The sequence below is a fragment of the Geotrypetes seraphini genome, chromosome 16 (assembly GCF_902459505.1).
Source record: "Geotrypetes seraphini chromosome 16, aGeoSer1.1, whole genome shotgun sequence".
NCBI classification, from domain to species: domain Eukaryota; kingdom Metazoa; phylum Chordata; class Amphibia; order Gymnophiona; family Dermophiidae; genus Geotrypetes; species Geotrypetes seraphini.
This window is the reverse complement of record NC_047099.1, coordinates 32,600,788-32,672,876: the sequence shown is the minus strand read 5'-3', so window position 1 is coordinate 32,672,876 and position 72,089 is coordinate 32,600,788. Positions and strand designations below refer to the sequence as shown.

Genomic DNA, 72,089 nt, shown 5'->3' with positions numbered 1-72,089 from the left:
GAGACCTAGATGCACCTGAGGATGTTGACTTCTTTTAGAGACCACTCAAAGAGTGTTGTACATTTTTTTAAACTGTTGTGTTGAGCTTCTCCAAGAGCACTCTCTTTACCCTTACTACCTTCCAGCAAACACATCAAACATTTGGTGTTCTACTCTTGATTTTGTACATTTCTGAATTTTTTTTTTTTTTTTTGCGCCTATTCCAAAATGTTGGCCATGTTTCCAATAAATAGTTTCTTCCAACTTTACAAAAGTGGAAACCTCAGGGTTGTAGCCTGTTTGTTATTCTCCTCTCCCCTCCTCTCCCTCCTTTTTACTTGGCAGGTCAGGATTTGGTGAAACAAGCAGGAAAGACAACTTCTGTTTCTTATGCCTGACCCTAGGCCATTTGGTTTTTTATAGATCTTTTTTACTCATTCTTCAGTCTCAGCATGTAGTCGATACTTGAGGCTTGGTGTAATTTCACTGATGAGGAAGGAGAATTGTGCTATGGAGGCTGAAGGGTGACTGTATGGGGTCACCCTGGTCATTCAGTGGTGGTGTGTGTTGCCATGCAAAACATACCCAGTTTGAACCTAGAGTTGGATCTGCTGGTTTCTCGTCAGCTGGGGATTCACCATCCCCTGAGGGGAATTACTTATGGTCATTACTTAAGAGTAACACCTGTTGACTGGATTTGGTGCCCAGGGTGCCAAAGGAACCCTGTGGCATGGTCCCTGGTCCTGGGCCATTGCTGCAATGATCTCGATAAGGTACGAGTTTTTGGAGGTGGAGAGATGGGGTGTTTTTATTTTGCACAGCATCTTTCTATCCCTCCCTCCCATCCAACCCAGTGAAGCAGAACTCTTGAGCAGCATCTTTCTATTCCTCCCTTCCTCCCATCCCGACCGACATACCTCTCTCCAAAAAGCAGCATCGGCAGCACTTTAAATAGGCTGCTTCGCAGTCTTCTCCCGCCGGATCTACCTTCTGACGCATTGCCGCGAGACCAACATACCTCCCTCCAAACAGCAGTGTTGGCAGCACTCTAAACAGACTGCTTCACGGCCTTCTCCCGTCGGGGCCTTCCCAGTGCTGCGTTGCAACCAGCGGGAGAAGACCACAAAGCAGCCTGTTTAAAATGCTGCTGAAGCTGCTGTTTGGAGGAAGGTATGTTGGTGTCACAGTGGAAGGTCGGCGGGGTTCGGATGGGAGGGAAGAATGGAAAGATGCTGCACAGGATGAGAGGGTTGGGGGGGGGGGAACGCTGCTGCTGGCAAATCCAGGGATGGAGTCAGGAACATTCTGGAGGGGCTTCGGGAGCGTTCTAACTAGGGCTTATTTTTGGAGTAGGGCTTATATTAAGACCTACCCCGAAAATCAAGCTAGGGCTTATTTTCGGGGACACACGGTATCATCCCCATCATGGTTAGCATGGTGGTGACTTCACAACCAAGAAAAACAAAAAGGCGACCTGAGGTGATTAATTTCTTTATTACCGTATATCGATTAAGACACGACATGTATGTGTTTCAGCCACATTGGCTTGCTTGAGGAGTCTAAGTAAATTAGGCCTGTTTCATGTATGTGTTGAGTCTTAATCGATATAATAAAGAATTTGAGCACCTCAGGTCACCTTTGAAGTTTTTCTTGGCTTTTTACCTTGAAGAGGTAGTATCTCCTGTTCCTTTTGTGGTGACTTCACAAGCAGCATTTAGGTTCAAACAATTTTTTATTGATGCAAACAACAGAGTAATCAAAACAATGGAACACAAAGGGTTCACAGCAGAAACAATGATGCATCTTTTTCAACACTATATCGAGCATTAACAAGAAAAGAGTAACAGCAACAGACCCCCCCCCCTCAATCTATTCATGGCAAGCAAGATCAGAGTCGACAGAAAGGCACTCCGAGGCCCTGGACTCTGATGAGCACCGAAGAAGCCACTCCACCTCCCTCCCCCCACTCATCCCCCAAGGAATATATCTGTGACTAAGTGCCAGAACCGTACGAAACACCCTCCCCTTCCCAATATCCCCCATCCCCTGCCTTTTGGTACTCTCCACCTCGCCCCACCATATCTCACCATTGCTCTCTCACCCCAGCAAGTTGAGCACCCAAATTAGGACACCCTTCGTAAAACTTCACTTCGTCCCTTTGGATGCAAGGACTGCAGATATAGCTCCCAGATATTCAAGAACACCATCTTCCACTTCCGAGACCCTCCCGCATCCCTTGCCTCCCAGGTAGCCAACTGATGCGACTGGTTCCTCCAATGCCAAAACGCCAGAGGGTCCTGGACTTCCAAGTATTGAAGAATACTGGCCAGCAAGCTCATCTTCCTGCAGAGAACCCGGTTTCCCCTAGGCAAATGGCCATAAGTCTCTGGCAAATCCAATACTAATTGGGCCGGGGTACTGCGCAATGCTCTTCCAATCAACCCTGACATATAAGAAGACTATACGCCTCCAGAAGCACTGGATTATGGGGCAAGACCAATAGACATGCCCCAAAGTGTGTCCTCCCCATCCCACATTTATGACATATTGGAGTGGGGAGACTTCCACTGTAGTATAACTGTGTACGAGTATAAAAAGCGCGTAAGGTCACCCTGCAATATGTCTCCCGCAACCAAGCACAAGGGGTCACCACAACCAGCATTTAAAAAGAGCAGACTGGATGGACTGTAAGGGTCTTTTTCTGCCATCATTTACTGTCTTACTGTGTTTAATGTAGAGGGCAAACTTTTCACTGCTATGGGCCATAGTGTGTCTATCCCCGGAGCAGCTGCAATTTGCTTTGGGACTGTGGCCAGATAATTCTCCATCTCTTCTACCAGAATGCCCTGAAGTATTCATTTATTACATTATACAGTACATAAAGGCCTACCAATATATGCCAAAAGAGGACAAAACACTGGACAGCAGAAAAAAGGAAAATGACCCCTTCCTCTGTTTCCAGCCCCTCTGCTCTTTGTGTAACTGGTATCACCACATACTCTGCAGTTTGCTGGGCACCCAGATACAACATATTGCTAAAACCTACCGCTTCTTTCTCTATAATATTACCAAATCCGATCCTTCCTCTCTGTGCACACCACCAAACACACATATCCAAGCCCTCATCGCCTCGCGCTTAGATTACTGCAACTCGCTACTCTCAAGCCTTCCACTTAGCCATCTCGCTCCCCTCCAATCCATCCATTCAACTGCACAACTCATATTATCCCAGGACAAGCAGGCAGCATATTCTTTACGCATGGGTGACGTCACCGACGGAGCCCACGGTACGGACCTTTTTACTAGAAAGTTCTAGTTGGCCGCACCGCGCGTGCGCGAGTGCCTTCCCGCCCGACGGAGGAGTGTGTGGTCCCCAGTTTCTTCGTTTCCGCGGAGCGAAGAAGACGTGCGTTTTTCAACTCCGATTGAAATCCTCTTTTTGCCTTCCCGCTCGCGTTCTTTTTCATTTTTATTCACCTTCGGGTGCTTTTTTCTTTCATTTAAAAAAAAAATATATATATTTTCTTTTGACTTCGTTTTTCGTTCTTGCCCCGGCGGGGCCTGTTGTCACGATCCAGGCCTCGGGGTTTGATTTTGCGGAGGCCGTGTTTCCATTCATGCCCCCGCAGCCCGGTTTTAAGAAGTGCCAGCGGTGTGCACGCCCGATCTCCCTCACTGACCCACACAATTGGTGTTTACAGTGCTTGGGACCTGAGCATCGGGCGGACTCCTGCACCCGCTGTGCCACTCTTAAAAAACGCACTTTGAAGAATCGTCAAATTCAGCAAAGTCTACTGTTCGGCACCGGCCCGACTATGGACTCGACTTCTTCAACTGCGGCACCGTCGAAATCGGCACCGACCACTTCGACACCGCCTGAAACTACATCGGCGCCACCGGCGCCAGGTAAGCCGGCTAAGAAGCCTTCCACCCTTGAGCGCCCTCCCACCTCGGTGGCGACACCAGCTCTTTCGGCTCCACGCCGAACCAAAAAGCGCTCCGCTCCGATATCGGTGAGTGCCTCGTCATCGGCCTCCTCATCGCCGGAACGTAGAGCGGCACCCATGGAACCAAAGCAGAAAAAAGTGGTTCCGGTGCCATCCCTGGATGACCGCATTGCGACCATCCTCCAGGATAAGTTGCAGGAACAACTCCAACAGCAACTTAAACAGCTCTTGCCCTCTATCCTGGCACCGCTACTTCCGGTACCAGACCGGCCCGAGCCCCGCACCGTCCAACCGGTATCCACGCCATCGGTACCTATGGACTCCTCCATGCCCATTCTCTCGGCGCCACATTTCCAGGCCCATGCCGAGGCTGTCGCCTTGACGACGACCGATCCTCCTCGGGACCGAACGGAACACCGGTCTTCCCGCGAACCTGACCGGCACCGTTCTTCCCGGGACCGAGACAGACACAGGTCTTCATCCCCCGGTACCGTCTCGGTACGCTCAGGCAAGTCTCGGTCTAAAACTCACCATACCGAGCCTTCCACTCCAGTCTCTCGACACACGCACACCGATGTCAGAGACCCGGACCTCTGGGAGGAATCTCCCCTCGGTACCGAGGAGGATGCATCGTCGTCGGACGAAGAGCCTTCGGCCCCCGATACCACATCTAAACCTGAGCAATCTTCCTTTTCTAAATTTCTCAGGGAGTTATCCGGGGCCTTATCCTTGCCTCTGGAATCTGACTCTAAGAAGTCACAAGCTTTCCTGGAGGCATTAGACTTCGATCAACCCCCTAAAGAGTTCCTAAAGTTGCCCGTGCATGACATCCTTCGGGAAACTTTTTATAAAAATTGGGAGAATCCACTGACTGTCCCTGGGGCGCCCCGTAAACTGGATAGCCTTTACAGGGTTATTCCTATCCCGGGATTTGATAAACCCCAGCTGCCCCATGAGTCTCTTCTGGTAGAGTCCACTTTAAAAAAGACTCAGGGCTCTAGTGTTTATGCCTCCACCCCTCCTGGCAGAGAGGGCAAAACTATGGACAAGTTTGGCAAGCGGCTCTACCAAAATGCCATGCTTGCCACAGGGCAAACAACTACTCTTTCCATTTTTCTTTCTACCTGAAACATCTGGTAATGCAACTCTCCGCCATGCAAAAGTACATGCCGGAGCACAAGGTTCCACTATTCCAGCAGCACATCTCCAGCCTGCTTCAACTGAGAAAATTTATGGTGCGCTCTATCTATGACTCTTTTGAGCTCACCTCCCGTGCATCTGCCATCGCTGTGGCTATGCGCCGCCTGGCCTGGCTCAGGGTCTCTGATCTGGACGTTAACCATCAGGACAGACTAGCCAACGCCCCATGTCTGGGAGACGAATTATTCGGTGAGTCCCTGGATACCACCACACAGAAACTCTCCGCCCATGAGACCAGATGGGATACTCTCATTAAACCAAAGAAGAAGGCTCCTCCTGCTCGTCCTTACCGACCGCAGTCTTCTTATCAGCGCAGGTTCTCCGCTAGGCCGCTCAACCCACCTTCACAGCAACCTAGGCGGGCCCGCCAACACCAACACACCCAGGCTCGTGCACAGTCTAATCAACCTGCCAAGCCTCTTCCTCCTGCCAAACCTTCTCAGCCCTTTTGACTCCTCTCTCCAGGGCTTAGCCAGTCTTCCACCCTCATTGCCTCTTCCTCAGCCATTCGGAGGCAGGCTCCACATCTTCCTCAGCCGTTGGGAGGTCATCACATCAGACCAGTGGGTCCTCAACATCATCCGCCACGGCTACTCTCTCAACTTCCAGACTCTTCCACCAGACAATCCTCCCGTAGAGTCTGCTTCTCTTTCAACTCAAACCCCCCTCCTCCTGAGGGAGGTCCAATCCCTCCTTCTTCTCAATGCCATCGAAGAAGTACCTCCGGAACAAAGAGGCCGGGGATTCTACTCCCGTTACTTTCTAGTTCCAAAGAAGACAGGAGACCTACGTCCCATTCTCGATCTCAGGGACCTCAACAAGTGTCTAGTCAAGGAGAAGTTCAAAATGCTCTCCCTTGCCACACTTTACCCTCATCTCTCTCAGAACGACTGGCTATGTTCCCTGGACCTCAAAGAGGCCTACACTCACATCCCAATCAATCCAACTTCACGGCGCTACCTCCGATTCCAGGTGCACCATCGCCATTATCAGTACAAAGTGCTACCTTTTGGCCTCGCTTCATCACCCAGGGTGTTCACCAAATGCCTCATTGTGGCGGCGGCCTTCCTCCGGTCTCACAACCTTCAGGTGTTTCCCTACTTGGACGATTGGTTGGTGAAAGCACCTACGTCTCCGCTTGTGCTACAAGCCACTCATCATACCATCTCTCTCCTCCATCTTCTGGGGTTCGAGATCAACTACCCCAAGTCGCACCTGTTTCCCACACAGCGCCTTCAATTCATTGGAGCAGTTCTCGACACCACACTAATGAGGGCGTTTCTCCCCTCCGACCGTCAGCGGAATCTGCTCCGCCTGTGTCGTCAGGTGCTCCTTCATTACTCCATTCCTGCCAGACAGATGATGGTCCTCCTGGGCCACATGGCCTCGACGGTGCATGTGCTTCCCCTGGCACGACTCCACCTCAGGACACCTCAATGGACTCTGGCCAACCAGTGGTCAAAGACCTCGAACCTTCTTTCTCATCCCATCTCTGTGACATCGTCTCTTCAGCGATCTCTACAATGGTGGTTGAACTCCTCAAATCTTTCCAGGGGCCTTCTTTTCCATCTGCCCCCGCATTCCATGATCATCACCACGGATGCCTCCCCTTATGCATGGGGAGCTCACCTGGGAGACCTACGCACCCAAGGTCTTTGGACCCCACAGGAGCGTCTACATCACATCAATTTCCTAGAACTACGAGCCATGTTCTATGCTCTCAAGGCCTTCCAGCACCTTCTTTGTCCTCAGGTTCTGCTCCTGTGCACGGACAACCAAGTCGCCATGTACTACATAAAAAAACAGGGCGGCACCGGATCTCGCCTCCTTTGTCAGGAGGCTCTTCGCATTTGGACCTGGGCCACGGCCCGCAGTCTCTTCCTCAAGGCTGTCTATATCCAGGGCGAACAGAACTCCCTGGCCGACAATCTCAGTCGCATCCTGCAACCTCACGAGTGGACTTTGGATCCTCCCACGCTCCTCTCCATTTTTGCTCGCTGGGGCACTCCGCAAGTGGACCTATTTGCAGCCCCTCACAACCATCAGCTGCCCCAGTTCTGCTCCAGACTCTTCTCTCCTCACCGTCTGGCCCCGGATGCATTCCTTCTCGATTGGACGGATCGGTTCCTCTATGCCTTTCCTCCTCTGCCTCTGATGTTGCGGACTTTATCCAAACTCCGCAGGGACGGAGCCACCATGATCCTCATAGCTCCCCGGTGGCCTCGTCAACACTGGTTCTCCCTCCTGCTTCAACTCAGCTCCAGGGAGCCCATTCCTCTACCTGTGTTTCCTACTCTACTTACACAGCAGCATCAGTCTCTACTACATCCCAATCTGTCTTCGCTCCACCTGACAGCTTGGTTTCTCTCGGGCTGACCTCTCCAGGAAATCTATCTCAGCCTGTCCGTCTCATTTTGGACGCCTCAAGGAAACCGGCCACTCTCCAATGTTACCATCAGAAGTGGACCAGGTTCTCCTCTTGGTGCCTCCGTCATCATCACAATCCCACCTCTTTAGCGGTGGAAACTGTTCTGGACTACTTGCTCTCCCTGTCCAACGCAGGCCTCAAGTCTACCTCAATCAGAGTCCATCTCAGTGCCATCACGGCATTTCATGAGCCTGTCCTCGGAAAACCTCTCACGGCTCACCCTCTGGTTTCCCGATTCATGAGGGGCCTCTTCAACATCAAACCACCTCTGAAGCCTCCTCCGGTCGTCTGGGACCTGAATGTGGTGTTGTCTGCCCTCATGAAACCTCCTTTTGAGCCACTTGCCACAACTTCACTCAAATTTCTGACATGGAAGGTGCTTTTCCTCATTGCCATCACCTCTGCCAGGAGGGTTAGTGAGCTTCATGCACTAGTTGCCGATCCACCGTTCACTATTTTTCATCATGACAAGGTGGTTCTGCGCACCCACCCCAAGTTCCTCCCCAAGGTGGTCTCAGCTTTTCACCTCAACCAGTCCATTGTGTTGCCTGTTTTCTTCCCGAAACCTCATTCACATCCCGGGGAACAGGCATTGCACAGTCTTGATTGCAAGCGTGCCCTGGCTTACTATCTTGATCGTACAAGGGCTCACCGCTTGTCCCCTCAGCTCTTCCTGACCTTCGACCCGAATCGTTTGGGTCGACCGGTCTCGAAACGGACGCTATCCAACTGGCTTGCAGCTTGCATCGCGTTCTGTTATGCTCGGGCCGGTCTGTCGCTGGACGGTGCTGTCACGGCCCACAGGGTGAGAGCTATGGCCGCTTCTGTTGCTTTCCTCCGTTCCACACCCATAGAGGAAATCTGCAAGGCGGCCACCTGGTCCTCAGTTCACACATTCACTACTCACTACTGTCTGGATGCTTTCTCCAGACGGGATGGGCACTTCGGCCAATCTGTACTTCAGAATTTGTTTTCCTAATGGCCAACCATCCCTCCTCCCTCTTTGTTAGCTTGGAGGTCACCCATGCGTAAAGAATATGCTGCCTGCTTGTCCTGGGATAAAGCACAGTTACTTACCGTAACAGGTGTTATCCAGGGACAGCAGGCAGATATTCTTACGTCCCACCCACCTCCCCGGGTTGGCTTCTTAGCTGGCTTATACTAACTGGGGACCACGCACTCCTCCGTCGGGCGGGAAGGCACTCGCGCACGCGCGGTGCGGCCAACTAGAACTTTCTAGTAAAAAGGTCCGTACCGTGGGCTCCGTCGGTGACGTCACCCATGCGTAAAGAATATCTGCCTGCTGTCCCTGGATAACACCTGTTACGGTAAGTAACTGTGCTTTCTGGGAGAGCCGCTATACTCATGTTACCCCTCTCCTAAAGCCACTTCATTGGCTTCCCATCTGTTTCAGACTACAATTCAAACTCCTCTTACTGACCTACAAATGCACTCTCAGCTGCCCCTCACTATCTCTCTTCACTTATTTCCCCCTATGATCCCCCCCCATGAGCTCCGCTCAGCTGGTAAGTCCCTCCTTTTCTTCAACTGCCATCTCCAGACTCTATCCTTTCTGCGCCATATGCTTGGAACAAGCTGCCCGAATCCCTACGGCGGGCAGTGTTAAAGGCCCACCTCTTTGAGAGTAAGGTTACCAGATGTCCAGATTTCCCCGGACGGCTTTTCAAAACTCGGCACTTTGTCCGGGTTTTGAAAAGCTTTCCTTCGTGTAGGAGGGCATGCGCAAATGTCCTGCCCGATGAGAGAAGGCAGTGGGAGGCGCGGGTGGGGTGGGATTAGAGGTGGGACTTGGAGCTAGCCTAGCGGCATGACGGGGCAGGGATGGGTAGGCCTGGGGGCGGGTCTAAAGGTTTGGATTTTCCAGACGGAAAATCTGATAGCTATATTTGAGAGTGCTTTCAACTCATCCTCTCACCTTGGGTTCTGCATCCCCCAACCCTATATGTCATGTCTGTCCAAGTTAGATTGTAAGCTCTTCCAAGCAGGGACTGTCTATAAATGTCAAAATATACAACGCTGCGTGCGCCTTTCAGCGCTATATAAGTGATAAGTAGTAGTCTCCCCTGCCATTTTCATCGTCTATGCCGAACCTTCTGAAGATTCCTCAATGAAACGGGGCATCAGAAACCAAGGAGTCAAAAACATTTCCTCCCGTGCTCTTTCTATAAATTGTGAAACATAGAGTATGACGGCAGAAAAGGGCCGACGGCCCAACAAGTCTGCCCACTCAAGAACCCTCCCTCCCTCCTTCGGGAATACTTCTTTTAAGCATTCCTCTGGAGCGACTCCACCTGTCTGTCCCATCGTCCCTTAAACTAAACTAAACTTTAGGTTTGTATACCGCGCCATCTCCTCGAGCGTGGAGCTCGCACGGTTTACAGAGTTAGGATAGAAAGGAATTACAATGAAGGGTTATAGGAGAGGAACTAAGAAGATAGAGGGACAAGGGTACCAGAGAGCGGGAAGTGATTAGATTTTTGAAAAGAGCCAAGTTTTCAAGTCCCTTGAAGTCGAGCGTGGTTCTGGCTTCGACCACCTGACGTGGAAGACCATTCCACCGATCAATTACCCTTTCGGTGAAGAAATACTTCCTGGTGTCCCCATGAAATCTCCCCCCCCCCCCATCGACTTTTAACGGATGCCCTCTTGTCGCCGTGGAACCCGTAAGAAAAAAGATTACTTCCTCCACATCAATGTGGCCCGTGATGTATTTGAATGTTTCTAACATGTCCCCCCTTTCCCTGCGCTCTTCGAGAGAATATAAGCGCAGCCTGCTCAAACGTTCTTCATATGGGGATTTTTTAGTCCTTAGACCATCCTAGTGGCCATTCGCTGAATCGACTCCATTCTCTTCACATCCTTTTATAGTGGTGTGGATAAACCTTTGATCTTGCTTCTGAGTTACATGATGATAGCAGTTTTATTGTAGAATCACGGCACAGCAATGCTGATATTGTTTATTTATAATCCGCCTTTATCAAAGCGAAGTACAGTGTAACACTCATAATCAAATTAACATTCTACTCCAAAATAACAAAACATAAAAATTTCACATTACATTGTTATTTTAAATCAAGTATGTCCACTTTCATGCTATTATGGTAATGGTAGTCCCCGCAAATCAAGAACAACTTATGGGGCAGCCACTTGGGTGACCGTTTCTGGGCAGGTTTTCAGTGACTTTTGCTTTTCTCAGCCACCTTTTTTCCAAGAGACTTTGGGCTCCTTTTACTAAGCTGCCCTAGCCGCGTGCACTAGATGCTAACGTCTCCATTGAGCTGGCGTTAAGTTTCTCCGCACAGCGCGGGGGTTAGCGTGCGCTAAAAACGCTACCACAGCTTAGTAAAAAGGGCCCTTTGTGGAGCTTTTAAATAGTTTATAGTTTATTCAATTTTTGATTAAACGCCTTTTCGATACTACAAAGCGTTGTACAAAGTAAAAAATATTAACATTTAACAAAAATGACAATTAAACATACTTTCCTATAGTAAACTACAAGACAACAGACCGTACAAACTGGGTAAATGTTGACCCGTAGGCCATAGAAACATAAGGAAAAGGGGGAAGAAATACACTTGTAATAGAAAAGTGAGGAACATATAAGGGAAAAACACTTAGGAACTGGGGAGCAGTATAAAATTAATAGTTAAGGGAAAGAAGTTCAGTTAAAAGCATCGTTAAAAAGAAAGCACTTTAAATTGCTTTTAAAATTTTTTAGGTTTTTTTCCATTTTTATATACAAAGGGAGAGCGTTCCAGATTGTAGGGGCTGTAACAGAAAACGTGGAGGTGCGACTTTGAAAATTCAAAGTACACAGATGAAAGTAAACACAGAACTATTTAACGATTAACTAATGTCAGAGATATGGGGAATTGGCAAGATGTTGTATAAGAAAAAGCTTATAAGAATAAGATTTCTACCATAGTATTATTAAGATAATATTTGGAAAGAGGCTATGTTAATATTTGCTTAAGATAGAACCCCATCGGCTAGAGATTTTGCAGTGCTGTGAACCACAAGCATTTAAGTAGGGGCAGGGCTGATTTTTCCCTTCAGTCACTGATAGGAATTTGCTGGAAAATTGCTTATAAATTTTGGGGAAAGGTAGACTTAAATAGGTAAGCTCAGGGACTTTATTTTAAATACACTGCTCACTTAGAGGAGTTTAAGAGATAGGTTTTTCTTAGCTGACATTACAATTGTTATTCCTTGTAGTACTATATTATCCAACAATACTCAATTTATTGAGTCGGTATTAAATACTAGGGAATCTTGGATGCAAGAATTCAAGCTGAAATTTAATCAGGGAAAGACTAAATTCTTTTTTGTATCTGCTCAAAAGATTAACTTTGAACCAACAATTAAGATCAATTCAGTATAATTTAAAATAAGCCCTACTATTAAAATTCTGGGAGTTGTTTTTGATCTGTGTTTAACCATGAAAACTCAGATAGATGCAGTGATTCAGAAGAGTTACTATATACTTTGTAGAAACTTCGTACCATCAGATCTTACTTTGATGCTACTGCTTTTACTCTCTTAGTTCAGACACTACTTCTGAGTATTTTAGATTACTGTAATGTTTGATACTTGACAAGTACTAAGAAAAATTTGACTAGACTGGCCTTGGTCCAAAATACAGCTGTAAGAATGATTTACAGCCTGAAGAAGTACGATCATGTCACTCCTTATTATCGTGAGTTGCATTGGCTCCCAATGGAAGCCCGGGTGATTTTTAAGTTGGGATGCTTATAATACAAAGTAGCTTTTGGTGCCACTCCTTTATATATGGCTGAAAGATTTGTTATCATGACTCATGAGAGGAGTAGAAAATCCCACGCCCTATTTATGTTCCCTTCCATAAAGGGTTGTAAAAGTAAAAAGACATCATGGGCATTGTCTTTCTTATCAGGCTGCTTTTTATGACAAAAGATTTTCATCCTTTATTGATCAGATCCATATTAGAGAATGACACGGTGACAAAATTCATCACCGTCCCCGCGGATAACCGCGGGAAATAATCCCATGTCATTTTCTAGTGTCTATTTCAACCTCGGTCCTTCTACACCAGCGTTCTTCAAAGCAAAGTTTATCCCAGGACAAGCAGGCAGCATATTCTTGACTGATGGGTGACGGCACCGACGGAGCCCCGGTACGGACACTTTTAGAGTGATTGCACTCTAAGAACTTGGAAAGTTCTAGAGGCCGCACCGCGCATGCGCGAGTGCCTTCCCGCCCGACACAGGCGCGCGGTCCCCAGTTTCTTAGTTTCCGCGGAGCTAAGAAGTCGCATGTTTCAACGGCTGTTGAATATTTTGTTCTTACGCCTTCCCGCTCGCGAAACTTTTTTAGGGTCTTTTTTGCCCTTCTTTCTTTTATTTCAAAAAAAAAAAACAAACTAACGAGTTATATTTTTTTTTCGTTTTCTCGGTTTTGCCCAGGCGGGGCCTACTGCCACCATCGAGGCCTCGGCCTTCGATTTGGCAGAAGCCGTTTTTCCTTTCATGCCCCCTCAGCCAGGGTTCAAGAAGTGCCAGCGGTGTGCACGGCCTATCTCCCTTACGGACCCGCACAACTGGTGCCTACAGTGCCTGGGTCCGGAGCATCAGGCTTCCACCTGCACCCGCTGTGCCACGTTGAAGAAACGTACATTGAAAAATCGCGAAATTCAACAGCGATTACTTTTCGGCACCGATATGTCCGATCCCGCGACATCGACACCGGCATCGGCTCCTGTACAGTCGGCACCCACCTTGTCGACACAGCGTGACACCGCGCCGGCGTCGCAACACCCAGGTAAGCCGGCTAAGAAGCCTTCCCCACTGGAGCGTCCTCCGGTCTCGATTGCAGCGAGTCTAGTCCTGCCGACCGTGAGGCGCCAGCAGAAGCGCTCCGCCCCTATTGAGGTGAGTCCCTCGACATCGGGTTCCTCATCTCCGGGGTGTAGAGCGGCACCGCTGGTACCGCAAAAGAAAAAGGCGGTACCGGTGCCTTCCTTAAATGATCGCATAGCGGCCATCCTCCAAGTGCAGCTCAAGGAGCAGTTACAACAACTCCTTCCAGCTATCTTGGCTCCGAATCTTCCGGTGCCGGTCCGCACTGAGCCACCGGTACCGGCAGTGGAACAGCCTGTATTGTCTGCATCCGCTGTTTCGGTACCAGTACACTCGGCCTCATCGGTGTCGATGCCAGTCCTCGCACCGGAGCTGACAGCCCACCACCAGTCGGTACAGACTTCGGCACCGTTGCGACCGGTAACTTCTCCCGGTACCGCATCGATGAGGTCGGGTAAGTCGGTTCGCAAATCCCGACACTTGGAACCATCCACCCCCGAGTCTCGGGACCGTAGTTCCCATATTAGGGACCCTGATCTGTGGGGTGATTCCGAAGAGCCTTTTCTATCAGAAGGTGAGTGTTCTTCGGATGAGGATGATCCTGTTATTCCTGACCCATCCTCCAAACATGATTCTTTGTCTTTTTCTTCCTTTTTAAAAGACATGTGTGAATCTCTTTCCATTCCTTTAGAGGCTGAGTCTAAAAAGTCTAAAGCCTTTCTTGACACCCTTGACTTTGACCAGCCTCCAAAGGAATTTTTGAAACTCCCTCTTCATGACATCCTGAGGGAAACTTTTTACAAAAATTTAGAGACTCCTCTTACTGTCCCGGGAGCTCCCCGCAAATTGGACTCTCTGTACAAGGTCATCCCTATTCCAGGGTTCGACAAGCCCCAGCTTCCACATGAGTCTCTTCTTGTGGAATCCACACTTAAAAAGTCTTCAGGAACTAGTGTTTATGCTTCTGTCCCTCCTGGAGAGAAGGTAAAGCCATGGACAAATTTGATAAGCGTTTATACCAGAATGCGATGCTCGCTAATAGATCAGGCAATTATGCTTTTCATTTTTCTTTCTATTTAAAGCATCTCCTTACCACCATGGCTTCTTTTGAACAGTACCTTCCTGAGCAAAAACGTCTGGCTTTTCACCAATGTTCCTCTTCACTTTTCCAGCTACGAAAATTTATGGTGAGATCTATTTATGATACTTTTGAACTTACCTCCAGAGCAACAGCTATGTCTGTGGCCATGCGCCGCCTTGCCTGGCTGAGGGTATCCGAGCTTGATGTCAACCATCAAGACCGGTTGGCTAATGCACCGTGCTTGGGGGATGAGCTTTTCGGAGAATCTATGGACTCAACAACCCAAAAGCTCTCCGCCCATGAAACACGCTGGGATACTCTCCTCAAGACGAAGAAGAAACCTCCACCGGCACGGCCTTTCAGACAACAATCGGCCTACCAACGCCGTTATGTGGCTCGTCCTTTACAGTCAGCTCCACAACAACCTAGGCGGCAGCGGCAGCAACAACGGCAGGCACCTAGACCACAGCAGCAGCAACCTGTTAAGCCGCCTCCTCAACAGAAATCCACGCAGCCCTTTTGACTTAATTCTCCAGGGCATAGCCAGCGTCCAACCATCCTCCCTTCTACCTCAACCTATAGGAGGTCGTCTTTCTTTTTTCCTCAGCCGGTGGGAAGTTATCACTTCGGACCAATGGGTCCTCATCATCATCCACCACGGCTACTCTCTCAACTTTCAGAACCTCCCGGTCCCAAGTCTACCAAAAGAGCTTGCTTTGCACACTCCTCAGTCCTCCCTGCTTCTTCAGGAAGTTCAATCCCTTCTCCTTCTAAACGCCATAGAGGAAGTTCCTCCAGAACAAAAGGGGCAGGGATTCTACTCCCGTTACGTTCTAGTCCCCAAAAAGACAGGAGATCTCAGACCAATTCTAGATCTTCGCGATCTCAACAAATACTTGGTCAAAGAGAAATTCAAGATGCTATCTTTAGCCACGCTTTATCCTCTTCTCAATCAAAACGAATGGCTATGCTCCCTCGATCTCAAAGAGGCATACACTCACATTCCGGTCAATCCGACCTCCAGACAGTACCTCCGCTTCATGATCAATCGCTGTCATTACCAATACAAGGTGCTCCCCTTCGGTCTTGCCTCTTCTCCAAGAGTATTCACCAAATGTCTGATTGTGGTGGCTGCCTTTCTACGCTCTCACCACCTTCAGGTCTTTCCTTACCTGGATGACTGGTTGATCAAGGCCGTTTCATATCACTCAGTGCTCCTGGCCACCAACCAGACCATACTGTTTCTACAACTACTAGGGTTCGAGATCAATCTACCCAAATCTCAGCTTCTCCCTACACAAAGACTTCAGTTCATTGGAGCAGTGCTGGACACAGTCCTCATGAGAGCTTTTCTGCCGGCCAACCATCTTCAGACTATCCAATTTCTCTGTCAGCAAGTACTTCTTCAAAATTCCATCTCTGCCAAACAGATGATGATACTCTTAGGTCACATGGCTTCCACAGTTCATGTAACACCCTTGGCATGTCTTCACCTGCGCACTCCGCAATGGACCCTGGCTACCCAGTGGTCCCAAGCGACGGATCCTTGCTCACGACACATATCTGTGACATCATCTCTTCGTCAGTCTCTTCAATGGTGGTTGATATCTTGAAATCTCTCCAGAGGTCTTCTATTCCATCTTCCTCCTCATCAACTCATCATTACCACCGACGCCTCCCCTTATGTCTGGGGGGCTCATTTGAATGAATTCCAAATGCAGGGCCTTTGGAATGCTCAGGAAATGAAGCACCACATCAATTTCCTGGAGCTCAGGGCAATGTTCTATGCCCTCAAAGCCTTCCAACACCTTCTCTTTCCTCAAGTCCTCCTGTTGTGCACAGACAATCAAGTTGCGATGTACTACATCAACAAACAGGGTGGGACAGGCTCTCGCCTTTTGTGTCAGGAAGCCCAGAAAATCTGGACTTGGGCCACAGCTCGCAACTTATTCCTGAAGGCAATCTACATCCAAGGGGAGCAGAATTCATTAGCGGACAAGCTCAGCAGAATTCTCCAGCCTCACGAATGGACTCTCGATCCTTCAACCCTACAGTCCATCTTCGATCAATGGGGCACTCCTCAGGTGGACCTCTTTGCAGCTCCTCACAATCATCAACTGCCCCAATTCTGCTCCAGACTCTATACTCCTCACCGTCTGGCAGCGGATGCATTTCTTCTAGATTGGTCCAATCGATTCCTGTATGCTTTTCCTCCTCTGCCGCTCATGCTGCGGACCTTGTTCAAACTCAAGAAGGAACGAGCCACCATGATTCTGATTGCTCCATGGTGGCCCAGACAACATTGGTTCTCCCTTCTCCTTCAACCCAGTTCCAGAGAGCCTTTTCTACTTCCACTGTTTCCTTCTCTGCTTACGCAGCAACAGGAGACCCTTCTGCATCCCAACCTCCAGTCTCTACACCTGACAGCTTGGTATCTCTCGGGCTGACTTCACACAATTCTCTTCTTTCTCAGCCCGTTCGTTCTATTCTAGATGCTTCCAGGAAGCCCGCCACTCTGCAGTGTTACCATCAGAAGTGGACAAGGTTTTCTTCTTGGTGTCTTCTTCATCATCATGATCCCACGTCCCTTCCAGTGGAGACCTTGTTGGATTATCTGCTTTCTCTGTCTGACTCTAGCCTCAAATCTACCTCCATCAGAGTCCATCTCAGTGCTATTGCTGCTTTTCATGAGCCAGTCCATGGGAAACTCCTTTCAGCTCATCCCCTGGTCTCCAGATTCATGCGAGGTCTTTTCAATGTGAAACCACCTCTTAAGGCACCTCCTGTGATCTGGGATCTTAATGTGGTTCTCTCCGCTTTGATGAAGCCTCCATTTGAACCTTTGGCGACTGTCACTTTCAAGTTTCTCACTTGGAAGGTACTTTTCCTTATTGCTCTCACCTCTGCCAGGAGGGTTAGTGAGCTCCATGCACTAGTTTCTGATCCACCTTTCATAGTCTTTCATCATGATAAGGTGGTTCTACGTACACATCCAAAGTTTCTCCCTAAGGTTGTTTCTGAATTCCATCTCAACCAATCTATTGTTCTGCCTGTCTTCTTCCCAAAACCTCACTCTCATTCTGGAGAACAGGCTCTTCATACTTTGGACTGTAAGCGGGCTATAGCTTACTATTTGAACCGTACTAAGCCCCACAGAGCATCGCCGCAACTCTTTTTGTCCTTTGATCCTAATAAATTGGGTCATCCTGTTTCTAAGCGTACGCTGTCGAATTGGTTGGCAGCGTGCATTTCTTTCTGCTCTGCTCAGTCCGGACTGACACTGGAAGGTTCTGTCACGGCCCATAGGGTTAGAGCTATGGCAGCATCTGTAGCTTTCCTCCGTTCTACGCCTATTGAGGAAATCTGCAAGGCTGCCACTTGGTCCTCAGTTCATACTTTTACATCACATTATTGTCTGGATGCATTCTCCAGACAGGATGGTCACTTCGGCCAATCTGTTTTGCAGAATTTGTTTTCCTAATGGCCAACCTTCCCACCATCCCTCTTTTTGTTTGCTTGGCGGTCACCCATCAGTCAAGAATATGCTGCCTGCTTGTCCTGGGATAAAGCACAGTTACTTACCGTAACAGGTGTTATCCAGGGACAGCAGGCAGATATTCTTGCGTCCCACCCTCCTCCCCGGGTTGGCTTCTTAGCTGGCTTTTATTAACTGGGGACCGCGCGCCTGTGTCGGGCGGGAAGGCACTCGCGCGTGCGCGGTGCGGCCTCTAGAACTTTCCAAGTTCTTAGAGTGCAATCACTCTAAAAGTGTCCGTACCGGGGCTCCGTCGGTGCCGTCACCCATCAGTCAAGAATATCTGTCTGCTGTCCCTGGATAACACCTGTTACGGTAAGTAACTGTGCTTTGTGGATCAGTGGTTGTGGCCATTCATATTCTGATTCTTATGTGAGCCAAGGATAATGAAGCCATTGTGACATCACTGATGTGATTGGCTCTTAGGCACTGGTGGAATGAGGCATTATGACATCACAATATCTGCTCTGGATACCAGAGACTGTCATTCTGTAGTGTCTGTTTCAACCTCAGTCCTTCTACACCAGCATTCTTCAAAGCAAAGCTTGCGGGTCAGTGGCTGTGGCCATTCATACTCTGATTCTTATGTGAGCCAAGGATAATGAAGCCATTGTGACATCACTGATGTGATTGGCTCTTAGGCACTGGTGGAATGAGGCATAATGACATCACAATATCTGCTCTGGATACCAGAGACTGTTATTCTGTAGTGTCTGTCTCAACCTCAGTCCTTCTACCCCAGCATTCTTCAAAGAAAAGCTTGTGGGTCAGTGGTTGTGCCCAATTATACTCTGATTCTTCCCTCTCTCCTTAAAGAATGACATGAAGATGGTTTCCCGCGGTTATCTGCGGGGACGGGAACGGTGATGAATTTTGTCACCGTGTCATTCTCTATATCCTATAAACACTATGGAAAACTTTTGAAGACTTTTCTTTTCTCCAAATTCCTGAATAGATAAATTCCTTTGCATCTCATTAATATTGTATTTTCCCACAACATAATCTTTTGTTAACCGCATTGAACTAATGGCTATGCGGTCTAGAAATTCGCTATTATGTTATGTTAGCATATACAGCCTCTGTTACATTTCATAAGCTAGCATTTAAGGGGGCTATTTTAAAATTGCTACAGTATAATTAGGGTTGCCAGATGTCCAGTTTTCCCCGGGGGTCCGGATGGCTTTTCAAAACCCGGCACTTTGTCCGGGGTTTGAAAAACTTTCTTTCATGCAGGAGAGCATTCGCGCGGCTATGACGCTTGATGTCATTGCGTCTCATCCGCGCATACATAGATGTGCTGCCTGACGAGAACAGGCAGCAGGGGCAGAGCTGGAGCGGGATTGGAGGCGGGGAGGGGGGCGTGACAGGGCGGAACCGCGGCGGGGTTGGGTGGGACTGGGCGGGCCTGGGGAGCAGATCTAGGGGTCCGGATTTTCCAGACAGAAAATCTGGTAACCCTAAGTATAATATCAGTATAAAACACAGCTTGTAGGTACAGGAAGCCTCAATTTAGGCTCTTAAGTAGAAAGCTGAAATCCATATCCTCTAGGGTAGCATTTTAAGAAATACTCCGCGTTCCACACATAGGACCCAAGAAGCAGACAGAGCTCCAAAGTCTTAATGCAGGTGGAGGGCTGTGTACGATTCTGGATGTGGATTAGATGTGGCGTCAGCAACGCGGGAGTTTTAAACCTCAGCATTCCTGTTGGCAGTCACCATTTTGTGATTACTGCGCTATGTGAAAGTGACTCTGGTGGTCTCGCCTGAAGACGCTTTGTGCGAAACAGGGCTCGTGTCGAGAGATATGCAGCAGGTTGAATTTTGAAGAGGATGGCCTTTTGGATTTACAGAGTTAAGTGACTTTTTGTTTTCACTTTTCCTGTTTAAATTGGACACCTGCCCGCAGGTAATGGGAGACTGTCTGCAGCATCCCAGCCTTACCTGGTGGTCTAGCGGGCTTTCGGGGCAGGAGCGAACTTCCTATGCTCCTGCCTCATGCAGATCACCAATAGGAAATGACTGCCGTGAGTTCCCATAGTCTCTTGAGACTACGATCTACACAGATCGCTCCTGCCCTGAAAGCCCACTAGACCACCAGGTAAGGAGTAATCTATAGCGCTACTAGACATTTTAAGTCCTGTAGGGAGGCGGGAAGGCCCTAAACTATGCTTTTTTTTCCCCCTCCCCCCAAAAAAAATCTTGGATAATCGAAACAGTGCACCCCAAAACCATGAATAGGGAGGGGGACGTGTAAATGACTGCTTTTTGGAGCAGCTGGTCCAGGAATTATCAACAAGGAGCTATTTTAAATCTTGTCCTTAGTGGAATGCAGGGCATAGTGCAGGAAGTAATGGTGTTGGGTCCATTGGGAAAGAGTGATTATAATATGATCAAATTTGAGCTGATGATATCTGGAGCACTCGTTAAGTCACAAAGGAAATCCACTGTAGGGCATTTAATTTTGAAAGGGCAACTACGATAAAATGAGGCAAATGGTTAAAAAGAAGCTAAAAGGTTGAGCCACAAAAATTAGGACTTTAAATCAGGTATGGAAGTTGTTTAAAAATACAAAAAACAAGGGTTTCAACAGATTAACCACCGCTACTCATACACACTTCTACTGTTGAAAGGAAGTAAACCACAGAGCGAGCATTTAACAATCAGTACTGCAAGCACAACAGGGTGGAGAAAAAAACTTCAGGATAGCATGGCAGTTAGAAACACAATCAGCTGCAACTTAAACGGCAAACTTGAGTGTAACAGCCCATAAACTAGCCTTCAAAAAGTAGTCTAGGGAGGTTCGGGCAGCCTGCAAAAAAAAAAAAAAAAAAAATCACGAATAATCGAATTCACGAGTAGTGAAACCACGAATCCGGAGGGAAAAGCTGTATTGTGTTCATTTCTGGTTGCCATATCTCAAAACAGATATAGCAGAATTAGAAAAGGCTCAAAGAAGAGTGACCAAGATGATAAAGGAGATGGAACTCCTCTTGTATGAGGAAGGGTTAAAGAGATTAGGGCTCTTCAGTTTGGAAAAAGAGCCGGCTGAGATGAGATAAATCCTGAATGGCATAGAACAGGTACGAGAGAATAGTGTTTTTACTTTAAAATTAAAAAGACTAGGGGACACTCATTGAAGTTACATGGAAATACTTTCAAAACCTATAGGAGGAACTATTTTTTTTCACTCAAACAATAGTTAAGTTCTGGAACTTGTTGCCAGATGATGTAGTAAAAGCGGTTAATGTAGCTGGGTTAAAAAAAAAAAAAAAAGGTCTGGACAAATTCCTGGAGGAAAAGTCCACAGTCTGCTGTTGAGACAGAAATGGTGACAATCCCTGCTTGCCCTGGGATTGGTAGCACGGAATGTTGCTACTATTTGGGTTTCTCCCAGGCACTTGTGACCTGGATTGTCCACTGCGGAAACAGGATACTGGGTTAGATGAGCCATTGGTCCTATTGGGATATTTTTATGTTCTTAATAATAATAATAATTTTATTCTTGTATACCGCCATACCCAACGAAGTTCTAGGCGGTTCACATTAATTAATTACGATCCGCGGTGACACACGGATTTACAAAATTTTAACAAAATTACATACAATGAAGAGTGGCGCGTGGGGAACTCTTTAACTGAGAATTAGCAGTAGTAACAGTAAAACAGAAGGTAGGGTAGGAAGGAAAGCGATAACGAGAGAGAGACCTAGTAGGGAGAGGGGGGGGAGGAGGGGGAAAGGGGAGAAGCAGGGGGCAAGGGGGATTAAGAGCCCTGTTCGCGGAAGAGGTGCGTTTTGAGAAGTTTTCTAAAACTAAGGTAAGAGGGGGCCTCAAGTATCATTTGGGCAAGCCAAGGGTTCAGCTTAGCCGCCTGGTACGCAAAGGTTTTGTCGAGAAATCTATTGAAGTGACATAATTTTAGTGATGGGAAGACGAACAACTGGATTCTGCGGGATTTCTTGTTGGTGAGATTCAGAGTGAAATGATGATTGAGGTAACTAGGTAGTAGGCCAAAAACTGTTTTGTAACAGAAGCAGGCGAATTTGAATAGGACTCTGGATTCGAAAGGGAGCCAATGCGGTTGGTGATAGAAAGGCGTGATGTGGTCCCATTTATTCAGGCCGAATATGAGGCGGACGGCAGTGTTCTGGATCAATTTTAGTCTCCTCATGGTTTTCTTCGTGGAGCACAGATAAATGACATTGCAATAGTCTAGTACACTGAGAATGGAGGACTGTACCAAAAGGCGGAAAGAGGAGTCATCAAAGTATTTTTTTATGGTGCGCAGTTTCCAGAGCACCGAGAAGCATTTCTTGACAGTAAGATCGGTGTGATTTTCTAGCGATAGATGTTTGTCTAGAGTGACTCCCAGTATTTTTAATGTTTGTTCGAGGGGGAAGACCAGACCTTTCACCTGGATTGTGGAGTCTTTGATTTTTTCATTGGGGGCGGCTAGGAAGAATTTTGTTTTGTCCGGGTTTAGTTTTAATCTGTAGGCTAGCATCCAGAGTTCTATCTGGTTAAGTATGCTTGTGATGTAGGCTAGAAGTTCTGGGGAGAAGGTGGTGAGTGGGATGACTATTGTGATGTAATCTGCGTAGATGAAGAATTTGAGTTTTAGGTTATGAAGGAGGTTACCCAGGGAGGCGAGGTAGATATTAAATAGTGTGGGTGAGAGGGGGGAGCCCTGGGGCACCCCGCAGGAGTTAACCCAGCTGGATGAGGAAGAGTCGTTTTTGAGTACTCTGTAGGATCTGTTTTGTAGGAATCCGCGAAACCAATTTAGGACTTGGTCGGAGATGCCAATGTGGGTCAGGCATTCTAGGAGAATGTTGTGGTCTACTAGGTCGAACGCACTGCTCAGGTCGAGTTGAAGGATCAGGGCGCTGGAGCCCAGGCTGAAGAGGGTGTGCAAGTGGTCAATTAAGGCTGCAATTATGGTTTCAGTGCTGTGGTCTGTTCGAAAGCCCGACTGATAGTCACTTAGTATGTTGAATTTATCCAGATAAGCGGTGAGTTCAGCTTTTACCACCCCTTCAGCTACTTTTGTGAAAAGAGGAATGCTAGCGATTGGTCTGTAATTAGAAGGGGCGTTTGGGGGTTCTTTCGTGTTTTTTATAATTGGGGTTAACAGAATATGGCCTTGGTCTGGAGGAAAGTATCCTGAGGAAAGTAGGAAGTTTACCCAGGTTAGCATGTTTGCTTTGAAGTGGATGGGCGCAGTTTTCATGACGTTTGGAGGGCAGGTGTCTAGTTTGCAGAAGGAGTTAGAATATTTGTTGTAGAGTTTATTGAAGGTTTCCCAGTCCAGTGTTTTGAATTGGCTCCAATTTAGATCTGCTCTGGACCCTTGTTCTGGTTTGTATATGTCTGTGATAGGAAGAATGGGAAAAAGCTCCAGGGGATTAGTCGAGGTAGGTAAAGTAGATCTTAGTTTTTGAATCTTGGAGATGAAGAAATCAGCTAAGGTGTTTGCGGTTAATGTGGAATCTTCGTGGTTGTTGGTGAGTGTCTCGATGTAGTATAGGTCATTGACCAGCTTAAATAGATTGCTACTGTTATTTGTATAGTCACCAATTTTGTGTGAATAGAATTTTTTTCATTTTTCCTTGGTAAGGTTTTTATAGGTTTTTAGTTTAAGTCTCCAGGCGTCTCTGTGTTCCTGGGATCCCGATTTTAGCCATACTCTTTCCGATTTTCTAAGGTCCCTCTTCAACTGAAGTAGCTCTGCATCGAACCATCCCTCCTGCTTTGTAGTTCTGATTTGGCGGGTTTTTATGGGGGCTATTTTGTTTAAAATGTTTGTGCTGTTGTTGATCCAATCTGTCATAAGTTGTTCTGTTTCTTCGCTTAGTTTTGTGTTCTTTTTGTAGCGGGCCCAAAATTCCTCTGGGTCAATCTTTCCCCTGGTGGTGAGAGTTTTAATATTTCTTGTTTTGCCGTTTTTAGTGGGATTTTGTTTGCAGTCGATGGAAAAGTCACAGAGTCTGTGGTCAGACCATAGGGAATCTGTCCAGTTGGAATGTATCCAATTAAATTTTGGGCTGGACCGTACTTTGGAGGAGAAGGTCACCAAGTCTAGCTGATGACCTCTTTGATGAGTTTTGGTTGGGGGGTTGGGTTTGAAGAAGCCTAGTTGGGTGATGAGTGACCACAAATCCGATACTTCTGGTTGATCAAGTTGCTCGAGGTGGATGTTGATGTTCCCGCACAGTAGGTTGTATTGGCTTGTTAAGGAGTTAGTAAGTAAGGCTTCCGCAAAGTCCTCTTTGGCTAGGTTCCATTTTTTTGGTGGGATATAGAATAGAGTTATTGTTAGGGGGGCGGCCAGGGATTTGGACTTCAGAGAGAAGGCTAGTATTTCAGAGTTAGGAGAGGACTTGGTGTTCAGTAGAGAGCAGTTGAGGTGGTCTCTAAAGATTATAGCTAGACCTCCTCCTCTTCCCCAGGTTCTGGCCAGGGAGAGAATCTTAAATCCTGGGGGTAGACAGTCTTTGATTATGATATCCTTGTCGGAGTGCAACCAGGTTTCCGTGAGTAAGACAACTTTGTAATGTAAGCTGAATACCTGCCCCCCCCCCTTCTGTGCCAGCTATTCATTTAATGACTAAAAGTAAACAGATGATTGAGTTCACCAGAGGTTGTTCTACTTGACAAATCCCAGTGGGATTTGAACTCAGGTCATAGGCACAAGGCCTATTGCCTATGCTACAAGGTCTCACTATTATGGATATTAACTGAAAGTGAGTAAAAAGGGGGAGGTAGTATATAATATATAATTTTTATAATAATATAGCACTGCATTTTCAACTTTTACCCAAAATAAACGCAATTCCTGATTCCCTGTGTGTCCTTTCTCGGGCGTTCACATCCTCGTCCCCACAGTTAACTGTGGGCAACCATCCCCGTGTCATTCTTTAGAGAGAGGGACGAATCGGAGTATGAATGGGCCTCAAGCCTTGCATTGAAGAATGCTGGTGTAGAAGGACTGAGGTTGAGATAGACACTAAAGAATGACAGTCTCTGATTTCCAGCACTAATACTGTGATGTCATAATGCCTCATTCCACCAATGCCTAAGAGCCAACCTCAGCAGTGATGTCACAATGGCTTTGTTATCCTATACTTGGCTCACATAAGAATCAGAGTATGAATGGGCTCAGCCATTGACCCTTAAGCCTTGCATTGAGGAATGCTGGTGTAGAAGGACTGAGGTTGAGATAGACACTAAAGAAAGACACGGGGTGGTTTCCCGCAGTTATCTGTGGGGATGGGGCAAATTCTGTCACTGTGTCATACTCTACAATGGTTGGTCCTCTGCTCCCTTCCCTCTCTTCCTGTTGACTTTTTTCCCTATCCCTTCTTCTTAACTGTAGATCCCTTAAGGCAAAATGCTATATTTATGTAGATGACAGACTCTTACCATCTGTTCTTCAGTCTTGCTTGGATAAGATAGATAGTTGGCTTTCTACTAATTACCTACTTCTCAACCAGCAAAAGACAGTGGCTCTCTGGATCACAGGCCACCTGACTCACCCCTTGTTATCCCCTCTCTCCATGGATATATTGGAGGGGCTGTGGGGAAGCTGGCACATTTAAACATTTCTAGTAGATGTGCCCTTATCAAGCAGGATATTGATTAAAGCTTATTAGTTGTGCGGGAAAGGCAGCCTAGAAAAAGACCTGGGGGTATTGGTGGATACAACAATGAAGCCAGCGGCACAATGTGCAGCGGCCTCAAAGAATGTTGGGCATTATCAAAAAAGGTATCACTACCAGAACGAAGGAAGTTATCCTGCCATTGTATCGAACAATGGTGCACCCACATCTGGAAAACTGCGTCCAATACTGGTCACCGTACCTTAAGAAAGACATGGCGATACTTGAGAGGTCCAGAGGAGAGCAACTAGGATGATAAAAGGAATGGAGAACCATTAATATGCCGAAAGATTAGACAAACTGGGGCTCTTTACCCTGGAAAAGCGGAGACTGAGAGGAGACGATACAAACTTATAAAATCATGAAAGGCATAGAGAAGGTGGGGAGGGGCAGATTCTTCAGACTAGCAGGGACAACAAAAACAAGAGGTCATTCAGAAAAACAGAGGGGACAGATTCAAAATGAATGCAAGGAAGTTCTTCTTCACTCAGAGGGTGGTGGACACCTGGAACGCGTTTCCAAATGAGGTAATAGAACAGAGTACAATACTGGGGTTCAAAAAGGGACTGGATGACTTCCTGGAAGCGAAGGGGATTGCAGGGTACAGATAGAGGGTTACTCTACAGGACATTAAGCGAAAAGCGTATGAGAGTTTTAGGGTATGAGCACTATCAGGTCATGGACCTTAGGGACTGCCGGGCACGATGGACCTCTGGTCTGACCCGACAGGGGCAATACTTATGTTCTTATGGGTGAAATAGTAACAACTCCTATATATCAAAATTTGGCTCCTTTACATCCCAAGTCATGGGGCCTCAAAAGAGAGTTCAATTTATAAAATGTGTGATTTGTGCGGCAAGACAGGAGGAGACTCCAGGTTGGAATTTAGTGCTGCAGACAGTACATTAGGTCAGGAGTAGGCAATTCCGGTCCTCGAGAGCCACAGGCAGGTCAGGTTTCAGGATATCCACAACAAATATGTACGAGTGCTTGCAGATCCATCTCATACATATTCTGAAAACCTGACCTGCCTGTGGCTCTCAAGGACCGGAATTGCCTACCCCTGCATTAGGCGTATTGCATGGCATGGTTGCTCTGAAGTATGAAAGGACTTTCAGAGAGTGGGGCTTATAAACAATGGAGATATTAATTTATGGAACTGAACACACAGTAACACATTCTGTATTGCTGGTGTTTGTTAGATTTTGCATTTGCTTTGCGCATTGTTGTTTTTTAACTGGAATAGAAATTAAACTGGAGAGGTGGGCTGGGAAGGAGCTAGGGTTTATTTGCTTTATTAAATCATATGATATTTTGCACTATTTTGAATATTATAATTATACTAGTCTTTTAGCCCGTTACATTAACGAGTTACATTAACGAGTCTGTCTGTCTGTCTTTCTTTTTGTCTCTCTCTCTCTCTCTCTCTGTCTTTCTCCCTGGCCCCCTTTCTTTGTCTTTCTGTGTGTTTCCCTGCCCCCTGTGCAGCAGCAGCAGCATTTCCCCCCACCCCCCCTTCTCTTCCCATGGTCTGGCCTTCAGCCCCCCCTTCCCTTCCCGTGGTCTGGCCTTCTCCGTTATTGCCTTGTTCCTCCCCTTCCTCCTGCCTCCTCCTGACCCCACCCATCTTTTGTAGTCTACACATCTATCTCTCCTCCCCTCCACTGGATCAGCATTTCTTCCTTCTACAACTGCACCCCCCCAATCAAGCATCTGCCCCCTCTCTTAACTCTCCCCTTATGCTCCAGGTTTCTCTCTTTCCTTTCCCTCAGCTCCCACAACCCTAGGCCTAGCATTTCTCCCCCACTCCTGGGTCCAGTGTGTCTCTCCACCCTCCCCCTCCCTGTGCCTGGGTCCAGTATTTGTTGTGCCCCCTTCCCCAGGTCTCCAAACACTGTGTTGGATCTCAGTAGAGACAGAGCTGAAAGCTACTTGCTTTATACCTGCTCTGCAGCATCTGTCCAGAGAGGGGCGTGCGAACAGCTGGCATTACTGTCCCTTTAAGAAAGTTTTCACAGCTCCCGCAACCGCTGCCACCGCTTCACTCCGTCTCCTTCTCCCTCAGTCCGTCAGGTCCCTCCGGGGGGAGGGGCAGGGAAACTGAGGTCCGCATTCCGGCGAGCCGCTAGGAGAAACGGAACTGAATCCAGGGGTAAGGAGGAGGTGGGGGGGATGATTGCACGCGAGCTCCCAACTCCTCCCCAGGTCACCACCAGTCAATGAAGGGCTGCTGCGTCTCGGGGGCCGAGCGCGTGCGTTGGGGCCGCGGCATGAGCCGTTTTAATTGTCAGTTTGCGCGGGCGGCCGTCCTCGCGCTCAGTCCAACGTGCGCATGGGCTGCCTCTGCCCTCAGGGGTGCTCGACGGCGATGCCTTCTCCCTCGGCACCGGTCCCTCTCCTCCGACCCCCCGACCCCCGCAACTGCAGCATTCTCCGGGAGCTTCCTTGGCGATCCTCCAGTAAGGGCTTGTGGAGGCGATCGGCGGCTGTCTGCAGTCCCGGCTTGTGGAGTGGATCCTGGTGACGTATTAAGTGCGCATGCGCACTCTCGCCTAGCGCGACAGATCAGATCTCGGAACACGCGGCGAGAGTGCGCATGCGCGGCTAGCATTTTATTATTATAGATTCTTAAAGTGAATAAAAAAATCAAGAAGGCTTATTTGTCTGACTTATGTAAGAGACCTATCAAACATCTCTGTGATCTTATCTTGAAAAGGGGAAGCCATTATTAGCCTTGGGTTGGCGTAACAAAAATGACAGGTGGTGCATTGTAGACTAACCAGTTCTTTGAGGCATGAAGAAGTGATGTGCAAGAGGTGGGTAAATAAACAAGAAGATACAAGGGGAAGGGTATGAGATACAGAGGAAAGAGAATATATTGAAATAGGCAGGGCAGGTTGTGGAAAGGGAGTGGTGTTAGTAGCATTGTTCTAGTAAGTGAGAAACAACAAAAACAGGTTGATCTCGGAGCAGTTAGTTGTTAAGCTTTTTGATGAGTTCCGGTTGAGCAGTTTTATCCTGGAGTGTCCTTTTCAAGTTCATTTGTAAATGTTTGACAACCTAAAGGTCTGACAGCGTCCTGACAAGTTTAGTATGTTTTCCTTCTGGGTTTTGAACATTGGCATTTCTAGTCTCTGGATTGCATCACTTTCCTGGCTGATGGTTGTGCAGAAAATTAAGTTCTATGTCTGTTCCTTTATATTTAAGGTAGCAAAGAGTATTGATCCATCATATGAGGGTTAAATGAAAAATAATACCTCTACCTCCATAACCTCTGCATTTTCATGTTGCAAATAATTGCCTTCTTGTGCTTCCGAACCCTTCTCAATAATTCTTTCAAAGTTATCAGGGTTGAAATGTAATTCTTTTTTTTTTATTATTATTATTATTTATTGATTGATTTTCGTTTAAGTACAAAAATGTGCTTAAACAGGAAATTAACAGAAATTGATACATCCAATTCACTAATGGATTTAGAAATTAAATTAAGCCAAAATGGCTGTGAAATAATATACCTTAATACATAGTCCTCAAATTTGGAGAGAGAAGGCAAGAAAGAAATTCTTCCAGGAAAGAAAACAACTTATTAATATTATTAAGGAAATTAGAGCATTAACTTCGGCTTTAATTACAGACTTGAATTACTTTGTCCTTCACTGGGGTGCAAAAGAAATCCCTTTCCCTTCTAAAAAGAAACGCAACTGGTCGGGATCATAAAATAGAAATGTAATTCTTTGAGTGATCCTCCAATTGTTTTTTTATGAGTTCATCGACCTTTCTCGTGTGGGACTTGTTGATTGCTGTCACAGGTTGTTCACTTCATTTTTCAACATACAAATCAGCCCTTTCTGGTCCACAATCTACATTTTTTGACCAAGTGATGCACAGTACTCACTTCAACACAGTCATCCCCGTAAACAACCTGCAAGCAACGGTGGATTTCCAGAAATTCTGTCATGGCACGTTATTTAATCACTGCAATGAATGCTTGCCACATGCTTCAATTTCACAATCAGTAGCAAAACAGCCTCTTCCATCGGACTCTGCTCGCCAACTGAGGTGAAGGAACATATTTAAAAGAACAAGGGAGCATTAGTGCGGGATTGAAAATTTTTAATAAACTTGGATCTGTTGATGAATTGTGAAGGTTGAAGCACAACTTTTATTCAACTCTTGTGCAGGTTGTTTTCAGTGATGACTGTGTTGATGTGAGTACAGTACTCCCCTGATATTCACGGGGGTTCCATTCCAGGAATCCTCGCAAATACGGTTTTTCATGGGGGAGCCTGAAGAGGGCAGCAGGAGAGCAGCCGGAGCGCCGCGAGTACAGAAAATCACTCGTGGTATGCTCCGACTGCCTCTTCCTGCACTAAGTCAGGCCTTATCCAATCAGGAGCTGCGTGTCAAAGCAGCTCCTGATTGGATAAGGCCCGACTTAGTGCAGGAAGAGGCGGTCGGAGCGTACCACGAGTGATTTCCTGCACTCGCAGCACTCCGGCTGCTCTTTCCTGCTTCTCCCACTGCCCTCTCCTTGTTGGCGGTTCGTGGTCGGAAAATACCGCGAATGACCGGGACCGCGAACGACCGGGGGAACACTGTACTGTGCATCACTTGGTCAAAAATTGTAGATTGTGAACCGAGTGAAGAAACTACTGAGCAGAGTGAAACTGGGCCCACTAACCCTCAACACCTGCCTGATTCAACCGATGAGAGAGCTTGAAGGGCCAGGAACCTCCTACCTTATGGACCTCATCAACAACTCATTACAGTCCAGACAAGTTCCACTTAAATGGAAACTCCCAGCCATCAAACCCATTTTTAAGAATATAGAAAAAGACCTAGAAAACCTCTCTAACTGCAGACTGGTAGCTAACTAGCCATGGATATCTAAACTAGTAGACAAACTAGCATGCCAACAAATATCAGACTTCTGGAAAACTCATTGAAGCTGGACCAAGTCCAATCAGGATTCAGAAGACACCTGAGCAGGGAAACCATTCTAGTAGCAGTGCAGGACTCTGTCCTGGAGAAGATGTACTGCTGGGGTTCCTAGACATCTCAGCAGCCTTTGACCTAGTCCAACACACTGCTAAAATCACACTGCAGAGAAGTAGGCCTAAAAGGAAAAGCCATGGCATAGATAGTCCTTCAATAGAAATGATTCTAATGAGAGTAGCATGGTAGGGGGATGCCAGCAACTGGAAAGAAATGGACATAGGGGTACCACAGGGATCCACCATGTCACCCATGCTGTCCAATATCTTCCTCCAACCACTGGGAAAATTCATCAGAAAACGGGTGGGAATGCTACATCTACACAGATGACATCCAACTTATCATCCCACTGAAGAGAGAGGACGAGAAGACTAAACAAATGATCAAGACAGGTCTAGAGAAAATCTTTAGATGGTTTCAAGCAAGCAGACTAGTAGCTAACAAAGAAAAGACAGAACTACTACTCATAAATGGGGAGAAAACAGCTCCAGTTTCCAAGTAACACTAAATGGCAATACCATTGAATCAGTCAAAAATGGGGTGAGAAACCTAGAAGTGTGGCAGGACCCAAGCCTAGACAGGACAAAAAAGATCCAATGCATCGTCAAAAACACTTATGGCAAATTTTACTGGGTTAGAGGACTCAAACCCTACCTCTCCCTACTCCTCTACTAGTCCCAAAAGTTCCGCCATCATCCTTTCATACTTATGTGGTACACACATTTACCCACCAAAAAGTGAAATTGATCCTATCATGATTTTTCAAATTCTGTGTAATCAATTGAACATCTATTCCCGTCATAATCAGAAAAAAGCGACTTTTATACTTATCTAAAGTAGGCTTAATATGTAGTAATGTACCACAAATTACAGCTTCATAAGATAAGGGAATAGCTGCTTCAAGAATGAGGTTAATTTGTCCCCAAATTGACTTCCAGAAACCAAGTATCAAAGGACAAAAATATAACAGATGATCCAAAGTCCCTATATTAATATGACAATGCCAGTATCTATTAGACTTAGAGCTGTCTAGTTTTTGTAAATGAACTGGGGTCCAAAAATCCTATGTAATAAAAATAGCCAAGTTTGTCTCAGATGCTGACGCTGTACATTTCAACCTCCAAGTCCAAATTCGTGGCCAACGAGATACAGAAATATACTGTTTTATCTCGATGCTCCAAATATCTCATAAGACTATTTTTTGGCTTCTTATTCAAAAATTCAGAAATTAATTTGTACCACTAAATCTGTCTGGTAGCAAAGGATCTACAAGCTATAATAAGTTTTTAAGTTTTTCCATTCAGGGAACCCACTCTGAATAGCCTGCTTCAACTGCAACCGTCTATAATGTTGAGACTTTAAAATACCAAATGATTGTTGCAGCCGTGAAAAATCAAGCAATTTCCCATTAGATATAACATCATCCAATGTCCGAATACCTGCCTGCATCCAATTCTTCCAGGCGATCCCAGCACCGCCTACTAGAATCTTGGAGTTACTGCAAAGTAGATTTCATTATAGGAACATCTGTTAATTTATCAATAAATTTAATTGTTTTCCATGTATCCAATAAAATTATGTTGTCCTTAGCATATCTAGGTAGTCTGATACTTAATACATGAGATAGTCGCATAGGGGACATAATTTTCCATTCTAGATATAGCCAATCTGGAAGATGCTCCATGATCTCAGGGAGGATCCATGCCTTGATGCATTATATAGGCTTTCAATGTGTTTTCAATGCTTGTTGCTAATGGCTGCTATTTTAATTTTTCTAGAATGGATTCCACGCTAGTAGCCTTACAGACTCTTCACGGTGAGCAGAATCGGCAAGTCTCACACAATAGACTTAAAAACTCTGGTATCTTGTATAAGCAATCAAAAGAATTACTTTATCTCTTAAATATGTCATTTTTTTACTGGTTTACAAAAGCCGCTGTTTCGTTTCACTAGCTGACGCAGCCTGCGTTTCGCGGGAATATACTCCCACTGCCATCAGGGAATTTCGTAGCAACGATATTTTTTCTCGAATTGGCTGTGTTAATTCTTCATGCCGATTCTGAAGAATTAACACCATGGAACTCGGTTCCAGATTCTATCTGTTCGACCTCTTTTTTTTTTTTTGGCATTTCGGAAAAGTTTGAAAGCCTATTTTTTTTTTTTTTCAACTTGCCTTTTCAAATTTGGCTACTTTGTAATCTTGTAATTGCTTGGGTTTTTCTTTTAAGGCACATGGTGTAAGTTGTTTATTGTATGCTGTTATTTTAATAATCTATGGGCTCCTTTTACTAAGATGCGCTAGCGTTTTTAGCGCACGTAGGAAATTACCCTGCGCTACGCTTCTAGAGCTAACGTCAGCTCAATGCTGGTGTTAAGGTCTAGCGCCTGCGGCAATTCAACGCGCGCTATTCCGCATGTTAAAGCCCTAACGCACCTTTGTAAAAGGAGCTCTATGTTTTGTTTTAATTATGTATACTGTATATCGTTGTTATCAATTGACCAAACAGCACAATAGTGCAAGTTAAATTTTCTGTGAGAGTATAACCCAAACTTCAGATTGGAAGGGTATAGCTAATTTCTTACCCCTCCTAACTCTCTTCACAGTGAATAATACAACGTTTATAGATTAATATTTAATAATTAATATTGATTGGTTGGTTACAGCGGCGTTAAGCTATATGGTGCCTTGATAAAACTCCTTTGGGTGAAACATGTTGGCGGTATAAATCACTGAAAGCATGACCACAAGTTTTAAGCGAAGTATTTAAACTATTTACACACTAAGGGGTCCTTTTATCAAGCTGCGGTAGGGGTTTAACGCACATAATACTGCCTGCCGCGCTAGCCGCTAACACCTGCATTGAGCATGCGTTAGTTTTTTAGCCGGCCGCGGGGGTTAGCGCGTGATGAAATGTCCGACGCGCTAACCCCGCTAGCGCGGCTTGATAAAAGGAGCCCTAAGGTGGAAAAAAGTATTTATTTTAATTTTTTAATTTAATTTAATTCTTATATACCGCTAATAACCGTGAAGTTTCTAAGCGGTTTACAAAAATGATGCATTAAAGATACAATAAATAAAAACTAAATTAATAAGATAGGTACTTGGAAATTCCCTAACTGTCCCAAAGGCTCACAATCTAACTAAAGTACCTGAAGAAATAGTATGAAAAATAAAAAGACAGAGGTAGAGATAGAGATAGAAATGAAATATTCCAACAAGTAATGAATAAATAATTTAAAGATAGAATTAAAATAATAATTAAAGTAAACAAAAAAAAGATAAAAATAAGCATAGAGAGAAACAGAAACACACTCCAAAAAAGCATCAAGATCTTTGACTTGTAATTATTATGATCATTTAACACCAGATCTTATAAATTTACTAGCAAAGTATGGAAGATCCGGTGAGGAAATAGTACATAAAGCCTGACACAATGCATTTGTACGAGTGTTAGGTGGTACTTCTGACGATCTATAAACATATTATTCACTGTGAAGAGAGTTAGGAGGGGTAAGAGAATATATATACCCTTCCAATCTGAAATATATCATTGTTATTTGCATAAATGGTTGATATGCGGGCTATAAGTGTTTTAAATAAATAAAATAAAACTGGTTAAATCATTTTGAATTTTTTTTATTTTTTTGGGGGGTAGTGTATTTGTTAAATCAATAAGACTTAAACATAAGTCTGTTCCCCCTTCCAGAGGGCTTTTGAGGATATTCTTTTCCTCAGTGGACAAAACCCTGTATGTCCATCTCATGCTAAAAAAATAAGCCAAAGCTACAATTGTTCACTTCTATATCACCATCTTAAATATCAAGAAATCACAACATTTTTTTTAAATTAATGACTCGCCAGTTTACAATGTATGCTAAGGATAAGGATGGGGAACAATCTTAATAGAGAGAACCAGGAAGTGATGTAATAACTTTGGCTTAGGCTAAAATCTGGTCATTCAAAGATGACAGAAAGTAGTACAGTACTGTTACTACTATTCATTTCTGTAGCACTACTAGACATACATAGCGCTGTACATCAAAATACAGAAGAGACAGTCCCTGCTCAAAAGAGCTTACAATCTAGTCAAGACAGACAAATTGGACAAGAAGATTCACTAATACATAGTGCTCAGGTGGGGGAATTACAGAAGAATAAGACAGGTATTGGTGCTTAGAAGGTGAGTTGGTCTTTGGAATTGACAGCAGCTTCAAAGAAGTGGGCTTTGAGTCTGGATTTGATTAATGCCAGAAACAGAGCCTGACGTATTAGTCGGGCAGTTTATTCCAGGCATACTGTGTAGCAAAGTAGAAGGGATGGAGTCTGTAGAGGAGAAGGATGCAAACAAGAGAAATTTATCTTAGGAGGAGAGATGCTGAGAACCTACACTTGGTAGGTCATTAAGAGGAGTTTGAACTGTATGCAGAAACTGATAGGGAGCCAATGAAGTGACTTGAGAAGGGGTAACAAGGGCATAGCGACATTGGCAGAATATGAGGCGTGCAGTAGAGTTCTGAACAGATTGAAGGGGAGAGAGATGGTTTAGCGGAAGGCCAGAGAGAAGCAGTTTGCAGTAGTCTAGGTGAGAGGTAATGCGGATATGGATGAGGGTCTCAGCAGTACGCTCAGAAAGGAAGGGTCTGATGTTAGAATTATGGAAAAAAGAAACAGTGACACCACTTCTCCTACTGTCAATCGAAGTATGGCCTTTCCTTGCTCTTTACTTTTCCAGTATCACTAATTAATCTTTATACAGGTATAAAGGGTCAATAATGGGACTGTACACAAATTAAGCATTTTCCAGGCTAGCATAGAACTAAAACGTAAAGCTATCTATTTAAAATGTAAAGCTAGCTATCCCCTTCATAACCTTTAATTTCTTATGTCCTTCCCTCATTGAATTACCTGTAAACCGTGCCGAGCTCTATCTTTATGGAGATGATGCGGTATACAAACTTAAGGTTTAGTGTAGTTTAGTTTAACTATGGTCTCTGCAGGTCAGCATATTTTTAAAAAAATTAATTTATTCAACTTTTCAAATTTTTAAACAAGCAAATCAATACTTGAATACAGATTTGTATTATTAAAACATGAAATTATATACCCAGCCTCACTTAAATCAGTGGTGCATGGAAAGAAAGTAATTATTGATTATTTAGTCCACACAATAAAGTAAAGATCCAAGTATTAGAATTAAAGGAATATATTCCATCTTAAGAACAGCTCGGGGAGACACTGATAGAAAGCCCTGAACTACAGCAGGGTCTATCGAACCTATCACCCCTCCACCTCCTTCTTTAGGTCAGCATTTCTTTTCTTGAAAATCCTGCCAGACCTGAAGAAGTTTGTCCATAGAAATTCCATGAACAAACAGAGCTTCTTTGTACAGGCAGATCTTGTCCTCCATCCCCCAGACGTAGAACTTTTGATCATTACGAAATGTCAAGCTAGCTGCCAGACACAGGAAGCCAAAGTAGACATCGTCCAATGGAAATACTGGAAGTCTCATAGAAGCTGCATAGAGGGCAGGGATGTGTTTCCCAGGGAATATAAAGCCTCCACCAGAGAGGAAACGAGGGTAATATTGATGAGGGTAGAGGGTTTTGGATACCCTGTATTTCTCAGTTCGCATCACAATGGCATGAGCCTGTACGGCCCCATGGATAATATCTGAGGCATTGGCTGTCTCTCTTACGTGTTTCACCAGTGCATCTGGGTTCACAAACCCATCGTCATCACCTTCAGAAGGAGAGAGACATTTATTTTAATAATACATCAAGAACAGAATTCATTCTTGTAGCATACCTGATAACAAAAATTGCAAATTACAACAGGTAATAAAAATTTCTAGATGAGTCAATTTAAAACAAATCTTCAACAATTTACTTGGTATTCTAAGGGATAAATATTTAACCTGCAGTTGTCAGCGTTTTTTGAGCTACTTACCGCCACGGGCTAATGTAAACCAGCATTAAATAGCCAGGTTAGCCCAACTGGAGTAGCGGCGTGGCCTAGTGGTTAGAGCTGCTACCTCAGCATCCTAAGGTTGCAGATTGGATCCCAGCTTCGCTTTTTGTGACTCTGGGCAAGTCACTTAACCCTCCATTGCCCCTGGTACCATAGTTAGATTGTGAGCCCACCAGGACAGATATGAAAACACTTTGAGTACCTGATCACCATTCAGTATCACCTGCCTAGGATCCTCTTGGGGTATATACCGTATATACTTGAATATAAACTGAGATTTTTGGGCCAAAAAATGGGGGTCTCACTTTATATTCAGGTCATCGCTCCGTTCCCCCCTAACGATTTTAGTCTTTCCTCATACGAGAGGAGTTCCATCCACAACTTGGTCGCTCTTCTATGAACCTTTTCTAGTGCCACTATATCTTTCTTGAGATAAGGAGACCAGAATTGAACGCAATACTCCAGATGAGATTGCACCATAGAGCGATAACAGGGGCATTATAACATTCTTCATCTTGCTAACCATCCCTTTTTAAATAATTCCGAGCATCTTTTTTTGCTTTTTTGGCCGCCGCTGCCCATTGGGCGGAAGGTTTCATCATATTGTCCATGATGATACCCAGATCCTTTTCTTGGGTACTAATCCCCAAAGTGGACCCTAGCATCCGGTTACTGTGTTTCGGGTTATTCTTCCCAATGTTCATCACTTTACATTTGTCCACATTAAATCTGCCATTTGGATGTCCAGTCTTCCAATTTCCTAAGGTCTGCCTGCAATTTTCACAATTTGCATGCGTTTTAACAACTTTGAACAGTTTAGTGTCATCTGCAAATTTAATCACCTCACTAGTCGTTCCAATTTCCAGCTCATTTATAAATAAGTTAAATAGCACCAGTTACCATATTTCTGTATGCAAAAAAAAAGCGGACACGTGGCCCTGCCCACAGCTCCGCCCCATTCCACACCTACACGAACCTCTTCTCCTCTCCTTCAGTGAGCTCGGAGCTATCTCTGGAGGGCCTCCGAGCACATGTGGATGCAATGTGATGATGTCACACATGTGCGTGGACGCCTTCCAGACGCTGCCCCAAGCTCCTAAACCCAGCCAAACTGCCGGATTTTAAAAAACCACCCGATGCATAAAGAAAAGACTGCAGGTCCAACATTTCTCCTTGTCTTCCTCCCTTTCATCCCCTGCACCAATATATTTATTTCTCTTTTTTTTCAGACTGCCCTTCCATCCAGGCATTCCCTGCTGTGCATTACACGGATTACTCATTTTAATACTAATGAGCTCTTTGTTATGCATTTGCATCTTCCCTGCCCCGGGCCTACCTCCTTGGTCCAACATCTGTGTCATTCTCTTCCCTCCCTCTATCCCATTGTTCATCCTTGTATATACCTCTCTCTTCCTTCCCCTCCCCATTGTTTTTGAGCCCATATTTTCTTTTCTAGTCCTCTCCACCCACCTCTGGTCCAGCATTTCCCCTTCTCATTCATCCCTCCTTTCCCTTCACCCCGGGCTAACTTAAAGCAGCTCCAGGGGGCCTGCAATCCAGGAATCTCTTCCCCTTCTCCCCATATGGTCTATCTCCCTCCTTTCCCCTCACCTTCCCCATCTTCTTTAAAAATTGTTCATCCTTTTCAGAGGAGCCCCAGTGCAGCAGCTGCAGGGGAGCTTAAGCGAATGGCTGCCACAAAGCTTTCCCTCTGCTGCAATCCACCCAGGAAACAGGAAGTTGCATTGGAGGTAGACCTCAGGGGGATAACGCTGGAGGATCTTTCCAGACAAGCACAAAACCGATTTCTTTTTAGATCCGCAATTCATCAAGTTGCTAGGACTCGAACATGAGTCGATGGCACCTAACAACACAACAGCTGGGTTGAGAAGGGTAGAACTGAACAGTATCTGTGTAACATTGGGCGGTTGTCATTGATGGAAGCCATCAAGAGCTCTTTTGTGCACTGAAGGCCAAACTAGCTCAAAAGCTAAACTGGCTACAACCAGCCTTACTCAAATGGTATGCTTTCAGACATCTACTATTTATAATTCCTATAGCGCTGAAAGGTGTACGCAGCACTGTACATCTGCTTCTGGCCTGCCCCTAACCTAGCTAAGAACATAAGAATAGCCTTACTGGGTCAGATCAATGGTCCATCAAGCCCAGTAGCCCGTTCTCCCAGTGGCCAATCCAGGTCACTAGTACCTGGCCAAAACCCAAGGAGTAGCAACATTCCATTCAGAATCCTAAAGACTAGCAAGATTCTGGAATCCCTAAGAACAACATAAGATTCCAGAACCCCAAAGAGTAGCAACATTCCATGCTACCGATCCAGGGCAAGCAGAGGCTTCCCCCATGTCTTAATAACACACTATGGACTTTTCCTCCAGGAATATGGTTTCTTAAAACCAGCTACGCTAGTTAAAGATGGCCAGTTAGAAGAGACATTTAATGGCACTACCCGGTAGAATATTATGGAACAATTTACCAGCAGAGTTAAGAAAGGAAGAATCATTTCAAAATTTTAAGAGACATCTAAAAGCACATTTTTTTTCAAATGGCTTTTTCATATTGAGTAATTGAATTTGGGACTGCAGTCTGCATTGATTTGTATTAATTTGTATTTATATATTTTTACATTTTTAATTTTAGTGGTAATATGATAATAGGTTTTAGAATTGTAACATGATATGTTTTAGAAATATCATTTTATTTTTTTCTTTCCTTTTTACTTCTTAATGGAGTTTTTTTCACAAATTTAATTTAAGTTATGATGTACATATCAGCAGCTGGCTAACTCATCAGGGTTTGATTGGTCAGGAGCTCTCATGCTGAGTTAGACCCTTGAATCATGTGACCAGTCAGACACTGTGACTGACGTGGCCCCTGTGAGAACGGGCAGAAAGGGTGGCAAGAGGCCCAAGAAGGGGGTTACCAAAGCCAGCTTCCAACACCAAGCTGGACCTCCTGAAGATGACACAGACCCATAATGGGGGGATGAGGAAAATCATTACAAACACTACCCTTCACACGGCAGGGCTAGGGACATAGGTTTTAAACTGTCTTCCAGGGCAAGTGAGGAAGGCTATTACCCTAGTGCCTACCGGGGGAGCCAGAGAGAAGCCCAGGTGAGAGCAGGCTCAGTCAGAGCACGGCAGGGCTCGCCCCTTGAAAAGCCCGTGGATGTTAATAAGCTGTTAGGCAGGTTAGGGAGAAAGCTCAAGGCTCTCCCTAAAGAAGAGCTTTCTGCCTCAAGCACGGGTAATACCTGTGATCCAATGGAAGTGGAAGAGGCTGAACCCATTTTAGAGTTGCTGGAAGCAGACCAGGAGTTGCCAATGGAGCTGCAAGGAGAGCTGGTCCCTGAGCCGATGGAAGTAGGCTTGGCAACCATTTGCAAAGAACTGTGAGTTTTTTGTTTGCTGTTTTGGCTGAGGTTGGTTGTTGTTTTTTTTCTCTCAGTCAATTGCATGGACTTCCTGAACTGTGGGATTGTTTGTTCTTCTATTTTGATTATCTGCCCAGTTTGTTAAGCTGGGAGTGCTTTAGTGGGGAGAAGTTTGCCAACAACTGGGAGGGATTTTGAAAGCTGTTTTGTGTTTTTTGTCAGGCAAACTTTAGGCACTCACCTAGACCCAGCAGTGCTATAAGATAAGCTGGAGGCTTTGCTAGTTAAGACTGAGTGAATATTGGTGTATCATTGGTGTATCATAGCAGGGAACTGAACTTTCCTGAAACCTGCTAGGAGTAGGCTTTGAAAGCCATATTGCAAGAAGCTATGTAGAGAATAAAACCACAGTAAAGATTATTGGCATTTGTGAGGAGAAATCCTGAACTCACCCAGAGTTTTCCCTTTTGGGGTTTTTTCTTTGTGTTTTGCAAGTTACATTGATTTTGGGATTTTGCTATTCCGTTTCATTCTGACATTAAATGTTCTTTGGAAACCGAACCTGGAACTGTGTGCATTGGTTCAGTTTTTGTTTTACTCATATTAGAGAGTGACACAGGGAAAAAATTTGTCACTGCCCCGGCCCCAGCCCACCGTCCCCTTCACCGCTCCATCACCGCCATTCCCTTCACCACCCCGTCACTGCCATCCCCTTCACCACCCCGTCACTGTCACTGCCATCCCATTCACCGCTCCGTCCCCGCTGCATCTATACAAGCCTTAGTACTGCAATATTTAGCTTATTCCTTCCTTATAAATCAAAGTTCTGGCTGTTGAACTGGAGAAAGAGATGTTGAGCTGGCAGGGCTTTGTTTATAAATTTTTATCAACACAACTAATATACTACTTTATCCTAAAGCAAAAAAGAAAATAAATAAATATAATTTTTTTCTACCTTTGTTGTCTGGTTTCTGCTTTCCTCATCTCATTCAATTCTTTCCATCCACTGTCTGTCTTCTCTCTGAGCCTTCCATTTACTCTGTTACTGTGCCTCTCCCTTCACCCCCCCCCCAATTTGGTCTGGCACCCATCTTCTTCCCTCCATTCCCCCATAGTCTGACATCTGTCTTCTTCCCTTCCAGCGTCTTCTCCCCACTCTCTCTTCCCCATTTCCCAGCATCTTCTCCCCACTCTTCCCCATTTCTCAGAGTCTTCTCCCCATTCTCTGCCATTTCCCAGCATCTTCTCCCCACTCTCTCTTCCCCATTTCCCAGCATCTTCTCCCCACTCTCTCTTCCCCATTTCCCAGCATCTTCTCCCCACTCTCTCTTCCCCATTTCCCAGCATCTTCTCCCCACTCTCTCTTCCCCATTTCCCAGCATCTTCTCCCCACTCTCTCTTCCCCATTTCCCAGCGTCTTCTTCCCACTCTCTCTTCCCCATTTCTCAGCGTCTTGTCCCCACTCTCCCCCATTTCCCAGCATCTTGTTCCTACTCTTCCCCATTTCCCAGCGTCTTGTCCCTACTCTCCCCCATTTCCCAGCATTTTGTCCCTACTCTTTCTTCCCCATTTCCTAGTGTCTTCTCCCCACTGTCTCTTTCCCATTTCCCAGCATCTTCTCCCCACTCTTTCCCATTTCTCAGAGTCTTCTTCCCATTCTCTGCCATTTCCCAGCGTCTTCTCCCCACTCTCTTCCCCATTTCCCAGCATCTTCTCCCCACTCTCTCTTCCCCATTTCTCAGCGTCTTCTTCCCACTCTCTTCCCCATTTCCCAGCGCCTTGTCCCCACTCTCCCCCATTTCCCAGCATTTTGTTCCAACTCTTCCCCATTTCCCAGCGTCTTGTCCCTACTCTCCCCCATTTCCCAGCATTTTGTCCCTACTCTTTCTTCCCCATTTCCTAGTGTCTTCTCCCCACTGTCTCTTCCCCATTTCCCAGCATCTCTTCCCCATTTTCCAGCATCTTGTCCCCACTGTCTCTTTCCCATTTCCCAGCATCTTCTTCCCACTCTCTCTTCCCCATTTCCCAGCGTCTTCTCCCCACTCTCTCTTCCCCATTTCCCAGTGTCTTCTCCCCACTTCCTCTACCCCACCTTCCCTAGGTCCCTTCAGCATCTGTATTTCTCCAACTCACTTTTCTCCCTCCCTGCCCTTTACCTTCGCAGCAGGTAATTTCTATATACGTTTCCTACCAGCAGTTGGAGCATTGAAATCACGTGTGGCTGCAGGAAAGGTGTCTGATGCAACTTCCGGTTGCGTCAGAGATGACCTTTACGGCAGTCACACGTGATTTCAATGCTCTGGCTGCTGGTAAGAAGCACATTTAGAGAAATTTCCTGCCGCGAAGGTAAGGCAGGGAGGGAGATGTTCAGGCAGCGGTGGCGATCAGGATGGAGGGAGGGAGCGCGATCAGTGACCACGCGTGTTCCCTCCCTTCATTGCGGAGACAAGGCCATTCACCGCTTCACGAGGCGGTAAATGGCCTTCTCCCCGTACCTGCGGCAACCACTTCCTTTCTCTCCCCCGTTTCGGCAGGTTAACAGTGCATAATAGCAGTCATAAAATCAACAAGATGCCAACCCTTCATCTGTAACATGCAAATGCTACAATATCATAAAATATTTGCACTTAAGGAGAGAGAGAGAGAGAGAAGAGTCGGAGTATGAATGGGCATAGCCACTGACCCTCAAGCTTTGCATTGAAGAATGCTGGTGTAGAAGGACAGAGGTTGAGATAGACACTAAAGAAAGACATGGGATGGTTTTCTGCAGTTATCCGCAGGGATGGAAACAAATTATCTAGGCCTTGGAATAAAACTAACATGTACAATACTATACCTTTAAAGATAAACTCTGCCTTCTGGCAGTTGTGGAATAGCCACCTGAGGAAACAACGCTCCTTTAGGGACAAGTTATGATGGCTCTCCATGAAGTCCCAGAGCAGAATATCCTTAAACTCCTTGTCCTCATCTGCTACCAGATTCATCTGTTTCTGGTTTGGAGAAGTTGCTATAAGAAACAAGGGCTTCATCAAGTACTTGGATATCTCCTTTTCTGTGGCCCATGTCTTCCGCAGGGCTGCTCTTTGGCTGAAGGATGCAGGGTGTGATTTGATGGACAGGATAAACAGTGCTTTCATGTTGGCCGAGTGGCAAAAATCCTCCTTATCAATCAGCAGTGTACAGTTGTAGCTCTGTAGGGCAGGGAACTCTTCCTGGAAGCGACTCAGATTGAGCTGGTAAGTATACAGATCGTCTGTCAAATTGACAGATTTCCTTTGAACAGCATGTGGGGGTGTCTTGGGTAGAAGATGACCAAAGAGTCTAAATTTAATTTTTTCCTGGTACGCCATGTAGAAAGCAGTCATTACAATGAAATACAGAATTATACAGACTAGATTCATTTTCTTTCTCTTCAGCATGCCTCAGCCTCAGTATATCTAAATAAAACAAAAAATAGATTACATAAAATAACAGGGTAATTAACAGGAAAATATTACATTTTGAGTCCTACTGTTACTACTACTATTAATCATTTCTATAGCGCTACTAGACTTAACACAGAGCTGTATATCAAAACATAGAGACAGTCCCTGCTCAAAAGAGCTATACCTCTGTTCTCACAGCACCTAATCAGGAAGCTGATTTTTCTCTCTCATTCATAAGAGCACAGAAGTAGTCTCTGTATTTGTAAAACTTATTTCTACAATTGTAATGCTTGATGTATCTTTATAAATCTTTCTTTTCTGTAATATTAAGCTTATTTCTGCACAATATATATATTCTCTATGTAATCACTTCTGGCTGTGCTTGTCATTTGATTTTACTTCCTAATGAATCTTCGAAGGTATTGAACCCGGGACCTGGCAGATTGTAAGGCCGCTTCAACATTACCCCTCCAAACCTTACATTTGGAGGGCTAAACCTTACAGTAGCAATTACGAATTTTAATGTACAACTGAAAGAGATGTGTAATTGGTTAGATGAGAACAATTTAATTACAAAACAAACAGAAAATCAGACCGCCAAATAATTTATCATTGAACCATGCTGTACATTTTCTTCTAGATGAAAACTAATCTAGATGACCATACTTCATTTGACAAAACAGGTGCCATGTATCTCTGACTTGAAAAGGAAAGGGAACAGTTTGTGAACAGAGCAGTATCCAAGCATTCTCTTGATTTGGTGAGAATAATAAACTGAAATGAAGTGTAACAATGAACAAAGGAAGATGCCAAGTCTTTAATCAACAAACATAAAGAGATTTGTTCACCCTCTCCAGGGTAGGGAGAACGAGAGGGTACTCTCTAAGGGGGATAGAATTCGTACAAATGTAAGGAAGTTCTTCTTCACCCAGAGAGTGGTGGAAACTGGAACGCTCTTCCGGAGTCTGTTGTAGGGGAAAACAACGGGCGGCCTGATGTCCTAAAAAATCTGTCTGGAAGCATAGGATCTGCAAGCTATAATGAGTTTTTAAGTTTCGCTAATCAGGGAACCCACTCTGAATGGCTTGGTTCAACTGCAACCCCCTATAATTTTGAGACTGAAATACCAAATGATTGTTGCAGTCATGAAAAATCAAGTAGTTTCCCATTAGATATAACATCATCTAATATACGAATGCCTGCCTGCATCCAATGCTTCTAGAAGATCCCAGATCCGCCTATTTCGTAATGCCAGATAGTAGAGGCTGTAACAGAAAAAATGCTAGTACGCATAAAGTTAATGTATCTTAAAAAAGTGATGGATAGCAAGTTTTGATTAGATGAGCGTAATGTACGATGGGGGGTATGGGGGATAAGTAGCCTGTTAATAAAATCAGGTTGACCGGAAGTTATGGTCTTGTATGTCAGTAACATTATTTTATGGGAAATTCGATGATCTATAGGCAGCCAGTGAGCTTTAATCAAAAGAGATGTGACATGATTGTATTTTTGTGCTTTTGAAATAATTTTTATGGCAGTATTTTGAATAATTTGAAGACATTTTATTTCTTTCTTAGTGATTCCTTTATATAGTGCATTACTGTAATCTAAACATGAAATAACGAGTGAATGAATAAGAATATTTAATGAAGATTGATCTAATAAGGTGGCATGAGATCTAATCATTAGAAGATGGTGGAAACATTTCTTAACTACTGAACTTATTTGTTCATGGAACGAGAGTTTTTCATCAAAAGTAACACCAAGAAGTTTAATAGAGGTGACTATCTGAACTGAAATTGATTTTATTATTATGGGACAGGGAAGGGTAAGACCGTCCTTGACTGGGAAAATCATTATTTTGGTTTTGCTGATGTTGAGGGTTAACATATTTGTGCTTAACCAATAATAATAAAATATCTGCAGGGTTGTCCAGATCAACAGGGTGGGTAAGTTGAATATCATCCGTGTAAGCGAAGATAGAGAACCCTATAGATTGCCCTAATGTAATAAGTGGAGCGAGGAAGATATTGAACAACATAGGGGAAAGAATGGAACCTTGTGGGATCCCATAGTTAGAGAAAGTGTCAGAGGTAGAGCCATTAAACTGGACTTTTGAAGAGCGATCTTTAAAATATGATTTAAACCAGTCTAACACTTGATCAGAGATCCCTATGTCACAAAGCCTATGGATTAACAATTGATGATCTATAGTATCGAAGGCTGATGATAAATCCAATGAAATAAGTAAAACTGATTTATGATGTTAGTGGTTAACCCTATCAAGGATAATTCTGTTGAATGTTTTTTTCGGAAACCCGTCTGATTAGGATGGAGGACATTTGTTTGTTCAATGAAATCAGAGAGTTGATTAAAGACAATTTTTTCTGTAAGTTTAGACAAAAATGGAATATTGGAAATAGGACAGTAGTTAGAGATCTCTGCTGCACTGATTTTGTTGTCTTTAATAATGGGAAAGACAATTGCTTCTTTCCATTGTTTAGGAACAGAACTTTTAGTGAGAATAGTTTCGATAAAATTGCGTATTTGGGGGCCAAATATTGAAAAAATAGCACTTGAGAATAAGAGGGGAAATGACTTCAGCAGAGGAACCCTTACTATTCAGGGTATTGATGGTTTGTTGTATTTCTAATAATGAGGGAATCCTAAACCTAAAACATTTAGAACTCCATGTATTTGAAGATGTAAAATTAAAGGGAGATAAGCTGTCAAGTTTTGATTGGTCTGAAATCTGAATGGTTGATCTAATTTTTAAGATTTTCCCTATGAAAAACTCAGCCAAAGATTGGGATGATGGTAGCTGAGAAACATTGGGTTTGTCGTGTTGTTTTGTAGTCAGAGAACGTACTATCTTAAAAAGTGTTGCTGAGTTTTTAGCCATGGATATTTTTTTAGAGTAATAATTGGATTTTGCCTCAATTATTTTATAGAAAATTGTATGTTCCTTATAAATATTGAGGTTATTTAAAGATTTGTCATGTCTCCATCGCCTTTCCAAAGACCGCAATTGGTTTTTAATTAGTTTAAGTTCAGAGGAAATCCATGGATTAATTTGTTTCCGTTGAGATACATAATGAGATTGCACTGGAGCAAGCTCATCTAATAATTTCAGTAATGATGTTTGCCAAGCTGATATTGTCTCTTCTATATTAATAGATTGATAAAGATCAAGATTAAAGTCAAAGGAAGCTACAATAGAAGAGTCTAACTTGGAGTAGTCCCGAAATTTAATTTACTTTGGACCTTGTTGTTGTTTGGTTTTTGGTGACCAAGAATAAGAGAATGTAATTAGAAAATGATCTGACAGGGGACCTGGAGAAGTCCTTTCAAAGAAAACTGGGGATAAACTGACAAGGGGACCAATATCATATCCAAAGTATGACCTGCTTGATGGGTTGCGTTAGATATGAGTGATGAAATGTCAAGGACTTTAAAAAGAATTAAGAGATCTTGATTGAAATGACATTTAGTATTTTCAAAGTGTAGGTTAAAGTCACCTAATATGAGTGGATTATCTATAGAAGTGCAAAAGTCATAGATCAAAGATTGCACTGAAGCACAAGAATCTTGTGTAATAGGGGGCGGAAGATAAAGTAGGAGGCAGTCAAATGTGGTATCCATTTTTAGCTTGAATTGGATGAATTAAATGAGGCAATCGTTAGAGGAAAATTGTAGATCAAAGACTAGATCTTTGCGGTGCACAATAGCTACGCCACCGCCCCTTCGACCTGTTCGATGGAAATAATGATAGGAAAAATCAGGCGGGCATGTAAATTTTAGATAGGCTTCTTCCCCATCAGATAGTCATGTCTCAGTGATACAAAGTAAATCAAGATTATTATAAGTGATTATATCATTTAATAGATAATACTTAGTTTTAATCGACCTTGAGTTGATTAGTCCAAAATTCAAGGTTCTAATATGAGCTGTACTAGGAAGGGTTGAGATTATTCCTTCATTGTGAATGTGGATGAGGTTTGATAATGACGGACCAAGCTGGCCGGATTTATTAATAGTAACAGGGCGTCTTCCCCGAAGCACAGTGATCTTAGGAGTGAGATTGGCCATATTGAAATGAGTATGATTGAAGAATGCAGGGAGAGGACCAGTTTGTAAAGATTGAGAATTTCTAGTAAGATAAGCTATGTTGAATAAGGGAAATAGAACAAAAAGTAGTGGCAGAAAGGTGAGAAAAGAAATCAAATATCTGACTGCAATAAAATAGTGGGTCCTTAAGCGCGCTCCTTTGGCGCGCACCTTCGGTGTGCACCGCAAGCAGAGCTGTTTTAAATATCATGTACCGGCAGTGCGAGTGGGCAGGGTCAGCAACGCTGCCGCTGTGCGGCAGCGTGAAATCAGTAGAAGAGGAAAGGACATCAGGATAGACAAACAGTAAAATGGTTAACTTACAAGAACTAAAAAGGAACCAGGCATCCAAAAGATTAAATTAACACCAGCAGAGTAAAAGCTAAACAGTTACATAAAAACTTTTCTAGACAGGTGAGTAAAGCATGTCCAATAAAATACTATTGTCCTTAACATATCTAGGTAATTTGATACTCAACACATGAAACAGTCATAATGAGGACATAAGTTGCCATTCTAAATATAACCAATCAGGGAGATGTTCCATAAATTCGGGAAGGATCCAACATATCCTGACGCATTATATAGGCCTGATGGTACCTATAAAAGTTAAGAAAATTTACCCCACCCACCGCAATTGGTTTTTGTAAAGATACTAAAGCAATTCTCGCAGTTTTACCTAGCCAAATAAATTTGGTAAGAATGCTATTTAATTTTTTATAAAAGGTCCCCTGAAAATAAACTGGCAACATACCCATTTGGTAACAAACCACAGGCAAAATCATCATCTTAACTGTTTGAACTCTCCCCCACCAAGAAAGATGTAAAAGGTTTCATTGCTCACACATTTCTGAGACCTTTAGCAATAAGGATTTTTCATTTACTTTCATTGTCTCTTCCAATGTTTTTTGTATCCAAATACCTAATATTTTATACCCTCTTCCTTCCAAAGAAAAGGGAATGTATCAAATAATCCTTTTGGGCAATGTACATTTAATGGAAGAACCTCTGATTTACTCCAATTTATTTTGTACCCAGAGAATTTCCCAAATCTGTCAATCAGATCCAGTAAATGTGGAATAGTGATTTCAGGATTCCTCAAATGAAGCAAAATATCATCTGCATAAGCAGAGACCTTATATTTCCGACCTACATAAGGAATACCCTGTATCTCCTCTGCCTGTTGAATAGCCAATAACAAGGGTTCCAGAACAATATCAAATAGCAAAGGAGATAATGGACACCCTTGTCTAACTCCCCTCGTTAGACGAAACCACTCTGAAAAAGTATTATTTATATATAATCTAGCAGAAGGGGAACTATACAAGGTTTGAATCATTTGTATAAATCCTGAACTAATACCAAACCAATCCATTGCTTGATACATGAAGGTCCATTCCACACGATCAAAGGCCTTTTCTGCATCCAAGGATACAGAGCAGGCCGGATCATCCATGGTTTTTGTTAAATTTAGCATGTGAAGAGCCAATCTGGTGTTATTTGAAGAATGTCTTTGAGCCACGAAACCCATTTGGTGCATAAGAGAGCCTTATTCAAGAGCAAAGCCAATAACTTAGCCAACAGTTTTCCATCTACATTAATCAAAGAAATAGGCCTGTAATTTGAAACCAACATGGGATCTTTATTTGGCTTTGGTAAAACAATAGTTAGAGATTCAGCCATAATACCTGAAATGCAACCTTTAGGTAGTTGAGCCTGATATAAATTTAAAAGATGAGGTAATAGGGTAATTTGGAATGATTTATAAAACTCTACAGTGAAACCATCACCACCTGGAGCGGATCCAACTCTAAGGGACTTCAACACTGTTTGTAATTCTTTCAGTGATATAGGCGCCTCAAGAATTCCTTTTATATGCTTGGGAATTTTTGGTCCCTTGATTAACTTTAAAAATTCTAAACCCTCTAGTTCTTTATTTGAATAAGGCTCAGAAGAATATAAAACTTTATAAAAGTTCAAAAATTGTTTTAAAATATTTCCAATATGAGAATGAGTTTCTCCCTTCTCATCTTTAATCGCAACAATTTTTACTTTTCTTTTCTTAGCTTTAAGGTAATTAGCTAATAATCTTCCCACTTTATTCGAGTTTCCATAATATAGAGCATGTTGAGAAAACAAAATCTTTCCTGGCCAACTGTGAAGAAATCTCATTGTACTTATATTTAGCTTTTAAGAGGGCCTGCAAAGTAATTTGTTCCCACTTCGCAACTAATTTTGACTCCAATTCCTTAATATCTTGTTCCAAATTAGAAAATTCCATTTTAAGTTGTTTCCTAATATGTGCCGAATATGAAATGATTTGCCCCCTCATGGTAGCTTTGAAAGCATCCCACAATGTCTCTAAGGAGATTTCCTCTGAGGCATTGATTTGGAAATATTCATTCATTTTTAATTGAAATTCTTCAAGGAAAGTTTGAGTTCGCAAGCAATGTATTATTAAATCTCCACACAGGTCTACTAGAATCTTGTTCAGCAAACTTAAATTCAATCCAAACTCCACTATGGTCCGACAAAATAATTGGATCTATGGTGGCTTTTGTTACTTGCTGTACTAATTGATCTGAAACGAAAATATAATTTGTTCATGAAAATGATTTATGAACATGGGAGCAAAATGAAAATTCCCAAGCTCTGAAGTAGTTCTGTGCCTTAAATAAGCCTGGGGGGGGCAGCTGATTAACCTGGACAGGTAGGTTTGGTGAAATGAGCAAGCATGAACTCAAAATTCAGCCATTATGCTTTCTCACACTGCACAGGATTCACTAGTTAGAAAAACCTGTTGATAGGTCCTAATCCAAGAGCAGGTGAGCATGTGTAATTAGTGGCTATACATATGCATATAAATCCAGAAAAATTGGATAAACCATAATTTTAACAATCGGAGGGGCAAAAGATGGGAACTTAACATATTGATTTGGAAAAACCCACATGTGCTATGTGCCTGAAGAAATAGGAATGCAGGCTAGGACATTAGTGTGATTGATAAGCGCCATAGCAAATTTACTCCAGATGGCAAAGCTTAAGTTTCATAAGGTTTCATTGTTCAAATGTGTGTCCAGTCCGGTCTAGGGAGATCCCTAGGGAAGTTATAGGCAGACAGGAGTTGGCCTTTGACCTGGTTGCCTTACATTCCAAGAGGCCCTGATTTTGCAGTAAAAAACACTAATGGAATACACATGACACATGTGTAGTATTGTATAGATCCAGAATTAAGTTTTAGTAAATTTTAGTAAGCCATTAAAACTATACAATAGGGATTTACTTATGTAGCTACAGGTAACAATGGTAGATTCGAATATATTTTACTTTGAAAATTGTATTTTATATATTTTAAACCTGAAGAAATTCTGAGAAGACCACATCTGGTGTTTGACCTCAAGCAACTCTTTCTACTCTCTGAAACTCTGGGGGGAGGGTGTCCCTCCTTCTCCTCCTTCTTCTGTTCTGACAAAGGGACACAGACTTTTCAGCACAGAGACGCAGGCTGACTTTAACAGAAAGGGTTTAAAGCTGTGTGTGTGGATTATCTTTTGTGAGTATATTCCAATCCAAGTTTAATATGTATTTGATTAATCGCTTATATCGACTTCTAAGCGATGTACAAAAGATAAAAATATTGAGTTACAATAATCAAAGGGGAACAAATTATATAAATATGACTGACAGGACAAAATTAATTGATACAGAAGGAAGGGGTAGGTGCAGAAATACAATTTAAAAATAGTAAAGAACATATAAGGGAAGGAAAGAGCAATAAGCGTCAGAGAATTTAGAAACCAGGGCTCAATCAAAGCACCTGATATAAACCTAATGTCTGGTTAGCGAACCAAACATAGTTTATTAGTTGTCAAATGCATCTTTAAAAAGAAAGCATTTTAGATTGCTCTTAAATCTATCCAAGTTCAGTTCTTCTCGCAAGTGAATTGGGAATAGATTCTATATTTGGGGGCAGTAATGGAAAAAATAGTTTGGTGCCGTGTATTAATAGTTTTTGTATTTGTTTTGTATTTTTCTTTATAAAACATGTAAACTTAGTATAAGAATGTAACCTTTAGGAATGATATTGTGACATGCACATATGAAGGTATAGAAGCAAGTCTTATATGGAAGCAATTTTTTTTGACCAGTTAGATTTTAGTGAAGGGATGTCATCATGTAACGTATATATGAATGCACCACTAGTATAGAGTTGGGTTCGTTGCTAGCAATGCCATATTTTGGCTTCAGTAATAACCCCATGATGCAAATGCCTTTTGAAAATTGTTATGAAAGTTAAGAAAACCAATATCTATTTGGAAATATTTGCATCATTTTCATTATTCCTGCACGCCTAAGAGCAGGACTAGCTGCTCAAGTGGCACCCCAGATGGGACTGTCGCTTTAGGGTGCACTTAGGGCAAATTACCCTGCTTAGCATCAAAATGAAGGATTCGCAATATATCTTTCAAACCACAGGATTGTACCAAGTTATCTAATCCTAATGTCTTTAGTATCTTACTGGGTTTTTTGTCCAGCAATGGATCCATAACAGCATTAAAGTCCCCTGCCACTACTACATTAGAAGCAGCCAGTAGTAGTATCCACTTCTGAAGAGTTTTGAAAAATTCAACTTGATTTGAATTAGGGGCATAGATGTTAAAAAGCGCCAGCGTATTATTTCCCAAGCTCATATCCACATAAATCCACCTGCCTGATGGATCTGCAGAAATCAACATGTCCTATGGACCAGGATAGCCACCCCAGTCTTCTTACCCACAGCAGGAGCGAACAAAACAATGTTTTATCCACCCCCCCTTCCAACTTGCTCGATTCTATGGTGGATAAGTGTGTTTCTTGTATATAATAGATATCCGCATCCTGTTGCTTTAGAAAATTAAGTATTTTCTTCCTCTTAATTGGATGGTTGAGCCCATTGACATTTAAAGAGAATAATTTAAAATTCATTTTTCCATTTAGCAGCATATTCAATCAATTGCTCTCTTAATTTCCCACTTAACAGATGACTAATTAAAATTTTCCCCCACATCCAGGGTCCCTAGTAGAAAATATCTTCATCCCCCAACCCACCCTAATTTTAAACAGTCATTCATATCCAGACTCCCTCCACCTAAACCCCACGCCCTTCCTTCCCATCCCAGTTCTTCATATGAAAGCTTGTATGCGAACATATGGACTAGCGAAAACTCTCCCCCAACCACTCAATTCCTAGCATACAGTAATAAAATATCTGAATATAAAATCCTTCTCAACAAACATATTAGAGTCTAATATAAATCCTCAATAAAGCATATATGGATATTCTCCCTTATATTTAAACCCAAATTTCATTTGCAATCAATTACCCTTAAGTTGATGGTTCCTAGAATACAGAAAAATAAAGTAAATTCTGGCAAGTGTAAAAGAACAACTGCAGATAAACAGAATAGAAACTTCACCATACAGGATCTGCCAATTATACAAATCCATGCTTCTCATTGTTAACAAACTTCATGGTGGTAAGTTCTGTGTGACTATATGAGAAATTTATGTGATTGAGAATGATTCTTAACTTTTTCTAAATATATTTATATTTTAGCTTGTTTCCTGATGAAGCCCCCTTAGGGTGAAACGGGGCCCGTTGAACAGATAGTTAAGCGGTGTGAAGTGTTGCTTACGAGTGCTGTCTCTAACTCTATGTTCGTTTGAGTGACTTCAAGAGCACGATTGCACTTTACCAGTCTTTAGCTTCCTTTTAAGATAAGTGCTGTTTTTTTGCTAATCTGATGTGTTAAACCTCGGCAGCTTTGAGCATTTGCACTTTATGGTTTTTCTAATGTGCAATATTTTTCAACTTAGGCGTTCAGCACTTTATTTTGGAGCACCTTAAACTGAAGCACTTTCATCTACAGCACTCAAGCACTTTAATCGTGTGTTCACAGACGCTTCCATAAATGCAAAGAGGCAGATAAGTAACTTTTCCTGCACTTTATTAAGTCTTTTTAGAAAAATTTAATGTTATTAGTAAGTCTCATTCCACTTTTTGGGTTAAAGATTAAAAGATAAAAAACTATATACAAATTAAAAATATTAGTACTTTTCACAGGAGCTTTTGATCAATGAAAGAAACCATATGCCACAATATTATAGGGAGAAAACATATATGTTCCCTATGTGGTAAATCTGAGATCTTTCCTCCTTTAAGGTAGATTTCTAATTATCAACTTGTTGTAGTTCATATTTTGATACCGTTGATATACATCTTCCACTATCCTGTTTTGATGATCCTTAAGCTTCACCTGCGACCCAGGAAAACTGTTGTATTTTAAAATGTTGGTGTCTAAAGATTACGGAGACCCCAAAGCATACAAAAATTATTACACAGCACAAGCCGGTTATGGACTTTCAGGATATCACGGGGCCCCTGTCATGTACGGTGCCAGTGTAGGTGGTGTATTTCGTAGTCTCTTTAGAAAAGCAATACCGCTTTTGAGAAGGGGTTTTCAAATTATTAAATCACATTTGAAAGGAGCCGCAAAAAACATAGCTAAAGATGTCATGGGCCATGTCGCAACAACCTTCGTTCAGATCTTCCGTTTTAAATAAGGACTCCTGTGTTGCAGAATCTTTTTTAGATGTACTGCCCAGTGACTGGTTAACAGGATTAGAAATACCAAGGAAACCCGTGGGAATTGTCGTGGACACACACTCACACAACCTACCAGGTGAACACTGGTTGGCCCTCTATGTGACCGGGGACGGGACAGGAGAATTTTTTTATTCTTACGGACAACCACCGGATAGTTTATTCTTTCCTAACAGCATTATGAACTTTTTCAATAAACACTGTGTTCCGCCACTTATTTCTGTCAGATGGAATGATCAGTGACACTCAGAAAAGCACACAGACAATATAAAAGCATAGACAATAACCCTTTATTATATTTATATATATATATATATATATATATATATGAATATAAGAATAAAATAGCTTCACCATGATCCCAGGCAACACCATCCTTCACAATTGGGAATCCCTGCAATTGATAGGTGGGTAGACCAAAGGAGACAGTCCCATGGTTGCAACGAAGTGGATTCTAATGTTAGGGGCAAAGTCCCGTTCTTATATAGGGTGAAAACTGCTGAGTTCATAGTTATCCAAGCTGATTCTGCAGTAACCAGCTTCCTTCACTACGACTCAGGCACGCAACACCCAGGTCACTGAGGTCACTGAGGTCAGGATAGCAGATAAGCAGGCATGTTGCAGAAACCAGCTTTCCGCCTGGTTTTACTGTCCTTTTGTTCTTTGTTTTGGCAGCACCCAGGTCACTGAGGTCACTAAGGTCAGGATAGCAGATAAGCAGGCTTGTTGCAGAAACCAGCTTTCCACCTGGTTTTACTGTCCTTTTGTTCTTTGTTTTGGCAGCACCCAGGTCACTGAGGTCAGGATAGCAGATAAGCAGACTTGAGGAGACATATCACGTAGTATGCTGAGTTTCAGTTACCCCCCTGGCCATAGGCATAACACACTGTAAGGCCGTATTATATCATAACAGACAGTTACAGCACCCGCTGTCTGAGGCCTGTGGCTATTACTCTGTGTTTTTTTTACATCATCGCTGTAAAGGGCAACCTTTTGAAAATATTTTAGAAATGTATTCTGAAGATTTAATGCAAAATGAAGATATGGTACTGAAATTTGTAAAAAATAAAAAACAAGTCTTGTGTAGACCTTTTCAAAACCCGTTTCATACACCCCAGGGCTGTGTTTCCTACCATGAATGTCATGCTGTTTCTAAATTTAAAAAAAGTAAACCTTAAAATCAAAATGTCTGCAGTCTTTTATTTTCATTTTAAAAAAGCATTATTTTATTGAAGATATGTTTTTATACACTCAGCCACCGGTAACTGGGTAATAATTTACGTCTTTTATGAGGAAGGAGTTCTTTGGTCTTGGCAGGCTTTGTATATAATTCAGGAACCTTCATAGCTGGGTTCTCCTTGAGGCGTAACAGTACATCTCTGTTGGCTGCGTTACCCACAACCGAGGAAGGCATATTTAATTCAGCTAAGGTTTGCATGAACTCTCCCCAGCCTAGGGGCCTTCTTTGCTCTGAAAGAGCATGGGTCTGCGTAACACTGCGAACGAGGTCGAGCAGGTTAGAACCACTGATAGGTTTTCCTTGGTATACAAATGTACCATTTCCCTCCCAGGATGCAACACTTTTGTTTTTTGAGAGTTTGTCAAGCAGGACTTCGGCATTTTTCCTATAGCGCGTATTGATGCTGTTTAACACTTCTTGAACCACAGAGTCGGGCGGTATACTATTTTCTGGAGAGGGGGTTGTTGAAGCATCAACCGGTCCCTGTAGATACACATTTAGCTTTTCTTTTTCCATATCCCTTTGTCTGTTTAACACGAGATTACGTTGTAACACTTCTGAGTAACGTTTAACTTTTTCATGGTCAAACATACCAGGGCTCTGCAGTATGTTTTTCATTTCCTCATCTAACCTATGTATGGTTGAGGTTCTAATATTTTCTTCCCAATCTATGGGGTTTCTCAAGCGCTCGAGTTGTTGACTAGGGACCAGGTACATTTTTTAAGCGTGATACATCAGCGGTTTGTCAGAAGACCCGTTATCAATGGTATAGCAAAACTTAACAAGGGCCCTATAAATCCGCCCGATTGTTTCACCAACTGCTTCTTTTTTTTTTAAGGGTTAATCTGTTATCACACAGTCTTTTTATAGCGTGACGCTTCCCTTTTAAAACCTTTATCTGGTTTTGTGAAAGCGGGATGTTACCTTTTAGGGTGTTGAGAGCAATTTCAGCTATAGCAGCTACCAAATCATCAGAAGCTGTATTCAGGATGGCTTTTCTGTGCTGCGGCGAGGCTTGGACTAAAAGTTTTAAAAGGGGCAGGTTTCATTACAAAGCATCAGTATTTTCATTTTATAGCCTACAAAAGTGACTACATTTACCCACTTCTCTTTTAACATATCCAACACACCCCTAGGTGGTCTCCCAAACAGTAGTTCATAAGGACTAAGACCCAAAGAATCCTGCACCTTCTCACGTGCTGCGAAGAGCGCAAATGGAATGAATATGTCCCAATTCTTCAGATCTCCTTCTATACCCTTCTTTAGCATCTGCTTAATTGTCTGATTAAAACGTTCCACCATCCCATTAGCTTGAGGGTGGTAGGCAGACATTTTAATATGACGGATGCCAAATCCTTCATAAAACATTTTCATCTCACTTGATAAGAAATTACTACCTTAATCCGTGAGGATCTCCCGGGGAAACCCTATCATACAGAACAACCCTAATAGTTCTTTCATAATGGTAGTAGATGTGGCCTTCTTTAACGGAAAAGCCCAAGGGAACTGTGTGGCCACATCCATAATCACCAAAATGAAATTATTCCCTCTAGGTGTTTTCTCCAAGGGTCCCACAATATCCATGGCCAGACGCCTTAATGGTTCCTCTACTACCGGTACAGGAATGAGGGGTGCCCTGGCCGGTTTCACCAAGAACAGTTTTTGGCACATGGAACAGGACTGACAGAAATTTATAACAGCCTGCCTTAATCCAGGCCAGAAAAACCGTCTTTCTATCTGTTTAAATGTGGCTTCTGCTCCTTTGTGACCCGATAAAGGGTGGTCATGGGCTATCGCCAGTATCAATCTTCTGAACCCTTGAGGAATCAACAACTGTTGCTCTATTTCCCCTCCTAGGTTACCTGGGTCTTCTCTATATAATAGGCCCTGTTTCACCACCCAGCGCTTACCCGCTATACATCCATTTCCTACCCGCTGCCATTCCTCTTTCAGGGTCGGATCAGTCTTATGCTCCTCCCGAAATGTAGGGAAGGCATCCATAACTTCCTTGGGGAGCCATGGGACTTCTTTAGTTTCAACTGCCCGATTCATGGCTCTCCTTCTCCCTTGCTGTTGTCTCCTGTTCTGGGCCTGGGTCCTACGCTCCTGCTTTTGTTTATACTTCTGAAAGGCTTCTCCCGTGAAGGGAAATATCCTGCCTAGCCCCCCTTCAGGTTCAGGTTTAGAGGGTCCCTGTGATCTCGTGTTTACTAAACACTGTTTTTCCTTCAATGCCACAGAGAACCCTTTCCAATCTTTCCCCAGTATAATATCATAAGGTGCCTCTGGCACTACTGCAAAGGCCGTCTGGTACACTTTATCCTTATACCTAACAGTGGTAGGTCTCAATGGGTATTGTTTACTATCCCCATGAACACACTTGATTTTTACCCTACCAACAAAATCATGCCCCTTTTCCTTAGGAAATACCGTAGTCCAGCACCAGTGGGCTAACATTGACTGGTCAGCCCCTGTATCCAGTAAGGCCTCAATGTCTTGGCCTCTGAGTTGGATAACCTGGACAAACCTGGACATGGGAGGAAGTGACGTCATCGCCGCGGATGGAAGCTTGAAGTGAGAGCTCCGTTCGGGCCTGCGAAATAACTATCGTTTTGGTGCGTAAACGGCGCAAATTTCTTGTCCCCGGGGGCTGGTGAGGTGTGTGAAGCTACAGTGCACACCATGGCAACGCGGAAAAAGTTGCCTGGCGACAAACCCGGCCAGCGCACACTGGAACAAGCTCTGGGCCGGGCTGCACGTGGCAGCATGGGCCCCGAGACGAGCAGCGGGGAGGCGGCGAAATCGAGCGGAGCCCTAGCAGCTGTGGTGGATGAACGGACACGTATCAGAACTTTAGTAAGTGTCCTTAGGCATATGTTGTTTAAAGATGCAAAGGTAGGCCCTGTTTATCTTTCCCTTCTTTGAAGATGGTACAAGGACAGGTAATGTTTAAACAGAGATAATGTGAAGTGAATTCAATTGTTTTGTTAAGCCGTATTTACAGACAGCTTTAGTTAAGAAGCTCTGCTGGTCAAGGCTTTTTCTGACCCTCTGTGGACTTCAATCTCCAGATAGGAAAAATGCTGATGTGTTTAAAGTTTCATGTGACTTTCCATATATGGTTTGTATTTACGTCACATGCCGTCACATGCTGACAAACCTGATTCGTATAAAAGATGTGAAACTCATAATAAAAGACGGACATGTTTTGGAAGACGATTTCTGGTCTTTAAGATGTGTCCCCAGGTACCTGACTTACATATGACAGAGACAGAGAAAGTATGGGGCAGGAATTGGGACCTGAATCCTTTTCAGTTGGGGGCTTGTCCGCGATGGGCAGATGATATCACCAATATTTTGTGAGTATTTCTGAATTTTTTCTGTTCTTTAATACTCACTGGGTAGTGGTGACCTGTACCCACCCTTTATTTTAAGTTCAAGCTTTGGGTTCTATTATGGAGTTTTTTTGGGAAAAATCTCGGGGTACTTTCGGTAAGCACCCCTCATATATATAAGCAGCTGCCATTCTTTCGGGAAGAATGAAATTATTTATAGAACCCCCCTGCCCACTCTGTCATTTGTAAGGTTAAAAACTTTTATAGAGTTTAAGATTTTATTGTCTCTTATTACTGTACCTCGCTTATAAGGTAAGATAAGCGAATATTTTTGCATTGTTATATTGGCTTTGTAATGAGTCATAAGGCACTTAGGTTACTCCTAGACAAATGAGACTTGTACGGCTGTGTGTGTGTATGACATTTTTCCTTCAGCTCCCATCTTTCTGTGTCACCAATGTTTAATACTGAGGTAGGACATGCTGTTATGTGGAATGAATTGAAAGCGCTGTTTGAATCAGTCTAAGATCTTTCCCTTGTAGTTTGTACACAAGCACTATTTCTTGTCTTCCTTTTGATCCTGACTAATTTTGTGCGTTTTTTTCTATGGCTGCTTTCTTTGTGTTCTGTGCTGGATCATAAAAAAAAAAAAAAAAAAAAAGAAACAAGAAAAAGAAAAAATTCCGTTTTAAAGGTTTTCTTTCTTGTGCAGAGCAAAGCTAATCTGTTCTTTGCTTTCATTATCAGGGTCTGTGCATGAATGTTTTTGTCCCTTCCCCCAGACTTCACTGTTTGGGCTTCCACTGACCCCCTATAGTGCTTCTTTGAAGTTACTCATTCTTGGTTTTATAAAGCAGTAAGGTGAGATTCCACTGCTTGTCTCTTGACTTTTCTCCGGCATTATCAAAACCACCATCTCTTCTTATAATACGCCCATCGCTCTTGTTGTCAAAGCTGATGGCATTCCCTGTTTCGTCCTAGATTTAGGGCTGTTAGTGTTTTGGTAATTCTCATTGCACTTATGTTTCTTCCACCATTCCACCGGCAGCCAATGATTTTTTCTGTCATTGTCCTAAAGAATGTTTTATTTTAGTCCCTGTTGGTGAAGCTTTTCAGCTCTTTTTTTGCCTTCACCTTTAAGCAACAGTATACCTAGTGTAGAATTGCCCTTCAGGCTATTCTACAAAGTCATGCACTGCCCCTCATGGTCCTATTCTCATTTTGTACAACTTTTTGTGTTCCATAATTCAGGAGACCTGTCCGATTGATAGTTTGCATCTTTTATAATGGTTGTCTGTGTGTGGTCACAAGGTGTCATGAAATAAACTGCACTGGTGTACATCTGAAGTGAAATACCTGGGTTTTGTCCTGTCTCATGGTCAGAGGAAAATCTGCACTTTCTGCATTGCTGCTATTCTGGGTCTGCCCCGCCCAGCTACCAAGAAAGACATGCTTACTTTTCTTGCTATGATTGGTCACTGCCGCCAATGGATCTCTGCTTGTTCCTTCTATGACCAGATTTTGAGACAGACCCTGGTTTCTGAAATGACTGCTCTTATCAGATGGACTTATGAAATGTTGGACATTTAAAATGTGCTTTGGTTTCTAGCTCAAGTTTGGGTTTTCCTGCTTATGCCCACATGTTTTATCTCTTTGTTTGGGACTATTGTAACACCATGAAGGGAGAACATGGCGGTAAATTACGCTCTGTTGCCTTTTTTTATAGTCACTCCTGTTCAAGAAAGCCCTGGCTGCTTGTGCTATTGTGGTAGAGATGGTTACTTTTCTGATCCTAGGTCACCCCATTACCCTTCATACTTTTCACGATGTCCAAGCCCTTCTTTTAAATAGGCTTCTGGGTCTTAAGGGTGAACAGGATTCTCTTCCTCTCTTTTTTCACAGCTTCAGTCCTTTGTTACCACCCCCTCCTCTGAATTTGATGCCTGGCGTTTGGCAGGTGCCCAAAGCCGCCCTTTTGGACGGACTTTGGTGCAAAGAGGGGAAACCCTGGATACCAGCTGCTAGCTCTCCCTTATTCATTGCTCAATATCATGGTATTGGTTATCGTAGTGCTCGCTCGACATTTTAACTTCTTGCTAGTGATATTTTCATTCTTGACCTTTTGCTCCTTGATACAGATATATAGCTCAATAATTACAGCTGGCACGGTTGTGAATTGAAAATAAATTGGAAAATACAATTCCTTTCTATTGTTTTAGCTGAAATTAGGATGTTGCTAATTTAAAATGTTTTGTCCGGATGTATACATAGCCATCCCAGATCCGTTTTGGCACAGATATTTCTAATGTTTTCCACGGGTCCTCTTTATCACTGCAGAGATAGAGACGCTCCAAAGAGACATTAGCTTTATGCCTTTTTTCAAATATGAGATGGTTATGATATACATTATTTGTAGTTTTGGTTTTTTTATATCAATGTGTTTATTTGCAGAGTTAAATTCAGCCCTGCACACTTGACAGATGGAGTAATAGCTCCACGCTTAAAACTTTATGTTTTGTCTGTGTCATGTCTACTTGTCTTAGTTTAGTGGGTACCCCAGGATACATAATATTGGCCATTTCTAGAGCTCTTTTTCCACTTCTTACTAGCCTAACTGCGCAATGTTCTTTTACTTATAGCTTTTATATTCTGAATATAGTTTAGTTAAGGGTTATATGTTTAAGAAAAAAGTTTTACTTTATACAGCGTTTATTTCGTGGTGTTCCCTACATATGATCCATTCAATATACATTTCTGAATACATTCAGTACATCAGTATGGTTTCTCTGAGGTGCATAATAGTTATATGCAGCACGATAAAAACATATCCTTTTGGATTGTTCAATTAAGAACCTTAAGTAACTGAGTATTGTCTCTCTTTTGCCATAGCTATGTCAAGTACATGAATTGGTATTGTTACATGTTGCCACATTCAGTACAGGCAACATGGTTTCTCTTGTTTTCTATCTCTTATTTGGATCACATTGGAGTACAGCTGCTGAATGATATTTGGAATGCTTTCCAAGCATTTCTTTTCAAGTATCTCTTTCTGTATGCACAGACATCTGGCTGCTCTCCCTTTGAGATTCTCACGGGATGATCTTTCCCCGCCCCATGGGTAGATTTTCCCTTGATACAGGAGGAATACGTCCAAAAGCTAATTGAAATATTAGGGCTTGTTCAAAGAAACGTGTCTTGCACTTCTCCTTTCTCTCCACAGATTCCTACCCATTTTTTCCAGCCTGGTGATTGTCCAGAAGCTTTCCAAGGATCGGAAGCAGACGGATTTCCCCTTTGGCCTTCCCACTACTGTGATCGCTGTGACCAGGCCCGCTGCACTCACTGAGGAGTTTCCTGTTTGGATCCACGCAAGTCGCTTGAAGAGGGTTAACCTAAAACCCCAGAAGCAAGTCTTCCCTGCGCAGATTTCACCTCCTCCAGTGGAACAACATGATGATCTCATTGCAGCATTCTACCAACTTTATCATTCTCTTACTGGCACCGCTGCTGCTAGTTTTTCTCCCTGTATGGATCATTTCTAACTGGGTCTACAGGGATGATGTGTTCTGGGTCCACGACACTTTCTGCCCATACCCATCTGTAAATGACACTCCTGCTGTAAACAGCACCCCCGACACCTCTTTGCGACTAAGACGTCAAGCTGGACTACTCCCTCGCAAAGGCTGTCCTTCAATTGGAATCCAGAAAAGACCGATAGTATGCTACCCTTTGGTATAATTCCAGCAGTGTGCAAGTTGCCACCTTCTCCTTTGAGTATTGTGACATTGTGGACTGTTCATCAATTGATATCCCAAGGCTGTGCCATTGGTCCTCAGAAATTCCTAAAACTAAGGACATATATATATATATGTTACTGACTCACGTTGGGGGGATAAGTGTGCATTCTGGGGAGTGGTAGGGTGGAATATTGATACTGACTGGGCTTATAAACTAGAGAATACCCTGAAAAACAGTGGACCAAAATGGTAAATCACTGCTTACTTGTATGACTCTTCATAAGGTTGGACACTGTTATAGGAAAAGTGTTCCTGCACAAATTATTAAGCTTTCTCTTACTATTGACAACCCTAGACCTACTGATGAAGGTATGTACATTATGGACATGTGGTTTAAGGGTGGGTCTAGCTATCCGACCCATCAGTTTTCTTATGGGATCTATCTACCTCCACTCATCCTCTCCCGCCATTTTGTGGGGGCCCCCAAAAAATACTAACCCACTAGCCCCTACATTCAATAAACTTACTGACATGATGGCTATTGCCAATCCCACTTTTGAAGATATTGTGGCTGTTGAGGTAGGGTTTTCAGAACGTAACCTTTGGTTAGAATGGATGAAATTCACTGCTGATCAACATAATAAGAGTAATTGTTACATATGTGCTCAAGCTAGACCCCATCTAGGAACCGTACCTCTGGACCTCCCTCCTGGTATCCAACCATGCTTTTTTGGGTTATTTACCAGTATCTCCTCTAATTTTACCTATCTTCTTTGTGCACTGCAGTGTTCTAAATACCCTTTGTTGCCAGGACAGCAAAAGCTTGATATTGCCGTTATCATCTATAAGGGCAATTACACATGTCATGTTTCTAATCTGACACAGGGTAGTTTTGTAGGTAATTTACCCCCAGGTTATTGTTCTGTCTTGGCTCATAGGTATGCCCTATTGTTGCTGCATCAGATTTGATATTTACTGGCTTTATGGAGACTTTTGGCTCCCTGTTAAGCTACCCAGCCAGTGGATAGGCCAGTGCACTTTAGTTAAGGTTACTATGCTTCTGCATATTCTTTCTGAAAGGCATCCTTCCTATTCACATGGTTTTTCCTTTTATTTGTCTTGATATAAATCTGATCACATGTATACATAGATGCTATAGGGGTCCCAAGAGGGGTCCCAGATGAATTTAAGGCCCGAGCTCAGGTTAAGGCTGGGTTTGAGTTCCTTATTCCCTTTATTACTATTAATAAGAATGTTGATCGGATTAGTTAAAATTATTATAATCAGCAACGCTTTGTGAACTATTCTAGGGACGCCTTGCAAGGTATTACTGATCAATTAGGCTCCACTTCTCAGATGGTTCTCAAAATCATATGGCCCTAGATATGATTCTAGCTGAGAATTCTGTTAAATTCTTCTCAGTATTTTATGCTGTTGTACTTTTCTTTCTGACAATATAGGTCCTCCTATGGACATTCAGAAATTAGCAGACCTCTTTGCTGAGTTCAAATGTAACTCTGATTTATCTAATTTTTGGGATCAGCACTTTAGTTGAATGCATAATCTCTTATTATTTGCACTCTTATCTTGACTGCTCATGTACTGTGTTATTCGTATTACAGCTCCTAAAAGACCCCTCCTTGAGAGACATACCTAGGGTATCACTCCCTTCCAGCTCATGCTGTGTATTTGTGACGTCATTTACATGACGTAAGAGGGGAATTGAACGGACACGTATCAGAACTTTAGTAAGTGTCCTTAGGCATATGTTGTTTAAAGATGCAAAGGTAGGCCCTGTTTATCTTTCCCTTCTTTGAAGATGGTACAAGGACAGGTAATGTTTAAACAGAGATAATGTGAAGTGAATTCAATTGTTTTGTTAAGCCGTATTTACAGACAGCTTTAGTTAAGAAGCTCTGCTGGTCAAGGCTTTTTCTGACCCTCTGTGGACTTCAATCTCCAGATAGGAAAAATGCTGATGTGTTTAAAGTTTCATGTGACTTTCCATATATGGTTTGTATTTACATCACATGCCGTCACATGCTGACAAACCTGATTCGTATAAAAGATGTGAAACTCATAATAAAAGACGGACATGTTTTGGAAGACGATTTCTGGTCTTTAAGATGTGTCCCCAGGTACCTGACTTACATATGACAGAGACAGAGAAAGTATGGGGCAGGAATTGGGACCTGAATCCTTTTCAGTGGACATGGTCGTTGACCCGGTGCCGGAGAGCGCATCGCTGGACCCACTCACTAAAGCGGACATGCAGCGCTGGATTGCAGAGGTAAAATCTGAAATCTCTGCGGTGGCTGTGCAGGTTCGGGAGGCGGTGCAGGAGCTACGCACTGACCTGGTGGAGGTGGGCACGAGGGTCGAGGTGGTGGAGATGCGCTTGGATAGTTGTGAGGACAGTGTAACTGGAATGCAGAGGTCCCTAGAGACGGTATCTGCGGATTACCAAACTCTTCTGGATAAGGTCGAGGACCTGGAGAACTGCACTCGGCGTAATAATTTGAGGGTGTGGGGCCTACCGGACCTGCCCGAGTTTAAAGATATTCGTGCTACTACAATCAAGCTGATCAGATGGCTCCTGCAGGATGACACTCTGGAGCCGGGATTGGAGCGGGCTCATCGTGCTCTGGGACCCCGGACATTGGATCAACCTAAAGATATAGTGTTGTGCCTTCAGAGCTTTGTTCTTAAATAGCGGATCTTCCGCAGAGCCCGGGAGATGGGCACGGTCACTTGGGAGGGTCACCGGCTGGAGTTTTATCAGGATCTAGCTGCTGGTACGCTCCAGAAACGTTGTGCGTTCAAAGAAGTGACTAAGGCTTTGCAGCGCAGTAATATCCGCTATTGCTGGACTTACCCTTTTGGGGTTGTTATTTCCATCAATGGAGTCCACACCAGAGTTGCCACTGTTCGAGAGGTTCGTGGGCTGTTGCAACAAGCGGGAATTGAGATTCCTGAGGAGGCGGCTCCGGCGGGGGGTGTACCGCCTAATCAAGTGGGGCGCCCTGCCCCCTCCCGCTGGCAGCGAGTGGAGAACAGATCCCGGAGCGGGAGGGGTGGCCGAGGGGGCGGACCCTCGCTTCAGGCTGCCGCTTCTTCTTCAAGTGCTCCCCCCTGAGAACTGATTGACTATACTTGCTTCTTCCCTATCTCCACTGTCATTTTATGCCCCGGTGGGGGTCTTTGGGCTTCCCTCCCTGGGAATGGACTGTTGGATTTTGCTCCTTGGGAGGGTGTTTTGTGGGGGTAACACACTGTCTGGTTTGGGATGAGGTGGGAGGGGGAAGTTGACAGCTTGAGTGTTTGTGTTCTATGGGGGGTAGTGTAGTATGGGGGAGGGGTGATTGTGACTTGTGGTGTGGGAGTTGGGGGGTTGGTGGGTAGGGTGAGGGGGATGTCTGTATGCATTGTACTCGATAGTTGATGTTTGATTGTGGGATGTGTGTAAGAGGCCATGGGGATGGTTCACTTCTTGGTATGTTGGTGGGAGATCTGAGGACTCTCACTTTGGGGGAGGGGGGGCGGAGGGGAGGGATGGGGGGAGGGGGGTGTGTGGGGACATGTTTGCTAGGATTGGGTCTGTGTGGTTCTTGTTTAATTTGGAATATGGGGGCGTTTAGATTGGTCTCCTATAATATCAGGGGTCTCAATTCCCCCCATAAGAGGAGGGCTTTTTATAGGGAATTGCTCCGTTTGAGGGCTGATGTCTGCTTTGTTCAGGAAACACATCTACTCCAGTCCCATGAATCCTTGGTCGGGGATCATAGGTTCCCGCAGGCCTTTTGGGCTTCCCGGGTGGGCACTTCCAAGAGGGGTGGGGTGGGAATCCTTATCCGTAAGGGGATTCGTTGTGAGGTACATAGGGTGGTACGGGATCCTCAGGGCAGATACATCATGTTGGAGGCTCTGATTGAGGGGGTCTTGTACTCCCTGGTAAATGTATATGCCCCTAATGAGGGTCAGGGGACCTTTTTTCGTGAGTTGGTCCCTCGGATCCTTAAATTTAAGGGGGGAGCCCTGGTTTTTGGTGGGGATTTTAATCTTACAGTGACCCCTCATTTGGATAATTCAGGGAGGGCAGATCAGTATGGAAGAAGGGATCGTAAACTGCTGCATGAGGCAATGGCTACTCTAAACGTGGTTGACTGCTGGAGGTGGCTACATCCTTCGGTTAAGGACTATACTTACTTTTCGGGAATACATTCCTCCTATTCTAGAATTGATTATGTCTTTGTGGAGCGGGGACTACTCCGGAGGGTGGAGTCCGCGGGGATTGAGTCCCTCACGTGGTCGGATCATGCCCCGGTGTGGTTGCGGATCCAAGGGGGCAGGTGGAGGCTCGGGACAGAAATTCTGGCGTTTCAATGATAGTCTACTAGATGATCCGGAGGTGGGGGCACAGATTGAAGGGTGGATACAGGACTATTTGGATGTGAATGTGGAGTGTGGTGCCTCGTTGGAAGCGGTCTGGGAGGGATTGAAGGCTACCCTTAGGGGCAGATTGATTGCCCTGTCGTCGGCCCGGCAACGTAAACGACGGGAGGATGCGGCGGTCCTGTTGGGTGTGATTGGTAGGTTGGAGTCTATGCATAAGCGTCGTCCTTGGGATGCGGAGCTGCGGGAGCGTTTATCTCAGGCGCGTTGGGATCTCCAGGCTTTAGACTTGGACAGATTGCACCATAACTTACAGCTTCTCCAACAGAGATATTTTCAGTTTTCTAACAAAGCTAGTCGATTGGTTGCCCATCGTCTTAAGGTGCGACAGACACGTAACCAGATTCTTGCGCTTCGGGCAGCCTCTGGGGAATTATTGCAGACTGAGGATGCTATCCGTGCCCGTTTTGTGGAATACTATTCCCAGCTCTATACTCCGGAGGCCTCTGGGCCCTCACGGGACCAGGACGCTTATCTGGATTCTGCAGAGTTGCTCCAGATTGCACAGGCAGATGTAGCATGGTTGGACCGCCCTCTTACGTTGATTGAGGCTCGGGGCGCGTTGCGTTCTATGAAGCTTGGTAGGTCGCCTGGGTTGGATGGTTTTACCGTTCGGTATTACAAATGTTTTCAGGACCTGCTGCTGCCTCCTCTGTTACATTTTCTTAACTCTTTACAAGGGAATAGTGCCCTTCCCTACTTCATGCGCTTGGCGGGTGTGACAGTGTTGGCTAAGGAGGGGAAGGATCCCCTTCAATGTGCCTCCTACCGGCCGATATCCTTGTTGGGGGTGGATACTAAGATTTTTACGCGGATTCTGGCGGACAGATTGATGAGCTGGATTCCCCGGCTGATCCACCCAGATCAGTCGGGGTTTGTGGTGGGTAGACAGGTGGGCAACAATACTCGTCGGGTCTATGATTTATATGACCGGGCCAGGGGGGGGGGGTGCGGGAAACAGTATTTTTATCTGTCGATGCTGAAAAGGCGTTCAACAGGGTGTCTTGGCCTTTCTTATTTCGGGTCCTAGAGTCTGTGGGTTTGGGTCCACGTATGCGGGATTGGATTCGGGTTCTATACACTGGACCTCTTAGTTGTATCAAGGTGAATGGGGGTTATTCGGAGACTTTCTCTCTGGCACGGGGAACACGCCAGGGGTGTCCCCTTTCCCCGCTCCTTTTCGCTCTAACGGTGGAACCCCTGGCACAGCGAGTGCGGATGAATCAGGATATTAAGGGGGTTACGGTGCCGGGAGGGGATTATAAGTTGGCATTGTTTGCGGATGATATTCTGTTTACGGTGGAAGACCCTGCTACTTCCCTACCGGCTATATTGCGGGAGTTAGATAGTTATGGTGAGGTGTCAGGATTCCGGGTCAATGTTAGCAAATCAGAGCTTCTTAATATTAATTTGCCTGCTGATCGGGTATCCTATCTCCGAGACCGGTATCCATTTCGGTGGGTTCAGCGTTCTCTGCGATATCTTGGAGTTTAATTTGGACCGCCGGGAGTGGATTTATATGACCTTAATTTTCCTCCGCTTTTTCGTCGTATTCACCAGGATTTGCTTAAGTGGAAAGATCTGTATTTTTCTTGGTTGGGTCGGGTGGCCATTGTGAAGATGATGATCCTGCCTCGTTTGCTGTTCTTATTCCAAGTGTTGCCTCTTTGGGTGGGAAGGAGAACGTTGGAGGGGGTTCTAAGGCATATCTTTAATTTTATTTGGGCTGGTAGACGGCCCAGAGTAAGTAGAAAGGTCCTATGTATGGGGAGAGGGGATGGGGGATTGGGGGTCCCGGATGTGGTAAAATATTATCAGGCAGCTCAGCTGCGCGCTCTTTTAGAGTGGCAGACGCAGACGCCGAAACAGTGGGTGGAAATTGAGCAAAGCTTAAGTGCTGGGGTGCCTTTGTTACATCGGCCGTGGGTGCCTGGTAGGGTGCGACTGGTGGGGGAGATACCTTCGGTTGCGACTTCTCTGAGGGTGTGGAATCAGACCCGTGTTAGTTTATTGGGGCGTAGGCGGCATTCCTGGTATACACCATTGAGACACAACCCTGACTTTCCCCCGGGAAGGGATAGAGGAGTGTTTACAGACTGGGAGTCTCGGGGCTTAGTCTGTGTGGGACAGTTGTGGGATCCGGTTCTGGGTAGGATTAGACCCTTCGCAGAACTCAGGGGTAAGTTTGAGTTTGGGGTACGGGATTTGTTTCCCTACCTACAAGTTCTCCATTATATTAGGACCTTGGGCCTTCTGGGTGACTTAAGGGGTGGTAAGACGCCCTTTGAGCTGCTATTGGGTCCCGTGCTCCGGAAGGGAGTTCTCTCTGCGGTATACAGGTGTCTTAATTGTCGGGGGGCTCCCCTTCCCTACATGAGGGCTTGGGAGGGTGATGGTGGTTCTGCTATTTCCTGGGACACTTGGGGTGACATCTGGTTGGAGATTTCCTCGGCAGGTATAGCTACTTTGCTGATCGAGAACGGATACAAGGTCCTCTTTCGTTGGTATTATACCCCTCAGGTTGTGGCTCGCTGGCAGGGCGGTGCGAGTGTTCTCTGTTGGAAGGGCTGTGGAGAAGTGGGTACCTACTTTCATATGTGGTGGAAGTGTGGGCGGGTGTGTGGATTCTGGACTGAGGTCTTTGTTCGGGTGTCCCGGATCCTGGATGTCCAGATACCGGCCGATTGGCGACTGAAAGGACACATTTGAATAGATAGATTTTCTGTCTCTGTCTATGAAAGGACACATTTTAAGTTTTCTGTCTCTGTCCATGCTGGAAGTAATCAAATGTAGAATGTTGGGTGTTTACTCTCTTAATGGTTTGGGAAGAGGTCATTTAATTTATGTTAACTAGGTTAGTTGTCTGAGACATGAAGGCTCAACCCCCCACAGCTCTTAACACCTTTAAGATTTAAACAATGAAGTACATATCCTGCTCACGCACCCCCTCCCCTCTCTTGTCCATCCCCCTTTTCCTGTGATGGTTACCACTGACCCATGTAGCAGATATATAAATGAATGCACACTCATAATAAATCAGGCAAAAATCTCTTTAGAATACTGGTTACCTATCTTTCTTTCTGGGGGGAATTGCCTCCAGATGACAGAATGTTTTGCAGAACGATTTCGGGACCAAGAAACGGATCCTGTACGTTTCAATTTGGGGGCTACGTCCGTGATGGACTTGACATTACCAATAGTTTGTGAGTATTTCTGAATTTTGAATTCTGTTCTTTAATACTCACAGGTATTGGCATCATGTTCCAACCCTTTATTTAAATTGTAGGGTTTTCGGTAAACCCGCCGCGGTTATTGTCCTTTTGGCAAGGACAAATATTAATGTGGAGTTTTCGGTAAATTCCCGCCGCGAAAATAAGCAGCTGCCATTCTTTCGGGAAGAATGAAATTAAGTGAAGACTTTTGGAAAGTCTCTATTGTGGATTTATAGAAACGTCTGCGCATTCTGTCATCTGTGCTATTCTTTGCATGCGCTTTTCTCTTCTATTGCTTAGATAAGATTTTATAGAGTATAAGATTATATTGTATATTATTAATGTACCTCGCTTATAAGGTAAGGTAAGCGAAAATTTCTGCATTGTTATATTGTTTTTTTTTATTGAAAAAATTCCTGCATTGTGATATTGTTTTTCTAATGGGTCATAAAGGCACTTAGGATTCTCCACCTCCTAGACAGATGAGACTTTGTTCGCTTCAGTAATAATAATAATAATGGTGATAACTTTATTCTTATATGCCGCCACGGTCTTGAGACTTCTGGGCGGTTTACATTTAAGAGAGCTGGACATTCAGTGATTTACAATATGTGGAGGGAGTACAGAGTACAGAGACTATTAGGAATCAAAATTACAAAATATAATGTTTGCTAAGAATTTCGGAGCTGACCTGTAAAGAAAAATCACAGCTTTCCTGAAAAAAAAAAATTACAATGTACAGTTTGTTTAGAGATTCAGAAACAGCACGAATTAGGATTTCAGAGAGCATTGTGAAAAGAAAGAGTGCTTGGTGAGGTTCTGTTTAGGTGATGTATCTGTCAAATAGGGTAGTTTTTATGAGTTTTCTAAAAGGCATTGTAGATCAGTTCGGCTTTATTAATGTGACTGTCTAGCCAATGTTGTTGTTTGTTTGCTTGGTGCATGAAAGGTTTTGTATTTACAATTGGGTATGCAAAAAGATAGCTGTTTCTGGTTTGTCTTATTGGGTTGTAGAATACCAGTGTGTTTGCAGGTACGTAGGTGCTAGTCCCCAAACTAGCTTGAAACATATGCAGGAGAACTTGAATAATATTCTTGCCTCGACTGACAGCCAGTGCAGTGGTTTGTGATGGGAGATGACATGGTAATTCTTTTTTAATCCATGTGTCAAGCGGACAGCTGAGTTCTGAATGATACCCAAATAAACGATATTACAATAGTCCAGGGTAGAAAGCACTAGTGATTGCACTAGTAATCTAAACGAAAGTGGGTCAAAGTATTTTTTGATGGTCTTTAATCTCCATAGCATCGTGAAACATTTTGTTGCCACAATATTCGTGTGTTCAATCATAGTGAGGTGTGTGTGTGTCCAATGTGACTCCCAATATTTTTATTGTGTTGGTAATTGGGTAATCATGGTCTTTTATATGTGGCGTTGAATTGGTGGTTTTGTCCGTTGCGCTTGCAAGGAGGATTTTTGTTTTTTCTGTGTTGAGTTTCGGTTTGGGGTTGCTTGTCCAGTGTTCTATTTCGGTCATTGTATGGGTGGTGTGTTTTGGGATTTCATTTGTTGTGCTGTTAGGATGGAGATGTCGTCTACATATATGTATTAGATCGGGTTTGGTTTTTGCAGTGGGTGTCCTAGAGCTGATTCTGTGGCAGTCTTTGTCCTTTGTTGTAGTGACAAGCAGGCTGACTAGTTTTCAGCACTGTTTGTAGGCCAGTAGGTTTCAGGTTTGTTTGGGGAACTTACAGAAACAAAATGAAAAAGGGTAGAAATACATTTGTGTAATTATTAAAACAGACAGTCAGAAAGGCATATATTTAAAAACAAAGCAAAACAAATTATAATGAAAAAGAAAGAGAGAAGGATGAAAACAAAAGGGAGGAAACAAAAAATAAA

The 72,089-nt window shown here is 43.9% G+C and overlaps 2 protein-coding genes across 10 annotated transcripts in view; one reads left to right on the top strand and one right to left on the bottom strand.

Moving 5' to 3' along the window:
* The window catches only part of SRRT (serrate, RNA effector molecule), a 124,313-nt gene extending 124,108 nt beyond the window's left edge, over positions 1-205 (top strand). For 6 of the 9 annotated variants that reach the window (XM_033924562.1, XM_033924555.1, XM_033924559.1 and 3 more), the window contains exon 20: positions 1-205. This exon is cut by the window's left edge and continues 38 nt beyond it. In XM_033924562.1, the coding sequence (XP_033780453.1) occupies positions 1-38 (38 nt within the window). In that variant the 3' untranslated portion in view covers positions 39-205. The other 3 variants (XM_033924561.1, XM_033924560.1, XM_033924554.1) reach the window with 1 other exon arrangement.
* A 33,912-nt stretch (positions 206-34,117) lies between these two features.
* LOC117349798 (N-acetyllactosaminide beta-1,3-N-acetylglucosaminyltransferase 2-like) lies at positions 34,118-43,385 on the bottom strand. The gene is made up of 2 exons (XM_033923393.1): positions 42,872-43,385; positions 34,118-36,416 (listed from the first exon to the last, which is right to left on the bottom strand). The coding sequence occupies exons 1-2, from the start codon at positions 43,383-43,385 to the stop codon at positions 35,980-35,982; spliced, it is 951 nt and encodes a 316-aa protein (XP_033779284.1). The 3' UTR covers positions 34,118-35,979.
* Positions 43,386-72,089: the final 28,704 nt, after the last annotated feature.

Bases quoted from the DNA above. Each gene is read 5' to 3' on its own strand.
- LOC117349798 (XM_033923393.1), bottom strand. From the start codon at position 43,385: ATGGCGTACCAGGAAAAAATTAAATTTAGACTCTTTGGTCATCTTCTA. The intron at 36,417-42,871 runs GTATAGTATTGT...CTCCTTCTGAAG, and splicing joins GGCAGAGTTTATCTTTAAAG to GTGATGACGATGGGTTTGTG.